This window comes from Micropterus salmoides, unplaced genomic scaffold (assembly GCF_014851395.1).
Source record: "Micropterus salmoides isolate LMB-PRFRI ecotype aquatic unplaced genomic scaffold, ASM1485139v1 Ms_hic_scaffold_17, whole genome shotgun sequence".
NCBI classification, from domain to species: Eukaryota; Metazoa; Chordata; class Actinopteri; order Centrarchiformes; family Centrarchidae; genus Micropterus; species Micropterus salmoides.
In genome coordinates this window covers 472,729-544,817 of record NW_024040817.1, presented here as the reverse complement: position 1 = coordinate 544,817, position 72,089 = coordinate 472,729, and the positions used below count along the sequence as shown (strand labels likewise).

At 40.5% G+C, this 72,089-nt stretch overlaps 1 pseudogene and 6 gene segments (V, D, J or C); 6 read left to right on the top strand and 1 right to left on the bottom strand.

Annotated features, from left to right (window-relative positions):
* The first annotated feature begins 2,198 nt into the window (after window positions 1–2,198).
* LOC119907634 lies at window positions 2,199–5,344 on the top strand (annotated as a pseudogene).
* Window positions 5,345–6,419: 1,075 nt separating this feature from the next.
* Window positions 6,420–6,909, top strand: LOC119907630. The segment is given in 2 exon segments: window positions 6,420–6,471; window positions 6,578–6,909. Coding segments are annotated over 2 exon segments (384 nt in total).
* Window positions 6,910–13,292: 6,383 nt separating this feature from the next.
* Window positions 13,293–13,761, top strand: LOC119907323 (the record flags this gene model as incomplete). The annotated part of the segment is given in 2 exon segments: window positions 13,293–13,344; window positions 13,451–13,761. Coding segments are annotated over 2 exon segments (363 nt in total), but the record flags the coding sequence as incomplete, so codon positions are not given.
* A 3,517-nt stretch (window positions 13,762–17,278) lies between these two features.
* LOC119907322 lies at window positions 17,279–17,914 on the top strand. The segment is given in 2 exon segments: window positions 17,279–17,333; window positions 17,549–17,914. Coding segments are annotated over 2 exon segments (360 nt in total).
* A 12,301-nt stretch (window positions 17,915–30,215) lies between these two features.
* On the bottom strand, window positions 30,216–50,955 carry LOC119907319. The segment is given in 4 exon segments: window positions 30,216–30,713; window positions 31,515–31,553; window positions 50,494–50,796; window positions 50,904–50,955. Coding segments are annotated over 4 exon segments (723 nt in total).
* An 11,406-nt stretch (window positions 50,956–62,361) lies between these two features.
* On the top strand, window positions 62,362–62,941 carry LOC119907320. The segment is given in 2 exon segments: window positions 62,362–62,413; window positions 62,521–62,941. Coding segments are annotated over 2 exon segments (384 nt in total).
* A 116-nt stretch (window positions 62,942–63,057) lies between these two features.
* On the top strand, window positions 63,058–64,932 carry LOC119907321. The segment is given in 2 exon segments: window positions 63,058–63,112; window positions 63,329–64,932. Coding segments are annotated over 2 exon segments (360 nt in total).
* Window positions 64,933–72,089: the final 7,157 nt, after the last annotated feature.

Sequence of the window (72,089 nt, the reverse complement as noted above, 5' to 3'; positions counted from 1 at the left end):
TCATCAAAAACTTGACTGTACAATAATTTATTCAGTGAAAGCCAAAATAGAAATTAACTGACAACAATCAGATGTTCTTCATCTGGATTTCAAAGTGTTTCTTCACTTACATTAACAGCTATAATGATGAGTTGAACCACTAGATACAGTTTAAACATCATTACTTTTCAAGTGCAAATTCAGTCAGGTATCACTGCTCAGCTGTATCACTTCACTTACTGACAGATACACTGACCACTGTGTTGAAAGTAGTGCCAGTTGTCCTTTCACGATTAATATGGAAATACTGTATTCTTTTTCCAAATCCATAACAATAGGCAACATTTTTAAAACACCCATATTTATCTTTACTTCAATTTTACATGAAGAAAGTGAATTGTATTTAATCACAACAGCCATTATTGTGGTGAACATTTTAAAATTAACTAATGTAAATATTTTTACATTAAGATTAAAGTTTTATATTTTCTCCACTTCCAAATTGATTACATTTCATTTTGACAGGACTGTGTGAAGAACAGTTTAGTTAAGCTGCTCTGAGTTAGCCTCCATGGTAAAGGAAGAGAAATAAAAACATGAACAATAAGAGTTTTATAATTAAATCAATATCTATTTATCTGTCTTAAACTTTCAAAAGTTGAATTTAAAGCAGGACTTTATAATATTGTATTTAGTATTTGAGCAGAAACTTACTTCCAACATCCAGTCTGGTTCCTCCACCGAACGTTTCCCACAGTGATACAAACTCCGCCGTACAAAAACCTCTCACTGTAGAGAGACACGGCTCTCTGACTTTGACACAAACAAACTCACCAAAAATAGTTTCTGTTTGTAACATTTTATCAGCTGACATGTGAAAATATGACTTTTTTAATTTAACATGTTAATTTTACGGCTGGGCACGTTAACGTATTATTATCGCATTAAAGTATTCATTAATTAACGGCGACAGTTTTTTAAAATTATTATTTTGAAAGTCCGTTGCTCACTGGCTCTGAATACACATAGGCCTACAATCAAACCATGGGTCACAGGAGAGGTGGGATGTTGATCAGCCTGCAAAATAACCCAAACAAGCAGCGGAGAGGCTTCAGCAGGTTCTCTCAGGTGAACAGACAGGGAGACAGCTCTCTGCGAGTGAACGGCCGGCGCTCTATGGATAGTAACCATGGCAACGGCCTCTGTGCGCTACACAGCCCCAGCCTTTAACTTAAATTAAAATTATACACAGGCTAACTTTACCTGATAGGCCTGCATTTAGTTTTGCGAGGATGCTCTGCCATGTGAATTCCATCCTGTTGATGTCCTGATAACTATTCAGATCCTGGAAACTCACAAACAGCGAGGATCAGTCTCTCTTCCAATGATTGTGCTGCGTGTCGCGTACAAAAATTCAAGACAATTCAACTTTAGCAGCAGGCGGGCGTGTGCGTGAGGCGACCACGACAGTTTCACGGGAACCCCAGTACACCTTGTGCTCAACCACTTCACCTCACTGTAACAGGGACACTTTCTACTGAACATAGACTGTTTCTATGTTCCCAATCCCAAGAAAACTGGACTCTGATGGTAACTTGTTTTAACAAGCTAGATAAAAGGTAATTCCCTGGCAGTGGTAAATAGCTGTGGTTTAATATTTATTTGATTACATTAATGTTTAAGTTGAGATTTACAAGAAATATTTTATTGCTGCTGTGTAAAGGGAATACTGCTGGTAAAAAGCTCTTTGCGAACCACATGTTAATGCATTTTTGTGTATGTAGCAGTACATTTAAGTCAAGCAATACACAACTTTAGAATTCATCATTTAATTTTCAAGAAAATCATGCGATTAATTGTAATTAAAAAATTTAATCGTTGCCCAGCACTAGTTCATTTTAAATTAAATTTACATTTTCAATTAACTGAAATAACTTATTATTATATTTTAAACAAAATAAAACCAAAATCATATAAAAGAGTTTTTTTTAAAATATTATCAATACTCTAAGAAAAGTGATTGACCCATTGATAAAAATCAGAATAATTCAAGTCCCTGCTGGAGTCAGTCAGAGCATTTCCATAGAGAGCCACTTTGCATCAGCAGCACCATGCTCCAGTGCTCTGGGAGAGTTTATAGTCCTGAGAGTTGAACACTGGATGACTGACAGCTGTCCTTCATGACAACAGAAGCCACAGAAATCCTCCTCATCAAAAACATGACTTTGATCTGCGTCCTCATCTGGACTCTCCTCTGCTGCTGCTTCACAGGTAAAGTCCAGAGAATCAAACTCCTCTCCTCTATGAACATCCGTCCCTCTGAAATGAAGCCCACAAAACCATGACGCTGCTTTATGTGTTTGTCTCTGTATCCTCAGAGTCCAGAGGCCAGGTCACAGTGACTCAGCCTGGAGCAGTGAGCTCTGCTCTGGGAGGCTCCGTCTCCATCAGATGTAGGACCAGTCAGAATGTTCATTATAATAGCTACCACTTTTAGCCTGGTACCAACAGAGAGATGGAGAAACTCCTAAACTCCTCATTTACTTTGCTAGCACTCGTGCATCAGGATTCCAGATCGTTTTACAGGCAGTGGATCAAACTCTGACTTCACTCTGACCATCAGTGGAGTCCAGACTGAAGATGCAGCAGTTTACTACTGTCAGAGTCTCCATATTATCAACAGTCAGTGGTTGTTCACACAGTGTAAAAGCGTCGTACAAAAACCTCCCTCAGTCAGACTGAACAGAAACTGAACTGACTGCTGCAGCTGGAAGCTACTGCAGAGACTGATACACTTCACTGAGGACACACACACACACACACACACACACACACGCACACACGCACACCAATGCATTAGCTGAATCAAAAGAAATTGGACATTATATTAAAACTTCATTCAGCATAGTTTTCAAAAATAAATAAAATTCTTAAATTGATAAGAATGTTTAAAATGTAATTAAAAGTTTTACTGCAACAAGATTTTTCATTGGAGTGGGTTTTATTCAGACACTGAAGACTTTAAGAATAGCTGTGAATACATCACATTTCAAATATCAGACACAATATGTGACTATTGATCCATTATAAATAGCATCATCAGAGTAATCCAAGTCGCTGCTGGAGTTAGTCAGAGCATTTCCATAGAGATCATACAGAGTAATTCAGCATAGTTTCAGCAGAGAACTGACCCAACATTACAACCATGTTTCGCCAAAGTGGTAGGTGACAACAAGAAAGCAAGTGGGGAAAAAGTCACTTATTTCTTAGATAAGGATGTCTTGCTGATGGTCACCACTCTTAGCAGCTGATTCTGGGTGGGATGGTGTGAACCAGATAGTTGTGCCCTTGCCAAAGGGGCAAAGGGGCACAGCATGTTTTATCTGTAGCGTGTGAGAGCAAGTAGCCCGGTCATCTAGGTGTTACAAAGACTTACCAGAACATTCTTAAACATTTCTTTTGGCCGGGTTTGAAATCAGATGTGGCTCAGTTTTTCCACAGTTGTCACGTAAGTTGTCAGGAAGGCCAAACCAGGTAATTCCCCCTGCGCCTCTGTGTCCAATCCCAGTGATTGATAAACTGTTCAATCGCATCCTAATTGACTGTGTAGGACAGAGGTCACTAATAGGCGGACCGCGGTCCGGATCCGGACCCAGCCGCTGTCCTCTCTGGACCGCCGACCTACAGCACATTTATTATTGAGACTTACTACCTCGTGACGGAGCTTTTCTATTTTAACCCGCGCAGCTTTTCTAGCATTTACTGTACTGGTTTAGAGGACCAGGAAACTCACAGACCAATCGCATGTGCTCCAATCGTCTCATGTGACGCTGCTCAGCCAATCAAATCTGTGCATACCGATGCTTGCGAATCGAGTCCGCGAGATTTACCAGAGACGTTTTGGAAACACACCCGAATTGAGGAGACGAAAGATAAAAGAGATTTCACATGACTTTTAATCAAGAATGTACAGATTTTTACATGTACAACCTCCCACGGGCAGTTCAAAATCAGAATATCTCATAGATCTCCAATATGCTAGCTGGAGCTCACGTTTCTCACTGAACAACAGAAAGCAGGAAAGTGGTAGCTCTGTAAGAGAAAATGAAAGAGAAGAGGAGGCATTACAGCTGTTCATTTGTTATGATGTGTTGAGTGTTTATTATAAAATTGGTTAAGACTACACTTCATCACTTCAAGCTACACTTTTTATAAAAAATTTTCTAAAAATTAGGCACTTTAGTTTACTTAAATTTAGAATTTATTATTTGAATAGTTATTATTTATTATCCCTCCAGTTTGATGTGAAAACTGACTGAAATATTATTTGATTTGACAGTCCGTTGTTGACTAAAAACATGTGTTGATACAACTATAGGTTATAGTACTGAATGATAACGCAAGTTCGTCGTTTTGATGTTCCGGACCTTTGCTTCAGGAAATTTTCTCTAACTAGACCTCTTTGAAATCTAATTGAATACCCCTGGTGTAGGACCTTTACCTTGCACTAAGAGCGGTAACAATTACATATTTACAATGATGTGCGTAGCTGCGTGGTTCACTGAAGCTTTTCTCCTGCGCACTATTACTACTCGTGATGTTGTTAATGCGCTGACTAAGTTCTTCACTACTTTCAGGTTGCCGCGTGTCGTACAGTCTGATAGAGGGACCAACTTCCAATCTAACCTTTTCAAACAGGTACTTAAAACATTGAATGTGCGCCATGTGGTCTCATCAGCTTAATATCCTGAGTCACAAGGAGCTCTTGAACATTGGCATCAGACATTATTAAAATATTAAAATATTGTGAGGAAAATGGGACTGATTGGGATGAGGGAATCCCCTTTGTGCTGTTTGCTGCTCGTGACGCAGTACAAGAATCATTAGGGCAGGCGTCTGCAAATAAGTCTGGCATTGGGCCAAATTTTTCACAAGCCGTTATATGGCGGGCCAGAACAAAGTCGAATTTTTTCAAATTACATGCACGTTTAGCTCAGTCAGTACAGTGCGGGACTCCACGTTCGTTAGATTGTAAAACCGATCACAACTTACTGTGTATATTTTTTTCTCCCTTGTTAAACAAATTGAATAAAGGGACACTTTTGCACATACTCACAATAAAGCATGTGCTGCAGTGTGTGCATGCGTCCCGGCGTTTGATCCGCATTCATAAACCTACCCATGGACACTTATTTCCCTGAGAAAATTCAGAGGAATACCATCAGATGTTTGCTAACGGCTTTTTCAGAGGTGTGTCAAGCAAGCCAGAGACTTTTTGAATGTCCTTCAGAACTCTTCAAAGTAAAAGCTCTTAATAAACTCGACATTGCTGCAAAAACATTCTTGCGCTTTTATTTTAGACTGATAGTGCAAACAAAAGAAGGCAGCGGTGTAAATTTGACACGCAGAAATAAAAGTATAAATCAGTCTTCCTCATTCAGCAGCATATCAATACAGCATTTCACCAGTCAATCCCACAATCAGTCTACATGCTTACTGTCTCTACTCCTCCACATGTACAGTACAATATAATACAGAACAGGACAGAAAGTGAGTGACGCCACGTCGCAGACTCACTGCTTCTCATGAAATGGCCACCTTTTATCTTTTATACCAGCTACTTCCTGCTTTAGGATACCAGAGCTACTGAGACGCTAATTGCAACAAAAGGTATTGTGGTGGAAAATTTTAACCTAATCTTGGCAAACATTTTTTACAGTAAACTGAATTATTTCTCTACTTCAAGCTGATGAAATTCCAGTATGACAGGAATATGTAAAGAAATGTTTTGTAAAGCAGCTCTGAGTTAGCCTCCATGGTAAAGGAGGATAAATCAAAACATGAATACTAAAAGTGTTATAATTAAAATAACATGCTTCAAACATTGAAAAACTGAATTTATAACATTACTTAACAAAAATGTATTTATTTGTGCAGAAACTTACTTCCAAATTCTAGTCTGGTTCCTCCACCAAAAGTCCACCACAGTGATACAAACTCATTGAGCCGCCGTACAAAAACCTCTCACTGTAGAGAGACACGCCTCTCTGACTTTGACACAAACAAACTCACCAAAATGTGTTTCCAATTGTAACATTTAGTCAGCACTATATGCAATGTGAAAACAAGACTAATTTCCAGTGTGCGTTTGATATATTAATTTTAAAATATTTGTACATGTTATTTCAGTGGCAATTAATTTAATTAAGACAAATTATATTTCGAAAAAAAGTGATTGATTCATTGATGAACTGCATCATCAGAGTAATCCAAGTCCCTGCTGGAGTCAGTCAGAGCATTTCCATAGAGAGCCACTTTGCATCAGCAGCACCATGCTCCAGTGCTCTGGGAGAGTTTATAGTCCTGAGAGTTGAACACTGGATGACTGACAGCTGTCCTTCATGACAACAGAAGCCACAGAAATCCTCCTCATCAAAAACATGACTTTGATCTGCGTCCTCATCTGGACTCTCCTCTGCTGCTGCTTCACAGGTAAAGTCCAGAGAATCAAACTCCTCTCCTCTATGAACATCCGTCCCTCTGAAATGAAGCCCACAAAACCATGACGCTGCTTTATGTTTTGTCTCTGTATCCTCAGAGTCCAGAGGCCAGGTCACAGTGACTCAGCCTGGAGCAGTGAGCTCTGCTCTGGGAGGCTCCGTCTCCATCAGATGTAGGACCAGTCAGAATGTTTATTTTGCAGGCAACTACCACCATTTAGCCTGGTACCAACAGAGAGATGGAGAAACTCCTAAACTCCTCATTTACGCTGCTAGCACTCGAGCATCAGGGATTCCAGGTCGTTTTACAGGCAGTGGATCAAACTCTGACTTCACTCTGACCATCAGTGGAGTCCAGACTGAAGATGCAGCAGTTTACTACTGTCTGAGTTTTCATGTTATCAACAGTCAGTATGTGTTCACACAGTAAAAAAGCATCGTACAAAAACCTCCCTCAGTCAGACTGAACAGAAACTGAACAGACTGCTGCAGCTGGAAGCTACTGCAGAGACTGATACACTTCACTGAGGACACACACACACACACACACACACACACACACAAACACACATGCCTTACACACACAATTTCATCAAATAGATTGGACATTTCACTTTTGCTCTAATCACCAATGAACATGTATCAAAACAACTTCAATAAAAAATATAGCCGCAAGGGGCAATGATCGGGATCCAAGCAAGTCATTAAACAACATTTGACATTTTCAGAGGAGGAGAACTACGGAGCCCCCCAAGGTCCACTTTACGTCGTGGCCTCACAATACTATCTCGTGGCCTCAAGATAGTACCTGCTGGAGCAGGCACTGTGCACTCTGTTTTGGGGAGAAAAGCTGCTCCATTGTGCAGGCTCATTGTGCAAAACCTTAAACAAATTCAGGTAGTTTAGACACTGTTTGCAAATCTCATCCACTCTTTTTGCAAAACTCTTAACACATTCTCACTCACTAAAACACATTTTGCACTGTGATGCACTTTTGTTGCAAAATGTTAAATACATGCGCCAAAAGTTAAACACAACTACAACACAACTGTCATCATTTACACACAACAACTCATTAATCTGCACACTTGTTTCTAATGATGTGATCAAACCAATATGTGGTCAAGTCCCTGGCCAGCGTAGTGGCAATGTCACCCTTTGACCAAGCTATAAGTAAGGGACAGTTTCTCTACCCTTATTCAACCTTGGGGCTATAACTGATCATCTTCTTACTTTTCTGGGTTGTCGTTGGAATTTTGTGTTTTTAGCGTGAGCTGCAGGTCCATCAGCTGGCAGTACATCCTGTCTATGTGACAATGTCAGCTTTCACTGTGGTGTCCCACAAAGCAAGTGGTTCAACATAAACCAGCAACCAGTGATTCATAAATGATTACCTTCAACCTACAGACCTTACTTCAGTCCAACAGAATAATGTTTCTCTGCCTGATGGTGGAAGGTCTATGACCGAAACTCATTTACAATGGAAAATCTCTTAAGGCCAATATAAATGGCCTGTGGTGAGATAGGTGTGGAGTGTTGTTACAGTCAGTCTGCTTCCAGCACTACAGAGGGTTTTCCTCCTTTGCTTGGCGAGGGACAAGATTGCATGTGATGTGGATGAAGTCTCTTACTGTACTGACTTTGATTTTGCAGTTACACAACATTTTTGAGTGTAATGTGCTTGTCATTTATAGTTTTCTTTGTTCTTTTGGCTTACTGTATTTAAATATACAGATATTCAATACTGTATTACTTGCAGTCCTTACAGTATACTACATATTTACTGTACTAAGTTGTGATTACTATACTTTTTAAATTGGAGAATTTGTTTCCTCTACGCAAAAAAACATTTTCTGTAACTACATGCCCTGGACGAGATGCTCTGTAGTGTTTAACCTATTGACTGGCTGTGTTTATGTTTTGAAAGCATTGTTTGATTTTGAGCACAGATCAAATGGTTTTGAGGCAAGTGTTTGATTTGATCTTAGCAATTGTGAAAAACTGTAATGAGAAAGGTTTTGCTCATGACCTTTGACCTCAGCCTCATACTGGATCACAGCTATTTTAATGATTTCCAGTTAAAAGAAAATATGAACACAGATCAGCACCAGAAACCTTCATAACCAAAGATGGCCCAAACAAAACTGTTTTTCAATATACAATCTAATGTAATTTTAAAAATATTTCAATATCAACTGAAGTCATAAAACTATACTTACAAGTGTATAATTTAAATATCCCTGAGGCCCGTAGACTACAGTTTTTCTCAATTGTATAACACACACATACACATTTCTTAAAATTATGCCTCTTTTTCATGAAACTCTAAACACAAATCCACAACTTCTCACCCAATTCTCAGAACATCCTATTTTCAGGTCAAAATAAAGCTCTCCACTCAAAACCATTCTATCTTGCTGAAAAACCAAACTTTGCCCTCAGACATAACACACAAGCCCTCAAAAACACACACACTACAACACAGTCTTACACACTGGTGAGATAAATTCAAAACAATACTAAAAAAAAAATGGTTATTAGTAATATTGCTTGTGATTCTCCCCCTCAAAAAACTTTTCACGTGATGAACAAACAACAAATGTAAACATTAGCATATTTTTTATTCTCAAGTGTGCTGTACAGCACACCAAACAAGAAATGATTCTGCCCCTGGTGCTGTCTTTGGTCTGAGACAGGCCAGTGATTCTCCTCCTCCTCCTCCCTCCTCCTCCGCCCTACTCCTGGTCCACCTCCTCCCAATTCCTTATCTTCCTCTCATCCCATAGCCTCCTCCAACTCCTTCTGTTCCTCTTCCTTCACCTCTTACTCCTCTCCATACTGCTGCTCCTCTTCCCCCTCTCTAGTGTCCTACACCTCTTCCTTCAGATTTCTCTGGATCCATTGCTCCAAAACTGAATGAACTGACTCTGGCCCTTTTATCTATCTATTGCAGCTTCCGATTGATGTGTTACCAATTTTGACTGTTTGTGTTTCCACCTGGGTAGCTGTGTGCTAAATGAGCTCAACCTGTCCTGATTGAGTGAACAATATTGAATGTCAGTGCTTTCTCAATGACCACATGGTGAAGGCAATGAAAAATTTAAGGATTTGTGTGTAGAGTTTAGAGAAATGGCTGTGCTTTTTGAAAAATGAAGTTATGGTTTTGAAATTTTAGTTCAAAAGCCTGTTTATAGTGTTTAAGCAATGGAGAAAAACTGTAAAATCTTACATCAAAGTCTGTTTGTTTCATTTTAAGCTGTTGATATCCTGCTCTTTATTTCCAATTCTAAAATATACAATTCACGACATTCTTATTTTTGATCAGAGAAATAAAATTTACCATCATTTCTGAGTACAAATTAAGTCTAAACAACATGTGGATCTTCTCAAGAGGAATCTCCTGTAATACAAGATAAATGGGTGGTTTTATATTAAAATGCTTTAATCATTATTGTTAGTGTTACCCCAGTCATTAAAGAATGAAGAAGTAATATTTTAAAAAGACAGTCTTGTTATTACTGTGTCTTCATACCTTATTGAAATGACTGGTAATATTAGATGAATGGCAAAAAAAAAATCATAACCTGTCAATTTTATGAACATAATCCACAAGGAAAGCTATTTGATGAAATTTTTTATTGTTTTGAACTATTAAAACCACCAATAACACAACAAGAAAATTAATGTTAACATGTGTAAAAGGAGAGAGAGACAGAGAGAGAGCAGATGTGACGTTTTCATGAATTTGGATAAAACTTTTTTGTCTGTGCCTTTTTGATCAACAATAAAAAGGCAGCATCCAACACACAGTAAACATTCAGTAAATTACAAATGAGAGTTAAAGATATTGAGTCATATGTAAAACAAGGGTTTCTTTTCTCATCTGCTGAGCTCAGAAACCATGACAGGTTTCAGTACTAAAGATAAAAAATTAAGTGACATTTTGTTCTTTTGATGCATTCATGTGTGAAGGTTCAGTGTGAAAGTTTTTGTAGCATCCAGTGGTGGGGGTTGGCTCATGGTGCTTTCACGTGCTCCTCGGATGGTCCCATTTCCAGAGCTGTAAAGTCATTCCTCTGACTTCGGTCAAGTCCGTGGTTCTGCAAAGCTCTGCCAGATCTTCCTCAGAGGGACCCCCCTATGAACCATCTCCTGTAGCAGGTCGGCTTGGTAGGCTTGAAGCACCACCATGGTGTGCAAGCTCGCACCTTCCTGGCCCGCTGCCATGTACGCCTTCCCCACGAGCATAGATGTGGTGCGACATGGCTTGGAGGGTAACGCCGGCTTCTCCAGGAGGACGCAAGTCGAGGGGAGAGATAGCTCGCAAGCGCATCCTCCACCCGAGGCATCCTCCCATAACCACGGTCCCTAACCCCCATCACATTACTGTAGTTCAGTGATCGGGGTGTGGAAAGCCGTGTAGAGAAGGGTCTGCCCCATGATTACTCAGTTCATCATGTAAATCAGGAAAGAATGGCAGAGACCGGCGTGGAGGCGGCTCATGGTGCTTAAGAAACCTTTCATCAAGCTTACCACTAGCCTGTGGTGTCTGCTCCTCCTGTGGCCAGTTGATGTTGAGCTTAGCCACGGCTCTAGTCACCACCTCCAGCAGCTCCTCATAGTCGGGCGCCGCCTGATGACGCCGCCCCGACACCCGGAAGTCATTGTCCACTACGCTGAGCACGTCCACCTCCTCGGAGTCGGATTGCTGCAGCGTCTCCGGATCCAAACCGCGATTTGGAGAAGCTGAGAAACGGGCTCCCGAATGAGGAAAGGAAGCGTCGGAGCCAGCGGATGAAGGTCGGGAGAAAGCCTCAGCCGTCCCGAAATCCTCCGACAGATCACGCTGTGAACCCCATGAGTGAAGCCGCCGGGCCGCCTGAGCGGCCGCAGGGCACACACCCCAGGGAGAACACATTCAGCCATCCTCGGAAAAGAGAGCCGTGTACAGGTGTGCTTTATACCGTCACACCTTACCGTTCTAGCAACAAACCAATAGGATTGGAGTGATTTCATTCAAGTTCAGACCTGCTACGCCTAGAGGCGTTCCCATAGTGACACAGTTCGAGTTCCCTCGAAGGGGAACTAAACCTCACTGATTGGACCAACATTTAAACCAGTAAAACAGCACCCCTAAACCTAGTGTGACTAACACAAAATAACTAGGGTTACCCTATCATAATCTTTCTATCTATCTATCTACTCAGCAACCAAAATAAGTTAGACTTATTCTCTGCACCACAAATATCTGCAAAATTTCACTGCAGTCCATTATGTAGTTGTTGAGATATTTCAACCTGGACAAAAGTAGTGGACTGACCAGCTGACTGAATACTGTAGAGCACAGTTCAGACTTGTGTAAATGTCCTGCCTGGGTGTCTGATGCCCTTTCTGCTCTGGATAAATCACTTTCAACACACAGACACGTTAGGAAAAATTCTGTATCAGTGACTCGAACATTTGTAGTACCATAACAATTCCACAAGAGAGAAGCACTGGGTTACAACTGCACAGACAAGGCTACGGAAAATGACAAAAAAACAATATTGTTGTAGTTGTGAGTCTGTGATAAGTGTGTTTTGATAGTGTGTGTTGTACAGTGTGAGAAATTTAAGTACTGAAATGATAAAATCCTACTTATCTGACACTGAGACTAAAACTCACTTTTTTGGGATTTAATTTATCCACTCTTTTCAATGAAGACCCCTACATATCTCAGCAGTTATTCTTGTAACTATAAATGTAAACGCAATGCGATTGATGTTTATTATTTTTTTGTTTGTTTGTTTTAAGACACAGAGAGCTTCTCCTCAGTGTTCTGGAACGACTCGACCCACTGCAAAGAGAGATAATAAAGTTTATATGAGGTAAACTAAACATCCTGTTAGTTGCAGCAGAGGAGGCTGCAAGTTCTGTTGGTCTTCGTCAGACTGGATGAAACTGGTTTCACTTCCTTCTCTGAGCTCAGTAACCATGGCAACATATAGGCATCACTGCTGAACCATGACAACAGACGGTTTTCACTACTAAAGATAAAAATTTAACACTAGCACACTTTTATTCAGGTGTATATATTTTTTATTTTGAAATTAAACTTTCTGAATTTCAGAGTTTAAAATATTTCACATATGGTGAAGACTGTAAGGCTTATATTGGTTTAACTATCTTAAATATTTCTTGTCTCAAGCAAAAACCTCCTCATGATGATGATGTGTTTGTTCTCCTCATGTAAGCAGGAATCATCACTGAAACATTCAAATGAACATTGTTACCTACTCAACTACTTTTTCAAACAAATTGGTTTTAGAATGGTTTTAAAATCATTAGTCTGGAAGAAAGATTGAATACTATACACATTATAAATTGAATCAAAAGAAAATAGCACTGACCTTGAGACTGAATGTTAAAACCTACATTTTGAAATGTATTTTCTTCGTACAGAGAAATCCAGCATAGTTTTCCACAATGAACTGATACGAATGTAGAAAATTTAGAAGTGCAACAAGATTTTTAAGTGGAGGGGAATTTAGTCTGGTTAACAACACTGAAGACTTCAAGAATTGCTGTGAATACATCAAATTTCAAATATCAGACACAATATGTGAGTATTGATCCATTGATAAACAGCATCATCAGAATAATCCAATTCACTGCTGGAGTCAGTCAGAGCATTTCCATAGAGAGCCACTTTGCATCAGCAGCACCATGCTCCAGTGCTCTGGGAGAGTTTATAGTCCTGAGAGTTGAACACTGGATGACTGACAGCTGACCTTCATGACAACAGAAGCCACAGAAATCCTCCTCATCAAAAACATGACTTTGATCTGCGTCCTCATCTGGACTCTCCTCTGCTGCTGCTTCACAGGTAAAGTCCAGAGAATCAAACTCCTCTTCTCTATGAACATCCGTCCCTCTGAAATGAACCCACAAAACCATGACGCTGCTTTATGTTTTTGTCTCTGTATCCTCAGAGTCCAGAGGCCAGGTCACAGTGACTCAGCCTGGAGCAGTGAGCTCTGCTCTGGGAGGCTCCGTCTCCATCAGATGTAGGACCAGTCAGAATGTTCATAATTCTAACTGGTTATCCTGGTACCAACAGAGAGATGGAGAAACTCCTAAACTCCTCATTTACTTTGCTAGCACTCGAGCATCAGGGATTCCAGGTCGTTTTACAGGCAGTGGATCAAACTCTGACTTCACTCTGACCATCAGTGGAGTCCAGACTGAAGATGCAGCAGTTTACTACTGTCAGAGTCTCCATAACATCAACAGTCAGTGGTTGTTCACACAGTGAAAAAGCGTCGTACAAAAACCTCCTTCAGTCAGACTGAACAGAAACTGAACTCACTGCTGCAGCTGGAAGCTACTGCAGAGACTGATACACTTCACTGAGGACACACACACACGCACACATACAGCAAATGCACAGTTTTATCAAGTGGATTACAAATATCACAGTATCAGTATCAGAACAAGTTCTGTGTCAAATAATTATCTTGCTGGAAATCAAATTACACAAGTGTTACGTAGCTACGTTACTGATTTTTTGTTTCCTAAACTTTGATCACATGTTAGAAAAGCTTTGTGGCAGTCCAGTGAGACTCACAGAAATGCTAAGGGGAGTGACAAAGTGTAGATCATTCACTGTATTTATCTTATGGTGAAATTTGATTGTAAAGCATAAACATTTAATCTGGACTTTAAATACAAATACAGTTCACTGAGGACACACACACACACACACACACACACACACACACTCTTTCATCAAATTGATGGAACATTGCAGCTTTAACCATCAATTAACCTAAAAAACAACTTCAATGACAAAAACGTATCTAGTGCAAATCAAATGAATCTTTCCATCACAGCTTTTCACCATCTATTCATATCCTAATAAAAATCCCATGTTCGTATCTATTTTCCAAATAATCATTAAGATCCAATCTGGGACAGTCAATTACAAAAATGTTTGGTCATGACCTTTGACCTCAGCTTCATACTGGATTACAGAAATCAAAACAAAAATATGAAGGCAAAGATCAGCATAAGCTTCACGATGAAAATATTATTTTAAGCTAAATTTATGTAAAGAAAAGCTCATTATCAAATGGAATCAAGACAAAAAGACACAAGTGACCTACTTCATATTATTAGATGTTTATAACTCTAACTGCAAACTGTATTTTTTTTAGGGCTTCATGTCCATGTTGGCTTCAAAGTTAAATATTCCATAATAGCTGTTTTCTGGCTCTGCCGTCATGTCCAAAATTCCGAGTAGTTTCTTTAGCGAGCTACCTGATATACCAGCTTCAGCCTCCCCTCATGACTCATCATTTCTTTATTTGAGAAAATCTCGATATTATAAACAACCACATCCGTCGTCAATATGCATTAAAATAAAGTCACTATTCAGTGTCAACAGACCATATTAAACTCATTTTCCACATTGGAATGACAAAACAAAATCACTGAAACAGTTTATTACCAGACTTTTAGTATCCACTTCATATAAATATGTAAATATTGAGGACAATGCTCTCAGCACTGAGGAGGAAACACCAGAGAGCCACTTTGCTTCAGCAGCACCATGCTCCAGTGCTCTGGGAGAGTTTATAGTCCTGAGAGTTGAACACTGGATGACTGACAGCTGACCTTCATGACAACAGAAGCCACAGAAATCCTCCTCATCAAAAACATGACTTTGATCTGCGTCCTCATCTGGACTCTCCTCTGCTGCTGCTTCACAGGTAAAGTCCAGAGAATCAGACTCCTCTCCTCTATGAACATCCGTCCCTCTGAAATGAAGCCCACAAAACCATGACGCTGCTTTATGTTTTTGTCTCTGTATCCTCAGAGTCCAGAGGCCAGGTCACAGTGACTCAGCCTGGAGCAGTGAGCTCTGCTCTGGGAGGCTCCGTCTCCATCAGATGTAGGACCAGTCAGAATGTTTATGTTTGGAGCAACTACCACTATTTACACTGGTACCAACAGAGAGATGGAGAAACTCCTAAACTCCTCATTTACGCTGCTAGCACTCGAGCATCAGGGATTCCAGATCGTTTTACAGGCAGTGGATCAAACTCTGACTTCACTCTGACAATCAGTGGAGTCCAGACTGAAGATGCAGCAGTTTACTACTGTCAGAGTGAACATTACATCAACAGTCAGTCTGTGTTCACACAGTGAAAAAGTGTCGTACAAAAACCTCCCTCAGTCAGACTGAACAGAAACTGAACTGACTGCTGCAGCTGGAAGCTACTGCAGAGACTGATACACTTCACTGAGGACACACACACACACACACACACACACAGACATAATTAAATCAATTGGATTTAACATTTAACCAGATTTGAATTGGGGAAATTTTTACAGCAAGTCTTCTCTTTATCCATTTGTATCCCATTGAAATCTCAGGTTCATCAGCGGTTTGTTAAATAATCAAGAGAAACTAACCTGAGACTGTTAATGAGAAAAGTCTTGGTCATGACCTTTGACCTCAGCTTCATACTGGATCACAGCCACTTCAACTATTTCCAGATAAAAGAAAATATGAAGACACAGATCAGCATCAGAAAACTTTCTAATAAAAAATGGACCAATCAAAACCAGTACATCCCCCCAATTACAAAAAAATATTGTTGTAAAGCAACATTACACAAGAATGGCTTCTTTTGCGATTTAGTGCCCCCTGTTTTATGAGTATTGTTCACTTACACACCACTGTTGCAAATATGAACAGCTGTACACATGTAGTTGTCATGATTACATAACTTACATGATTAAAAATGTCTTTGCTTATACAGCCAATAATCAAGGAAGTCGGAAAACACAAGAAATAGCAAGCAGGCTAATATTACTGACTAGTCCAACAGCAAGAAGGCCAGCTCGACAACTGTCTTGGATCCTTTCAGTTCAGTTAGTTCAGGCCAACAAGTAAAAGCCAGTCTGATATTTAATCTTGTCCGGTCACACTCTCTTTGTATCTTCCTCACTCCTTTCAACAATGACTTCTTCAGTCTCTTTTCAGTCTCTGCTATGATCTCCATACTGAGAACATCAAGGCAGCTTACAGTAAAGCACTATGCCGTTATGACAGGTTTCCTGCCCGGGATTCCAGTGCTACATAGTACAACAGCATCGTGCCCAGAGTGAAGCTGTTGTTTTAAGATAACATTACTACATCATGATTCAATAACATCACATGCTCTTCCTCAGCAGATGGAGTCGCCCAGTTTACTCAGCATTATTCTGGCTTCTTGTCCACTTTGACTTCAGAGTCAAAATATTCCATGACAGGTGAACTCCACCTGCTGATGAAGATCATGTCATAAAAACAGTAATGTAACTGATGATGATGATGAGTGTTTTATGGCTCCACCCACATGTCCAAAACTTCTTAAGGAAGCTCTCTGAGATCGTCGTCCTCAGCATCCCCTCAAACACCCAACATTACTTTACTTGATGAAATCTCCACATTACAGACACCTAAAAGATGTAAAACCTGCATTAATATTGATGTCATTAATCATTGTCTAAAACACCATAATACCATATTACATGTAGAGGAAACTGAAAATGACAAGTTTTCAGTATCCTCTACATGTAAATATGTAAATATGTAGATCGACGCTCTCAGCACTGAGGGGGAAACACCATGATATGTTGAGGACAGCTACAGCTCACTGACTCTGTGTGTTTGCATATGTGTCCTGCCTCTCTGCTCCCAGCCGTTAAGAGGCCAGTGTTGATCAGTGGCTGTCCAGGCCTTTCAGAGCCACTGACACGCCGGCAGCACAATGATGATGTCACTGATTCTACTGCTGGCCACCCTGGGGCTCCTTGTTCAGGGTGAGACTCTCTTCTGAAAACTTTGCTTCAGGATGCAACCAGGTTCACCACAATGATGTTCTGCTGTGATGGAGAAACACTGAAACAAGCAGCATTTACCTTTTTCCATCTGTTCTCATGTTAAAGAAATGAGACTCTTCTGTTTGGATGTTGATCATCTTTCTCCAACCTGGATTTGTCTCAATAACCCTTCTCCTCTTTTTCATGTTTTCCAGATTCATCAGGAGAAATCATCCTGACTCAGTCTCCTGGAGCTCAGTCTGTTGTTCCAGGACAGACTGTCTCTCTCAGATGTAAAGCCAGTACAAGTGTTAGTTATGAGGTAGACTGGTACCTTCAGAAACCTGGAGAAGCTCCTAAACTCTTGATTTATCATGCTACAAACCGTCTGTCTGGAGTTTCAGATCGTTTCAGTGGGAGTCAGTCTGGAACTGACTTCACTTTGACCATCAGAGGAGTCCAGACTGAAGATGCAGGAGTTTATTACTGTCAGCAGGATTACAGCTTCCCGTTCACACAGTGATACAACGTCGTACAAAAACCTCTCGCAGCTGGAGAGGAACTGATCTGAATCAACAGCTGTACAGAAACCATAACACTAGGTCAGGGGTGTCAAACTCATTTTCACCGAGGGCCGCATAAGCAATACGGTCACCCTCAAAGGGCCAGTTGCAACTGTAAGACTGCATAAACGTAACTAATCCTTAACATATTGTTAAACAATTGTCTCTTTATTTCATTATGTATTTAAGTTAAGGACATTCATCAGATGTAAAAATATAGCCTTAGTAAGAAAATTTCTCTGTGTTATTATAACATAAGTAAATGAATTTATCAGATTTAAAAACCCTCATTACTTCATCAATCAAAGATCAAACTTTTCAAGTAAATAACAAAGACAAATATCATCAAACATAATCTTTTCACTTTTTCACAGTCCAGAGGTGCAGAAAGCTGCTAATAACATGAGGGACAGATGTGGCATTTGATAAAACAAATAGTCCAGCTGCACACAGCCTTGCAGAGGGGATACATCCAACTAATGAGAGATAGTTTGATTACCTGGAAAATGCAGACGTATAGGCTACTGGAGCCTAAGCCTAGTTCACACTGCACAATTCTTAGCCCGATTTGCCGCTCGGCGACCGTCAGGCTGTGATCAGGAGTAAATCAGCGGTTGATCGGTGTGAACTACTCAAAGACGCATCAAAACGCCTCCTCAACACATTTCTGCCATATCGCCGACACCTGCCAGATATCTAGCACGCCAAATATCTGGAGGAGTCGGCCGACTCGACATCCACATCCAGCCAATGAGAGCAGGCAGCTGGCAGAGCAGGCAGCTACTTTTTCACCGCATGTCAAGGCATTCACAATTTCAAACGTCTTTACAAACGAAAGGTCTGGTTACATTACAATGACAATGAGGTTTGATTGTATTCATGTTGTGTAGATTGTTGGATTAGTTGTCATTTATTTACCCTTGTGGTATTCCGTCTACCATTGTTGGTAGTTGTTCGTCATTATGTACTCTTGTGGTATTCAGTCTACCATTGTTGGTATTTGATAAGCATTGTTACCTCTGGAAATATTTGTATATTATTAGTATGTATGGTATGAATGTGTGGTTTTGACTTGTGCATCCACTGTTTCTAAATGAGGTATTGTTATTATTATTATTATTATTTTTTTAATTAGTAATATTTTTTCTTTGAGATTATTGATGAAGGAAGCAGCTATTTTTTGTATGTATAAATTCTTTGATAGACTGGGGTGGGGTTTAATAAGTTTTACTTCTTCCCACTCCATTTCAAGCACAAGTGTATTAGTTATTATTATTGTGTATCTTTTCTGTTGTCACACTATTTTGCTTGAAATAAATAAATAAATACACTTTTTACTCACCTCCGGCTTTCTCTGTAGCTCAGACAATCCCTGCTACCTGCTACCTGCGTGTCCTAATGCATTCTTTCACCCAGATTCTTTGTCTTTGTAATTGCTGTCTTTATAATAACAAACAACAGCTGTTTTGTCTGTAGGTTTGTGTGATTTCCCATTTCGTGTATTTTCTTGACAAAACGTGGTTTGGAAACCAGCATCAAGTGACAGAGTCTCTGTCAGCTCGTGTAGTGTGTGACCCCCTGTGTAGCTGCAATCAAAGGCAACTCATACATTTCTGTTAAATATGGTTCACAATTAAAATATAAATATTTATGAGGTTAAAAATCATATGATTGAAATATTTCATGGTCAATAAATAATAATTTCATGTGATTTTTCTTTTGTTAAAAACTGTGAGAAAAAGGGTGGAACTTATTTTTTTCCGTGCGGAAATGATAATTTGTTGCTACAGGGACGCTGTATGGGTACACTTGCTAAGATCTAGATGAGAGAAACGTGCTGCAGTTTTCTCAAGAGCCATGGAAGATTGTTAAGATTATCCATAAGTTTTGTCGTCGTGGATTGAAGACTAATAACCTAAGTTTACCCTCTCGGGTTCATGTGGCCAATGAGGTATATATTTTCTCTTTCTTTGTCATTTATTTGTGTTACGTGACTGTGTTTGTAACAAGCCAATTATTTTACATGGCATAAATGTATACTTTATTTCTTAGTTTCTATGTGATTCTGTTTTAGTATTGTTTGCAAGTATGTCAAGAATTTAAGGTTAATTTACGATTTTCTGTGTTTTATTTATATACCAGTTCTGACGGCAATTTGGAGATGCAAGTGAACATGTAAAGACATGCCCGTCATCGAATAAATGTGCCCGTGAAAACCCAGGAATGACTTGAGCCTTTATTAAAACTCGAGGGGAGTAACAGTCAGAACTCAGCCTGCTTCGGGTTGGAGGAGAAGAGAGCGGTGCCTGTTGCGATGGAGCCATAAACGAGCTGCTCGTTACATCGTTAACTACGCTCACGAGCATCAAAGACTACGCTCACGAGCTTCAAAAACAACACGGACTGCATGAACGGAAACCCGAAAGTGGCAACTGGAGTCCAGAAGTGTCGTGGGATCAAGCTACAAATAAGTAACACATTTAAACAAGTTAAATGCTAAGAAGTAGTTTAATTCTGCTAACTTTCAAGGGACTCTAAAGTGCTAAAAGGGGCTGAAGTGTATGTGTCTGCAATTAAGATTAAGTTTAATTTGTGTTTATTTCTTTGTAAGGTGATTTATACGTATTGCACATTCTAATCACTATATTGCTAAGTTAAAGGTGCACTAAGGCATTTTAAGTCATAGTTAAGTCATATTGTTTTTCTTTGGCATTGAAGGTCATTTTCTTTATTTTCATACAAGGTGAAAACAGTTTATTATTTGCATTAAGGTGTTCACACACATTTTTTAAGTTAATTCTAACAGAGTTCATATTTACAGGTTAAGAGTATTATATCAATAGTGCCTTAAAATAATCTAGGTAATTTCACAAACTCACAAGTAATCTGAATTTAAGTCAATACACATACATTAGCTCAAGTAGTGAAATGGCTGAGCCTGAAGTCCAAGGAAGTGAAGCTGTAAAGTTGCAGGATCAAGCAAGCCCTGATGACGAAACAGTAGACTCAAACCCACTGCAAGGGGTAAATACAAATCAAGTAGTTGAAGAAGATGCTTTGAGAAAAAGCCAAAGAAACAGAAAGCTTACTGAAAAGGGCCAAGCTCTACACGAAGAAAGAGTGAATAAGCTTCAGTGTCGCTTTAAGACTAATTATGACAAATGGAAAGCTATTGCCAAACAAGCTAAGAGAGCACTCGATGCACCTAGCACTGCAAGCTTACAGGATCACATTGTAAGCGTCCAAAATGCTGCAGGAGAAGTAAAGCAAACCTATCACGAGTTGCGCACAACACTCCTGACAGTGACACTCGTCGTCGAATAGACACATGTCATGCTGTTTCTGTAAGGATAATAGAACATGCATCAGAGATTCTTAAAGAAGAGGAATGTGGTAAATACCCAGCTAAAAGGTCAACTCACTGTAGTGAGGCTAGCTCAGTGTTCCAATCTTCAGCATCTCACAGGTCCAAACGTACAGGTAGTGAAATCACACGTTCAAGCCATTCGAGTAATTCATCTGCAAAGAAACAAGAAGCAGCAGCAGAACTGGCTGCAACTGAAGCTACCTTGAAAGTGATGCAAGAAATGGAGCGTGAGCAAAGGGAACTTGAAAATCTTGAAGCTGAAAACAGAAAAAGACTTGCACAACAAGAAGCAGAAAATGCTGAAAAACAAAAGGCATTAGAAGAAAAGCGAAGGCAGATAGAACGCTTAGAAACTGTCAAGAAAATGAAAGCTGCCAAAGCACGTCTGAAGTCTACGAGCAAGAATCAACTTCGGATGAAGAAATATCAGACCTTCTACACCGTAAGTCCAGGCCGGAAGAAGCCGCACCTTACCTGGTTAGTTTACCTGAATTTCACCCGCAACAACGCACTGTGCCACAAGAGGCCACAAGCAAGCAACGTGCAACCAATGCTACACAAGAAGACAGCACTACTGCATTAGCCAGAGCGTTAGCAGAGTCAATTAACATAAGCCGTTTACCAGTGCCAGAACCTTCAGTCTTCATTGGAGACCCACTCAAGTATAAGGATTGGAAAATGTCCTTTGAAACCCTGATAGACAGGAAGAACATCCCAGTAAATGAAAAGCTTTACTACCTCCGGAAATATGTTGGTGGGCCAGCAAGAAAAGCAATTGAGAGCTATTTCCTGTTAGGAACGGACACAGCGTATCTTGCAGCATGGAACATTCTGGAGGAAAGGTATGGAAGCTCATTTGTAATCGCCAAAGCCTTCAGGGATAAGCTCACATCATGGCCAAGGATAGGACCAAAGGACAGTGCTGAACTACAAGAGTTCTCAGACTTTCTCAGAGGCTGTGAAGCAGCAATGTTCCAGATTAGGAATCTTGAAGTTCTCAATGACTGCAGCGAAAATCAGAAAATGCTCAGCAAGCTTCCTGATTGGTTAACGGCGAGCTGGAATAGAAAGTCATTGACATACAAGAACAAAGTGGGTCATTTCCAACATTCAGCAACTTTGTCGACTTTGTTACAAGAGAGGCGAAGATAGCGTGCAATCCAATCACATCGCTTCATGCACTAAAGGCAAGTGACTTTGACAAAACAAAGACCTCAAAGATCCGAAGTGTTGGCGCAAAGGTGTTAGCAAGCAGTTCTGAAGAGAAATCAGACACTAAGATGTGTGTCTTTTGTGAAAGACCAAACCATGGAATTCATGTCTGCCGAAAGTTCATGGACAAGTCAATTGCTGATCGAGTCAAGTTTGTACAAACAAAGGGCTTGTGCTTTGGATGTCTCAACCCTGGTCACCATTCAAAAAAATGTGAAAGGAGAAGTGTTTGTAATACATGCAAAGGGAAACATCCAACATGCTTACATCAGGAACGTGACAGGGAAGTCAAAAGGACAAAGGATGCTGACAAGGAACAAAAGGACACAAGGGAAACCAAACAACCAAGTTCAGAAACATCAAACAAGGCAATATCCAATCGTGTCGTCCAAAACACTAACAGTGATCTCACATCCACAATCGTTCCAGTTTGGTTGTCCACAACAAGCGATCCAGAACACGAGATTCTTGTCTATGCCCTTCTGGACAGTCAGAGCGACACCACTTTCGTTCTTCAAGAAAAGGCAGATGCTTTAGTCACAGAAAGGAAACAAGCACAGTTGAAACTTTCCACACTGTCATCCAGGGACACAGTCATTACAAGTCAAAAGCTATTTGGGCTACAAGTCAGAGGCTTCTACACATCTAAAAGAATCCCTCTCCCAACTACATACACCAGAGACTTTATCCCTGCCAACCTAAGTCATCTTCCCACACCTAAGACAGCAAGAGCATGGCCTCACCTAGAGAACCTTGCTGAAGAGATCCCTCCCATGATAGAGTGCGATGTCGGCCTGCTTATAGGGTACAACTGTTCGCAAGCTCTGTTACCCAGAGAAGTGGTGTCAGGAAAGGACAATGAACCATTCGCTCAAAGAACAGACCTTGGCTGGACTATAGTTGGCGGTACTGATCCCTGTGTGGACTATGGTGACGCTATAGGAAGCAGCCACAGAGTCATAGTCAAGGAAGTGACACCTTCTGTTCAGTCATCAAACCCCTTACCAAACGAAGTCATGTACGTCTGTCGTACACAAGTCAAAGAGCTAGTCACACCACTAGATGTGATAAAAGTAATGGAGTCCGATTTCAATGAACGCCGCGTGGAGGACTCTCACTTCTCCCAAGAGGATTTACGTTTCATTGCCATAATGGAGGAAGGAGTGAAAATGAAAGCGAATGGTCACTGTGAGTTGCCCTTACCCTTTAAGAAGGACAGACCAAATCTGCCAGCTAATAAAATCTGTGCCGAACACAGACTCAAATGTCTAAAGAAAAGATTTGAGAAAGACACGCAATACCACAAAGACTACACAACATTCATGAATGAAACAATAACACGTGGAGATGCGGAAAAAGTTCCACCTGACGAACTGGACAAAGGCCCCTCCTGGTACATCCCTCATCATGGGGTTTATCACCCTCAGAAACCTGGAAAAAAAGAGTCGTGTTCGATTGCTCTGCAAGGTACGAAGGTGTGTCTTTAAATGACTTTCTACTCACCGGGCCTGAGTTGACCAACACCCTGGTTGGTGTTCTATGCCGGTTTCGTAAGGGTCAAGTAGCGGTGATGTGTGACATAGAACGCATGTTTCACCAATTCCATGTCAAACCAGAAGATCAAGACTACTTCCGCTTTCTGTGGTGGGACAATGGAGACTTCTACTCCAACCCCTCTGTCTACCGTATGTGTGTCCATCTGTTTGGAGCCGCTTCCTCACCCGGCTGCGCAAACTACGGCCTCAAGTATATCGCAGCTCAAGGGCAAGGTTCTTTCAGTGAAGCCACAATTCGTTTCATTGAGAGAAACTTCTATGTGGATGATGGCCTAATAAGTGTCCACACAGAAGAAGAGGCTATCCAGTTGGTAAACGAAGCAAGACAACTCTGCAATACAGGCAAGTTGTGACTTCATAAGTTCATATCAAACAACCAACAAGTATTAGCATCCCTCCCAAAGGAAGACTGTGCAGAGACAGTAATGAAACAAGACCTAGCTCTTGGCGAACAACAGATTGAGAGAGCTCTAGGCGTCAAATGGTGTGTCGCTTCAGACCATTTCCAGTTTCGAGTAGTTGTGAATGAGCACCCTCTCTCTAGAAGAGGAGTTATGTCCACAGTAGCCTCGATCTTCGATCCACTTGGCTTTGTGGCGCCTTTCGTCCTACTTGGGAAACAAATACTTCAACAGATGTGTCGTGAGAAGATCGACTGGGATGAGCCACTGTCAGATGAGCTAAGGTCACGGTGGAGTCCTGGTTATTGGATCTACAGGACTTAGCCAATGTCAAGATTGAGCGATGCTACTTACCAGTAGATTTCAAGACCGTTCAAGTATGAAGTCCACCATTTTTCAGACGCAAGTGTCACAGGGTATGGAGTCTGTACTTATCTAAGAGCAATCAGCATAACAGGACAGATACACTGCGTTCTAGTCATGGCCAAGGCCAGAGTTTCCCCCACAAGGGTAACCACGGTGCCAAGACTTGAGCTGTCCGCAGCAGTTGTAGCAGTACGCACAAGTGACATGCTCAGAGGAGAATTGGAGTTTGAAGACGCCCAGGAATTCTTCTGGACAGATTCAAACGTCGTCTTGGGATACATTAACAATGACGCAAAACGGTTTCATGTCTTCGTAGCTAACCGCATACAGCGCATCAAGGAAAGCACAAAACCAACCCAGTGGAAATACGTGACATCAGAAGACAATCCCGCTGATCATGTGTCACGAGGGCTTAAGGCAAAAGAGTTCATTGCTTCCAATTGGTTTAGTGGTCCAGAGTTTCTCTGGCAGGAAGAGCTTCCAAGCGGTGAGGTTAAGGTGAGAGAACTTGATGCCAAAGATCCAGAAGTCCGCAGGGTCATTGTGCACCAGAACTCAACAACAGATTTGCTCTCTAATCGCTTTCTTAAGTTTTCAAGTTGGACAAGACTAGTGAAAGCAATCGCCAGACTTCAAAGATTTCTCAGGAGTTTAAGGGCACAATACAGAGAACAATGAAGCCACAAGTCTCGAGGAAAGACAGGATGCGGAGCTTACCATCATGCTCATTGTACAAAAGGAAGTCTTCTCCAAAGAGATCAATGATCTTAAGTCACAAAAGGAGATGACCAAAGATAAATCCAGCAGGTTGTACCGACTCAATCCCTTCTTAAGCCAAAGGGGCATCCTTAGAGTGGGAGGTAGATTAGAATGCTGCCATGCATCCACACATCAAACATCCAGTCATATTACCAAAACCAACCACATAACAAGGTTACTGACTGATCACTATCACAGGCAAGTGCAACATCAGGGGCGTGGCATGACCATAAACGAGTTGAGATCAAATGGCATATGGATCCTCGGATGTAGTCAAGCTGTGTCATCAGTCATCCACCACTGCGTCAAGTGCAGAAAGTTTAGGCGGCACACTGAAGAACAGAGAATGGCAGATCTGCCACGTGAGAGAATGGAGACAACTCCTCCCTTCACGTATTGCGGGATGGATTGTTTCGGTCCATTTTATATCAAAGAAGGTCGAAAAGAGCTGAAACGTTATGGACTATTGTTCACATGCATGTGCTCTCGTGCAGTGCACATAGAGTTACTTGATGATCTGTCAACCGATGCATTCATCAACTCACTTCGTGCCTTCATTGCCCTACGTGGAAACGTTCGCCAACTCCAATCAGATCAGGGTACCAATTTTGTTGGAGTGAGGCGTGAATTCCTGGAAGCAGTAAAGGAAATGGATCAAGAATGCCTTAAAAAATTAGGATGTGAGTTTGTCATGAATCCTCCCTCTGCTAGCCATATGGGCGGAGTTTGGGAAAGGCAGATCCGGACAATCAGAAGTGTGTTAACATCCATCCTGGATCAGTCATCCCGAACACTCAACAGTTCATCATTACGGACCTATCTGTATGAAGTGATGGCAATCATAAACAGCCGACCTATGACCGCACACTTACTCAGTGACCCTACAGGTCCTCAGCCTCTTTCGCCCAACTTACTTCTGACAATGAAGTCTTCAATAATCTTGCCTCCACCTGGAAACTTCGTAAAGGAAGACTCCTATCTCCGCAAGAGATGGCGTAGAGTCCAATACCTTGCCAATGAATTTTGGCACAGATGGAAAAAGGAGTACCTTTTGAGTTTACAACAAAGACAGAAATGGCACAAAACAAAGAGAAATGCGAAAGTCAATGATATAGTAATTGTACAAGACGATACAGCACCCAGAAATGAGTGGAAGCTGGCTAAAGTCACCACTGTGTATCCAGCTGAAGATAGATGTGTGCGAAAGGTCCAGTTACTGATCAGCAACTCATCATTAGATGACCAAGGAAAAAGACTCAGCAAACCAGTCTATCTGGAGAGACCTATCCACAAGACAGTAACATTACTTGAAGCTGACTAACATAACTTTAACTTACAATAATCACTCACACATAGTTCATTGGTTGAAATCACAAGTGATTTGGTGGGAGTGTAGCTGCAATCAAAGGCAACTCATACATTTCTGTTAAATATGGTTCACAATTAAAATATAAATATATATGAGGTTAAAAATCATATGATTGAAATATTTCATGGTCAATAAATAATAATTTCATGTGATTTTTTCTTTTGTTAAAAACTGTGAGAAAAAGGGTGGAACTTATTTTTGTTCTGTGCGGAAATGATAATTTGTTGCTACAGGGACGCTGTATGGGTACACTTGCTAAGATCTAGATGAGAGAAACGTGCTGCAGTTTTCTCAAGAGCCATGGAAGATTGTTAAGATTATCCATAAGTTTTGTCATCGTGGATTGAAGACTAATAACCTAAGTTTACCCTCTCGGGTTCATGTGGCCAATGAGGTATATATTTCTCTTTCTTTGTCATTTATTTGTGTTACGTGACTGTGTTTGTAACAAGCCAATTATTTTACATGGCATAAATGTATACTTTATTTCTTAGTTTCTATGTGATTCTGTTTTAGTATTGTTTGCAAGTATGTCAAGAATTTAAGGTTAATTTACGATTTTCTGTGTTTATTTATATACCAGTTCTGACGGCAATTTGGAGATGCAAGTGAACATGTAAAGACATGCCCGTCATCGAATAAATGTGCCCGTGAAAACCCAGGAATGACTTGAGCCTTTATTAAAACTCGAGGGGAGTAACACCCTGTCACAGATCAGTCACGTAGTGTGAACGCCACAACGACTTCAAGACCCCCATCACAAGACGGCAAGTTGTGCAGTGTGAACGGCACGGCCATCGGCCGACGCTGTCTGTTGTCTGCACGAGCCTTAAATAACGTTGATCCATCATCACTGATACTGTCTCATAACACAAAAGACATAGGCCTAGCCTACCGGGTTTTCTCCTTGAATCACAAACATGTATTCACTTTCCCACCATTGATGAGTTTGCCTTCCTTCTGCATAAAGTTTTCTGGTCTTGGACATTTAGGGATTGTTTGTATACATTTCTCATCTCCACTTGTCGGAAAACCACCGTAGTGGGTGTGGAAACATCGCAATCTAGTGGCGGTATGCCGTCACTTCTCGGGTCACAAATCGACATGCATTGTGGGAGATGTAGTTTATGGCAGCATAGACGTTTATTTTCAGACAATCATGAATCTTTAAACAAAACAAAAGTGTAACAAAATCATAGAAATTCATCATGTGAAAGAATTACTGTCTTGTTGTCATTGTTGAAAGTTTTCCCTCTCCTAAACAGGAGCAGCGGCCAGAGCCTAATATCTAACACTAACCAATTCTTCTTCTTCCTTTTTAGTTGTAGCCTTACTAGAAAACTACAGAGTTCTGGTGTTGCAAAACTGTAACTGTATCACTAATGAAATATTGTGGTGAAGCAAGACACTGGTTTATGAAAGGTTTCACAACACACCCTCACAACCTTTGTCAAACATGCTCAATCTGCCTAAGACACAACACAGGGAGGGGATTACAGGTTTCATTAGCAGCACATCCACCACCAGATGAACCGTTGAACCACCTTATGAGGGAGGTTTTTAGCTAAACCCAAGCAAAGGCAAAAAAGTACTGTTGATGATAGTTGATATGTTTCCAAAATGGATAGAAGTTTTTCCCTCTCCAGCAACAAAGCCGATGCAGTCTCCCGCCAGGAGGTTTTGTGGTGGTTGTGGAGGCTGAAAGAGCTACATGGATACATACCAGCCACTGCAGGAAGGTGCCTGCACCAGAACAGTAACAGATCAACAAGCGTGCACAATCAGCAACTGAACCACTGTTTTCCCTGACCTTGTGTTGTGAGTGAAGGAGGGATTGGGAACGCTTAGGCACCCTTTGTCTCGGACTCACAGGCTGTTAGACAGCAAACATCAACACAAGGGAGCTAGTGGGAAAACTCCTGGTCTCACCACTGCTGATTTAAGAGTGAGTAGCATGTTTGTCTCTGGAAGGAGACATCCATGGGACCCAGTCAGACACCCAGACATGTGTGGGCCTACGAGGAACAACACAGATGTTTGCTGCCATTGCAATAGCATTAACAGTTCCTCTGGTGCAGTTCTTAGATCACAAGCATGATGAACAAAAGCCACCACAACAGAACACCACAGTGAACTACACACAGGCATTGACATCACATAGCAGTGTTAGAGGCAAGAGAAGCACCCAAAGAGGCTGGGATGCTTGGACAATTTTAATAACTCCTCTTGTACGTTTGTGCCCAACAATATAGCTCCAGATGGTTCGGTGACCCCAGTGCTGGAAGGAATGCGTTCGCTACGAGAAGAACTTGCAGAGAACTGAAGTGGACACTAATATGTTTGACTGGTCTGATTCTGTATTTGCTAAATAAAAAGCCTTAGTGATGCCCATACTAGCAGGCCTAATGATTGCTGTAGCGCTGTTACCTCTCTGTGGATGTTGCATTATTCCATGTGCCAGAGGTTTGACTGTAAGAGCTATTGATAAATGTGTGATCAAATGATCACACTCCATGAACAAGTGAACATGCCATTGTTGCAGCAGCAGAACTGTGATGAAAGGAAGGACCCAGATTTGTTGTCTTGGTTAAACTGGTGTAGATTACATCATGATGCCTTTCTATGACCTGATGATCTTTTTGTAATGCTGTATATTCTTGAGTGATCAAAGAATACTCACAAGGGAGGAGTATGTGATGGGAATTTGATATTTGTGTTTACTGTTTCACCCTGCATGCTCCATCAGAATATACCAATGTGTCACTGTGTGGTATATGCAACACTGACATAAAATCTTTGTTTTGAAAATCTGAGATAAGAACCATCTCATGTTGAAAGTACTTTATATTTCATTTTTAATCCTTGAAACAGTATTGAGTAATGTAGATTTGTACAAACTTCATTCATGAAAACACCCGCTTTATTCTTTCATTCACACCTTGTTTATACCTGCATTTAGAAAGTTCTCTTAATGCAGCTATAAAGAGAAACTTTACAGTGTCTCTGCTAAACAGAGACTCTGTAAGGTGAGACTCAAGGAGAACAAGAAATTACCTCAAATATAATCCTGCACTGATACAATGAAGGAAAATGCATCTTTGTTGGTAAAAAATAAAACTATCATGAAATATTATTTAATTTGAAATAACTTTTTTATTTTCTTACAGTGTTAACAGCATGAGCATTATTGCATCAATGAAACTTCACTAGTTAAAGTTGAATATTGTTAATATGATCTGATGACAGAGTAACAGAGTACAGTCACTATAACAGAAATGAAAACAACAAATTTGATGAACTGGTCTTTATTGTGTAGAAATTAAATCCAGTAAACAAACTTTAACCATGAAACATGTGATTAGAGAATGACTTAAGGAAAGAAAGAGACACAGACACAGAGAGAGTTACAGAGTTCAGAGAGCAGAGTAAAACCAGTAGCAGAGTCCCAGTGAGTCAGGTCAGGACTGGGAACACTGGTCTCTCCTCAGCGTCTCTGAGACCAGAGTCTGGGAGCCCTGGGTGGCCTCACAGGTCACAGAGCCCACCTTCCTCCACTGGTCTGCAGGGAGCCTCAGGGTGCTGCTCCAGCTGTAGCGGCCGTCCTTCTCCAGCACCCCGGGGCTCCTGCTCTCCTCCCAGCTGCTGCTGCTGCTGCTGCTGTCCACCTTCCAGGCCAGACTCCAGTCTGAGGGGAAGCCCTTGTTGGCCAGGCACATGAGCGTAGCCTTCCCCTGCTGCAGCTCCTCACTGGAGGGGGGCAGCACCGTCAGGGTGGGACGGACATCACCTAGGAGACACCAATCAGCTTAGAGGACACCTTTACTGTGTGAGAGCTGAGTTTCTCCTTTAAGGAGTTTCTGTCAGGTGTTTTTTCTGCTCCACCAGTCACTCACTCACACATTGTTTCACTTCCCTTTAAGAAGCCTCTCATGCAAATCAGCACAGAGAGAATCATCATACAGAATGACCTGAAACATTTCAACTAATTGACAATAATCAAATGTTCTTCATCCAGATTTCCACTATCATCAACCGCTTATCCTGCGTACAGGGTCGCGGGGTTGTATTTAATCATAACTAAAGTTATTATTGTTATTATTTATCTGTTCTCCACTTCAAGCTGTTTGAATTTCAGTGTGAGTAATGTGTAAAGAAATGTTTAGTAAAGCTGCTGGTAAATGAGGAGAAATAAAACCCAATCACTGAAACAAACTAAATATATTTATCTCCATCAAACATTCAAAGGCTGAATTTAGAATATCAATAAAAGTCAACCACAGTGAGAAAAACACATTGAGCTGCATTACAAAAACCCCTCACTGTAGACTTTTTCAGGCAGAACTAAAGCTACAACCTCTCAAGATACAACTTAACCATTAAAGATGGAAATCATTTTCCCTTTAGCTAATATAATATATTCATTGCAATGAGTTGAGGTTTTTTTTGGTGAAGGGAACTTTGTTTCCTAGTGCAAAATATTCAATTAAACATTATACATTAATATGGACATTCAAAAGGTTTTTTGGCATGCTGAATATAAAAGAAAAAAACAACAACTCAGTAAAAGTTTGTTAAAGGTTTGACTTACTTCCAACATCCAGTCTGGTTCCTCCACCGAACGTTTCCCACAGTGATACAAACTCATTGAGCCGCCGTACAAAAACCTCTCACTGTAGAGAGACACGGCTCTCTGACTTTGACACAAACAAACTCACCAAAAATAGTCTCTGATTGTAATATTTTATCAGCTGAGATGTAAAATTAAGACAGCCACACAAATTTCCAGAATGGATGTTTTAGTTAGGTATATTAATGTTAAATTCAATTTCTATATTTGTTCTTTGGCAATTTAGGCAGAAGATATTTTGAAACAAAATATGTCTTGTAGCATGAAACCAAAATCATGTAAAAAAGATTTTAAACCATTTCAGATTAATAAAATGATTGATCCATTGATAAACTGCATCATCAGAGTAATCCAAGTCCCTGCTGGAGTCAGTCAGAGCATTTCCATAGAGAGCCACTTTGCATCAGCAGCACCATGCTCCAGTGCTCTGGGAGAGTTTATAGTCCTGAGAGTTGAACACTGGATGACTGACAGCTGTCCTTCATGACAACAGAAGCCACAGAAATCCTCCTCATCAAAAACATGACTTTGATCTGCGTCCTCATCTGGACTCTCCTCTGCTGCTGCTTCACAGGTAAAGTCCAGAGAATCAAACTCCTCTCCTCTATGAACATCCGTCCCTCTGAAATGAAGCCCTCAAAACCATGACGCTACTTTATGTTTTTGTCTCTGTATCCTCAGAGTCCAGAGGCCAGGTCACAGTGACTCAGCCTGGAGCAGTGAGCTCTGCTCTGGGAGGCTCCATCTCCATCAGATGTAGGACCAGTCAGGATGTTTATAATTCTGACCATTTACACTGGTACCAACAGAGAGATGGAGAAACACCTAAACTCCTCATTTATCGTGCTAGCACTCAAGCATCAGGGATTCCAGGTCGTTTTACAGGCAGTGGATCAAACTCTGACTTCACTCTGACCATCAGTGGAGTCCAGACTGAAGATGCAGCAGTTTACTACTGTCAGAGTTTTCATGTTATCAACGGTCAGTATGTGTTCACACAGTGAAAAAGCGTCGTACAAAAACCTCCCTCAGTCAGACTGAACAGAAACTGAACTGACTGCTGCAGCTGGAAGCTACTGCAGAGACTGATACACTTCACTGAGGACACACACACACACACACACACACACATACACACACTTTCATCAAATAGATTGAACATTTCAACATGTTTGAACTAACCACCTATGAACATGTATCACTACAAGTTCAATGAGTAAATATATCTTAGTGCAAATCAAATAAATTTCTCCATCACAGCTTCTCACCATTCATCCATATCTCATTATAATCCCATTGTCTTGTCTGGTTTGCCAATTAATAAAAAAGAGCCAAACTGGGACAGTTAATGAGAAAGGTACCTCAGCCTCTCACTGGATCTCAGCTTTTTCAGCTATTTCCAGTTAAAATAAAATATGAACACACATCAGCACCATTAACCTTCATAACCAAAGATGGCAGAGCAGGACAGAGAGGGCAGATGTGAAGAACAACATGTAGCACAGACTTACTGCTTCTGTTAAAATGGCTTCCTTTCACACCACCTCCTACCTGCTTTAGGATAACAGATAAACACTGTCTGGTTGTACTGACAAAACTATCAGATGTGTTCTGTACATGGCCCTTAATGCCTTTTTTTATTATCCGCTGATCTTATAAAATACTAGTTATCTGACCCTGTGGTAAACCCGGTCTCTAATGGAATGTGATTATTAAAAACAAAGACAGTAGTTATTCCCGTAATTGGACACCACTGATGAGATGAATAGGTCTTTATTTATTTTTTCTACATACACAGACTGAGTTGTCATCCCTTTCATTGGGCCTGTTATTTAAAACATTCCTAGGGTTAAAATCTAACTGTCATGTTGTATCACTTTATGCTGATTATATCCTGCTCTGTATTTCTGTTGCTAAAAATAAGATTCTTGACATTCTTATATTTATTCAGAGAAATAAAACTTACCATCATTTCTGGCTACAAATTAGGTCTAAACAACATATAAATCTTTATTAAGAGGAATCTCCTGTGATACGAGATAAATGGTGGTTTTATATTAACATGCTTTATAGTTAGTGGTACCCCAGTTATTAAAGTATGAACAAGTGACATTAAAAAAAGACAGTCTTGCTATTATTGTGTCTTCATACCTTATTCAAATGACTGGTCCTATTATTAGATGTATGGCAAAAAAAAGAAAATCATGACATGTCAAACTTGATAAAAAATATAAATATAATCCACAAGGAAAGCAGTATTTGATGAGATTTTTTATTGTGTTGAACTATTAAAACCACTAATAATACAACAGGCAAGAACACTTGATGTTAAAACGTGTAAAGGGAAAAAGACAGAACCAGAGAGAGAGAGAGAGCACATATGAAGTTTTCATGAATTTGGATAAAACTTTTTGGTCTCTGCCTTATTGATCAACAATAAAGAGCATAACAACACGCAGTAAATATTCAATAACTTACAAATGAGAGTTAAAGATTGCCAGATATTGAGACATATGTAAAAGAAGGGTTTCTTTTCTCATCTGCTGAGCTCAGTAACCTTGGCATAAGGCAGGCATCACTGCTGAACCATGGCAACAAACAGGTTTCACTACAAATTTAAAGAAGTTAAAATGACATTTTGTTTCTGTGATGCATTCATGTTTAAAGGTTCAGTGTGTAAGTTTTAGTAGCATTTCGTGGTGAGGGTGGCGGTTTGCAACCAACGGCTCACTGTGCATTCACGTGCTCCTCGGATGGTCCCATTTCCCGAGTTGTGAAGTGGTTCTTCCGACTTCTGGTGTGTTCATGCGCTTTTATGTCGGAATGTAGCCACAGAAATTCTCCTCATCAAAAACATGACTTTGATCTGCGTCCTTATCTGGACTCTCCTCTGCTGCTGCTTCACAGGTAAAGTCCAGAAAATCAAACTCCTCTCTTCTATGAACATCCGTCCCTCTGAAATGAAGCCCACAAAACCATGATGCTACTTTATGTTTTTGTCTCTGTATCCTCAGAGTCCAGAGGCCAGGTCACAGTGACTCAGCCTGGAGCAGTGAGCTCTGCTCTGGGAGGCTCCGTCTCCATCAGATGTACGACCAGTCAGAATGTTGAAGTTTGGAGCAACTACCACCTTTTAGCCTGGTACCAACAGAGAGATGGAGAAACTCCTTAACTCCTCATTTACTTTGCTAGCACTCGAGCATCAGGGATTCCAGATCGTTTTACAGGCAGTGGATCAAACTCTGACTTCACTCTGACCATCAGTGGAGTCCAGACTGAAGATGCAGCAGTTTACTACTGTCAGAGTCGACACTATATCAACAGTCAGCATGTGTTCACACAGTGAAAAAGTGTCTTACAAAAACCTCCCTCAGTCAGACTGAACAGAAACTGAACTGACTGCTGCAGCTGGAAGCTACTGCAGAGACTGATACACTTCACTGAGGACACACACACACACACACACACACACATACTCAACACATACAAAATTTCATTAAGTGGACTGAATATGTCACCATTGTTCCTTTAACAGCTATTGTGCATGGCAATGACCTTTGACCTCTATCTCATTCTGGCTCCAATTTAAAGGAAATATGAAGACAGATCAGCATCAGACACCTTCATGGTAAAAAATGGTCCAAACAAAACTCCCTCAACTCACAAAATATTATTTCAAATATAAAAATGTTGTTACGACCCGTGAGGTCTGTGGGTTGTGCTTGTGTTGCTGTGGGTGTCTCTGTCTCTTTTCTGCAGGTCTGTACCTGGGCCTTGAGCCTGGCGCTGCGTAAATCCCGCAGCTGGAGCTGGTCAGCGGCCATCAGTGGGTTACAAGCTGAGCCAGTGAAGTGCTCTGACTCTAACTCTTCCTTGGCTGCTCGTGTTAGACTGTATGACTTACTGTGTGGTTTATTGTGTGGTCCGTAGCGGGACGTGATCTTAACTCCTTCTCGCGCTGTGTGTCTGGTGACTCTGTTGAGGCAGCCGTCGGCCCGGTGTTCACGACCAACTGGAAGCCGGTGTAGTGAGAGGAGCGGCGATCTCCACATGTGCCTCACCAGCACTTTGGGAGCCGTAGAGACCGTGTATTGTGTTGCATATTTTTCGCTGAATAACTTGTTAATTAATTTACTTTACATAACAAACCCCATATCATCTCTGTTAGGATGAAAGATCGCTTTAAGTTGTTAAACACCTTTTTTTGTTACTAATTTGAAATAAATACATTAACTTGACGTGTTTTGGGTTACCCATGGTTTTTTCCACCCGGTTTATTTCTCTTTGTTAGTCCCCCGCCCCTAGACAAGCCGGGGACGTGACAGTTGTGTAAAGAACAGCTAAATATCAATTGGAATTATGAAAAAATCATGAATCATGTATGTCATCTGACTACATCTACACATAACTATAACTGAATACAAAGCATTTTTTTATATGCAACAAAAAATTCAACAAATACATTGACATTTAAAGTTCTTTCTTGACCTTGGAATCAGAAATACAATCTCTGCACAAACTCTCTCCACTTAATGTTGTCAGTCACAGAACTATGTTGGGGAATACAACATTGGCTCTATTGTCTCTGGAGACAGGAGCTAACACAAGATGAATGTACAAATCCTTATTAATGTGGGAAACAACAGCTACAACTTTATAATGGAGGAAACTGTAGTAAATTTTACATTCAGCAACCGTGTTATTGGACTTTGTGGTCCAGCAACGTCATACTGTACAAAATGAACTTGTGTATCATAGAATGACACAGATATAAACAAGAAACAGCGATCTCTAAATTTCCTTTGGAATCTTCCATACAATATTCGTTCAACTTTTCAAATTCGTTTCAATGCCACATGTGTTACCATAAAAACATTTAAGAATAACTCAATTGGTGACAGCAAATCAAGCGTTGAATGAAACATTTAGGAACAAACAGAAGAGTAAACAATGAATATCAACCTGTGAAAGGAAAACAAATGTGATATGAAGAAGATAAAAAATTTTAAAGCTGCGGTTGCACATCTGTATAAATGTGTCTCCACAGCACAGCAGGCGATTGATAGTTCTGTGTAACCCCTACCTGTTATCTGTTCTGGTAGTGACACAACATTAGATGGCAGAGATGTGCATTAACTCTGTTAGAATAAAAGAAAAGCAGTTACTGTTTCTTAAATTGCTATACAGAGCAAAAATAATGGTGCTGAAAAGATGATTTGTACTGGCAGAAGTTGGTTTGTTATGATCATAGTATTTTTACTATACCATATTAAAATATAGTATAACTAACTGGAGTTAGTTAGAGCATTTCCATAGAGAGCCACTTTGCATCAGCAGCACCATGCTCCAGTGCTCTGGGAGAGTTTATAGTCCTGAGAGTTGAACACTGGATGACTGACAGCTGTTCTTCATGACAACAGAAGCCACAGAAATCCTCCTCATCAAAAACATGACTTTGATCTGCGTCCTCATCTGGACTCTCCTCTGCTGCTGCTTCACAGGTAAAGTCCAGAGAATCAAACTCCTCTCCTCTATGAACATCCGTCCCTCTGAAATGAAGCCCACAAAACCATGACGCTGCTTTATGTTTTTGTCTCTGTATCCTCAGAGTCCAGAGGCCAGGTCACAGTGACTCAGCCTGGAGCAGTGAGCTCTGCTCTGGGAGGCTCCGTCTCCATCAGATGTAGGACCAGTCAGAATGTTTTTGTTTATAGCAACAACCACTGTTTAGCCTGGTACCAACAGAGAGATGGAGAAATTCCTAAACGACTCATTTACTATGCTAGCACTCGAGAATCAGGGATCCCAGATCGTTTTACAGGCAGTGGATCAAACTCTGACTTTACTCTGACCATCAGTGGAGTCCAGACTGAAGATGCAGCAGTTTACTACTGTCAGAGTGCTCATTGGATCAACAGTCAGGATGTGTTCACACAGTGAAAAAGCGTCGTACAAAAACCTCCCTCAGTCAGACTAAACAGAAACTGAACTGACTGCTGCAGCTGGAAGCTACTGCAGAGACTGATACACTTCACTGAGGACACAGACACATACACACACACACACACACACACACACACACACACACACACTTTCATCAAATAGATTGAACATTTCAACATGTTTGAACTAACCACCTATGAACATGTATCACTACAAGTTCAATGATTAAAAATATCTCAGTGCAAATCAAATAAATTTCTCCATCACAGCTTCTCACCATTCATCCATATCTCATTATAATCCCATTGTCTTGTCTGGTTTGCCAATTAATAAAAAAGAGCCAAACTGGGACAGTTAATGAGAAATGTATCGGTCATCACCTTTGACCTAAGCCTCTCACTGGATCACAGCTTTTTCAGCTATTTCCAGTTAAAATAAAATATGAACAGAGATCAGCACCAGAAACCTTCATAACCAAAGATGGCAGAGCAGGACAGAGAGGGCAGATGTGAAGAACAACATGCAGCACAGACTTACTGCTTCTGTTAAAATGGCTTCCTTTCACACCACCTCCTACCTGCTTTAGGATAACAGATAAACACTGTCTGGTTGTACTGACAAAACTATCAGATGTGTTCTGTACATGGCCCTTAATGCCTTTTTTTATTATCCGCTGATCTTATAAAATACTAGTTATCTGACCCTGTGGTAAACCCGGTCTCTAATGGAATGTGATTATTAAAAACAAAGACAGTAGTTATTCCCGTAATTGGACACCACTGATGAGATGATAAGGTCTTTATTTATTTTTTATACATACACAGACTGAGTTGTCATCCCTTTCATTGGGCCTGTTATTTAAAACATTCCTGGGGTTAAAATCTAACTGTCATGTTGTATCACTTTATGCTGATTATATATCCTGCTCTGTATTTCTGTTGCTAAAAATAAGATTCCTGATATTCTTAAATTTATTCAGAGACATAAAACTTACCATCATTTCTGGCTACAAATTAGGTCTAAACAACATATAAATCTTCATTAAGAGGAATCTCCTGTGATACGAGATAAACGGTGTTTTTTTATTAACATGCTTTATAGTTAGTGGTACCCCAGTTATTAAAGTATGAACAAGTGACATTAAAAAAAGACAGTCTTGCTATTATTGTGTCTTCATACCTTATTCAAATGACTGGTCCTATTATTAGATGTATGGCAAAAAAAGAAAATCATGACATGTCAATCTTAATAAAAAATATAAATATAATCCACAAAGAAAGCAGTATTTGATGAGATTTTTTATTGTGTTGAACTATTAAAACCACCAATAATATAACAGGCAAGAACACTTAATGTTAAAACGTGTAAAGGGAAAAAGACAGAACCAGAGAGAGAGAGAGAGCAGATGTGAAGTTTTCATGAATTTGGATAAAACGTCTGGTTCCCCGAGAAGGGGAACGAGACACTGCGTCAGTTACGACACTATGGGAACGCCTCTAGGCGTAGCAGGTCTGAACGTGAATGAAATCACTCCAATCCTATTGGCTTGTTGCTAGAACGGTAAGGTGTGACGGAATAACCGGAGGAGTATAAAGCACGCCTGTACACACTTATCATTAGCTCAAACTATGAAGCAGGCGCTTCAGGCGGGGAGAGAGGTGCGGCAGGCCGACGCAGTGTCTCGTTCCCCTTCTCGGGGAACCAGGGTTACATACGTGACCAGAGACGTTCCCCTTCGAGGGAACTCGAACTGCGTGGGTTACGACACTATGGGAACGAGATACCCACTAAACCGTGCTCGAAAACCACGCCTGCCCCAGTGTGCAATAAAGTGGCACGACTAAGAGGAGAGCGCACGAGTGCCAGGTGCTGAAGGAAGGTCAAGACTGTAAAACCGAATGAATGTGTGCGGAGTGGCCCAGCCAGCCGCTAAACAAACATCCTGCAAAGAGGCCCCGGAAAGGAGGGCTCGAGAGGCCTCCATGCCTCTGGTAGAATGAGCCCTCACAGCCACAGGTGAAGGCAAACCGAGCACCTGATAGGCCAGGGAAATAGTCTGAACAATCCAGTTGCTAATAGTATGTTTGGATGCAGGGAGCCCAGCCCTGGGGGACCCAAAACACACTAGCAGCTGGTCAGCCTTCCTCCAACGGGAGGACCTCAGAGTGTAACAATCAGTGCTCTGACAGGGCAGAGCAGATGAAGTCTCCCGTCCTCCGCCGTCACATGAGGTGGAGGATGAAATGCCTGCAGCACTGTGGACCCTGCCGCACAAGAAGGCACTTTAGGGATGTATCCTGGACGAGGGTGCAAGATAGCCCTAATATTCCCCGGGGCAAACTCTAGGCTTGCGGGGAAACCGAAAGCGCTTGGAGATCCCCCACCCTCCTCAGAGAGGTGATAGCAAGGAGAAAGGCCATCTTGAGGGTCAAGTGCTTAGCCTCAGCTGACTCCAGGGGTTTGAAGGGGGCCTCAGCCAACGCCCCAAGAACCACCGCCAGATCCCAAGTGGGAACCTTGGACCGAGTCCCAGGTCTCATCCTCCGGGCATCACGGAGGATCCGTGTGGACGGGGCCCTGGAGCTGAGGAGGGTCTCGACTGCTCCGGTTGTTAGACCCGCCTCTAGGTACTGTGCCCCCTCAGGGGCCAGACCCACAGTCGCCATATGGCGGGGCAACGGTGAAGAACCCGGCCCTGCGCCTGGGACAGCAGGTCTCTCCCCAGAGGGACCCGCCACGGCGGGCCGTCCAGGAGCGATCATGATGTCCGAGAACCATACCCGGGTTGGCCAGAACGGGGCTACGAGCAGTAGGCCGACATTGTCCTGGCGGACCCGCTCCAGAACCCCCGGGAGCAGAGTGACTGGGGGAAAAGCGTACAGACGTAGCCTCGGCCACGAATGTACCATGGCGTCCAGACCCAACGGGGCTGAAAGATATTGAGACATATGTAAAAGAAGTGTTTCTTTTCTCATCTGCTGAGTTCAGTAACCTTGGAATAAGGCAGGCATCACTGCTGAACCATGGCAACAAACAGGTTTCACTACAAAGATAAAAAGTTAAAATTACATTTTGTTTCTGTGATGCATTCATGTTTAAAGGTTCAGTGTGTAAGTTTTAGTAGCATCTCGTGGTGAGGGTGGCGGTTTGCAACCAATGGCTCACTGTGCATTCACGTGCTCCTCGGATGGTCCCATTTCCCAAGTTGTGAAGTCGTTCTTCCGACTTCTGGTGAGTTCATGCGCTCTTATGTCGGAATGTGGAATCAACATGGACGCTACTACAAAGATGTGTTAGATTAGCATTATCAGAGCAATTTAATTACTAAATCCAACAATAAAAAGGCTGTGAAAACTTTCAACACATGGTCCTCTTTTAATATGTATATATGATACAGACTACCCCTGGCAAAATTATTATTTGTGTCTTCTTATATTTGTACACTGTTTTCTATACTTTTTTATGTCCCATTTACACTTTATTCTTCTTTTTGCAATAAAGGAAAAGGAAAATAAATCCAATTATTTCAACACCACATGAATGCACCATCAGTCACCGCTCAGCCCTTCTTTTCCAAGCACGCAGGAGAAGCTACGGTGGCCGACACGTTAGGTCGGCTCCTGGGTTAAATAATATGTGTGGTCCTCCATTAGTCCAAATTTCACTTCTCTTCTAATAAACCATACTACTACTACTACTACTACTACTACTGCTAAAGCTAAAATTACTACTACTACTACTAACGTTACTTGTTCTTCTTCTTCTTCTGCTGCTTGTTTTTCAGACGTATTCAATGTAGTGATGAAACATAGTCTGTAGAGCAGTTTCTCCGTTTGGGCTACTGTAAAAACATGGCGGCGCAACATGGCGACTTCCATGTAAGAGGACCCTCGGTGTAGATAGATAGAAATGGCTCATTCTAAGGTGATGAAAACATAACGGTTCATTATGTAAGGTCTTTATACACTACTGAAAACATAGTTATGGATATTATATTGCATTTCTGTCAAAAGATCCTCCTAAATATTGTACACTGAAACTTTAATAAGGAAATGACACATGTAAGGTTTAAAGTGAAAAAATACATTTTACAATAATCTTCACATAGATCAATTAAAACATATGAAAAATACTTGGCCCATTACTTGTGCTAAATTTTAAAAATTTTATGAATTTTTTTTTGTCAGACTTTAAACGTGATATCTTGAAACTGCTGGAATTGAATTCCTGTGAAACAAAACTGGTTTAACTGAAGAAGATTTTAATCTGTTTGAGGACATAATATACTGCATTCAAGAATTATTGCTACAGTTATGAAATAAAACTAAAAAAATAATAATAATTTGGGTTATTAAAAGAGTCAAATGTACTTACAGTTAACATCCAGTCTGGGTTCACTGACAGCAAGTGTTGGAAATGAGGAATAATGAAACAAACAAAAGGGTAAATACTGAATATTAACCTCTGTAAGAAAAATAAACTTACTCATCAGTATCAAGGCGTCTCCACAGCACAGCAGGTGATTGACAATTCTGTGTAACCTCTTCCTGTTACCTGTTCTGGTACTGAGAGATGTGCATTAACTACATTAGACACAACAGAAGCAGTCGTTCTTAAATTGTTATACAGAGCAGTAACAATGGTGCTAAAGAGATTATTTGTACTTGCTGAAATTGTTTTGTTATATAGATGATTACGTTACGATAGCAAATAATTAATTTACTTTAGATAACAAACCCCATATCATCACTGATAGGATGAAAGATCGCTTTAAGTTGTTAAACACCTTTTTTTTGTTACTAATTTGAAATAAATACATTAACTTGACGTGTTTTGGGTCACCCATGGTTTTTTCCACCCGGTTTATTTCTCTTTGTTAGTCCCACGCCCCTAGACAAGCCGGGGACGTGACAGTTGTGTAAAGAACAGCTAAATATCAATTGGAATTATGAAAAAATCATGAATCATGTATGTCATCTGACTACATCTACACATAACTATAACTGAATACAAAGCATTTTTTTATATGCAACAAAAAATTCAACAAATACATTGACATTTAAAGTTCTTTCTTGACCTTGGAATCAGAAATACAATCTCAGCACAAACTCTCTCCACTTAATGTTGTCAGTCTCAGAACTATGTTGGGGAATACAACATTGGTTCTATTGTCTCTGGAGACAGGAGCTAACACAAGATGAATGTACAAATCCTTATAACTGTAGCAAACCACAGCTGCAACTTTATAATGGAGGAAACTGTAGTAAATTTACATTCAGCAACCGTGTTATTGGACTTTGTGGTCCAGCAACGTCATACTGTACAAAATGAACGTGTTTATCATAGAATGACACAGATATAAACAAGAAACAGCGGTCTCTAAATTTCCTTTGGAATCTTCTATACAATATTCGTTCAACTTTTCAAATTCGTTTTATTGCCACATGTGTTACCATAAAAACATTTAAGAATAACTCAATTGGTGACAGCAAATCAAGTGTTGAATGAAACATTTAGGAACAAACAGAAGAGTAAACAATGAATATCAACCTGTGAAAGGAAAATAAATGTGATATGAAGAAGATAAAAAATTTTAAAGCTGCGGTTGCACATTTGTATAAATCTGTCTCCACAGCACAGCAGGCGATTGATAGATGGCAGACATGTGCATTAACTCTGTTAGAAAAGAAAAGCAGTTACTGTCTCTTAAATTGCTATACAGAGCAATAATAATGGTGCTGAAAAGATGATTAGTACTGGCAGAAGTTGGTTTGTGTAGCAGACCTCGGCTACGTAAAATTTTAATACAGTTATGAAAATTAATATTTCCGGGAATATTAATTTTATACCTCGAAATTAGGAGCACCACCTAAAGATTTGCTTGTCCGCCCAAGGCTTTAGGTCCTTGAGTATAGCCTGAGAATTATACCGAGTTCGGTTAATTCATTAGTTGTTATTCTGAAATCGTAAGGTCAATCAGTCAGTCTCAGATCTGAGCGTAAGTTCTGTGTATAGGGACTCTAGATTCTGAATAACACACACACATACATCGCTGTGCTCAAAGTGAATTTATTAACTAACAGAAGAGGGTACAATTGTGGGTAAATGTGGTAATAGGGATAACAGTTAATATGACAACAAGGAGGTACTAAAACAGGGTAGCCTATGTAAGGTTCGATTGAGTTTGAGTTTATTGTAGAGGGAGAGAATTCTACGTGTATGAGGGAACAAATGACCGAAATTGGATTGCAGATTTAATTTGTCTAATCTAAGGGTTATTAACTGTGGATGGAGCCCATAGAACACCAACGAGTCACAGAGTGTTGTTTGTTTTGGCCTGCCGTTGCCGCAGGTCCCGTGGCGAGGCTCGACTGCCGGTTGGCTCGGGAAGTCTGTTCTGGCCCGACCCCAGTGGCGTTTTCAAGTTGGGTTGAAACCGGTGGATTGGTTCCGGAGTCCTCTTGTGGGAAGCGCTTGCAGCAACGGGCTGTCAGCCAAGGCTTTTGCTCTGATCTCAGTTCGTTTGGTGTCGCTATAGGGCCCACTCAGGGTTTTGTCGTCCGAGCCGTAGTTTCATTTATTCAAGGCCATAAATGAAGGCTTCTGAGTTTCTGGTCCAAAGTTGCTCACAACGGTCGGATGAGGTTGCAACAACAAAATCAAATAAACTCACACATTCACCGTAGGTTCGCGAGGCCTCGGGAATATCGGCTATTTAATGTTGCTGAGGTTAAACAGGCAGCTCCAAACAAAATAAAGAAAATCAAATCTCCCGCTGAGAAATTTGGAATTCAGGGTCGTAGCTTTCTCAGCTCGTCTGAAGGAGATTTAAGTACGAAACAAAAATCGAATTTCAAAAGTAAAGGAAGTTAAGAGAACGTATACGTTTAGTTTCAAGAAAGTTTAAACGAAGAGTTTTGAAGAGGTAAAAAGAAGCTAGAACAAAAGACAGCAAGGCCTTTTTATTGATTCCGCTAGGTAGTGACGTCAATTTTGGGGATGGTCTCACAAACGTCGCTAAGATGTTAACTTTTGGGATAAAGAAATATACGTTGCGCGTATTTCTCTTTGATCTCTCTCTCCACAATATCGACATTTGGAAAAATACTTAGTTCTAAACATTCGGATAAAGACAGTTAAAACAAGGCTAAACACTATGGAAAAAAGGTTATAATGGTTATATAAAACGTAACAAAGCTTGATTACATGTCCTCAGTATACTTGCTGGTTACTGGTTTTAACTCATGAGACAATTTAGATGTAAGCATGACAGTAAAATTTCGTTTATGCAATTACATGGTGATAGTTAGGCCTACTTAACAATTCTGTCAGTGTAAGCCGAGTTTTAAACACTTGCGTGTTATACCTTTCTTGTCCCCTTGGTGGCGCTCGGGTCACACAAGAAAAGAGTAGACATTCCACTTTAACTGAGAGGCTGGTGATGCCTACGAGCGTTTCCATGGATAATTTAGTAAGAAATTGTATATGAAACATTTAACTAAAGCATTAGTTAGCATTGAATAGACAGTGATTACTAGGGAGTAACAGGAATGACTTAAGACAACACAGAAAGAGGTTAGAAACTAGTTCAAGATTACTTTCTTATGGGTCTGCTAATCTTCAAACATCCCTAAAGGATAACAACAGGGTTATTACTTACTAAACTCAGAGCCTAACACTGCTGCTCACTTAGCAAGGTTATTATTTAAACAGAATAATCACAGTTATACTGGAACCTTGCTTGGTTCGAGTAACAGGGGTTTTTATGGTCTTTCTTCTCTGCATTCCTGGCTTATCGCACAGGATATCAGAGAATGAAATGGTGGTTTATGGCTCAGCCGTTCTGTGGAGAGAAAAGAGTCAGGTTGAGGCTGGAGGTGACCTGCTGGAGGGAGAAGGGGTCAGATCAGCCCCTTTTCCTGTCCTGTGGACTGTCTTTAGTGACACCTTTACGGCTAGAAAGGTTCATAAGGCTCTCTGAATACACAATCCTTAAGCGATTCATTGTCTGATTGAGTCTCTTTCGGTCCTTACCAACACTAGGCGATGTCTCTGGGTTTTACATGTGAAAAGGTCAACTCTCGGGGAGGGAAACTTCCCTCCCTCTTTTGACACCATCTGACCTTCTTTGAAGTGCGTCTGGTTGAGTTCACAACATTTGTTATGATCATAGTATTTTTACTATACCATATTAAAATATAGTATAACTAACCGGAGTTAGTCAAAGCATTTCCATAGAGAGCCACTTTGCATCAGCAGCACCATGCTCCAGTGCTCTGGGAGAGTTTATAGTCCTGAGAGTTGAACACTGGATGACTGACAGCTGTCCTTCATGACAACAGAAGCCACAGAAATCCTCCTCATCAAAAACATGACTTTGATCTGCGTCCTCATCTGGACTCTCCTCTGCTGCTGCTTCACAGGTAAAGTCCAGAGAATCAAACTCCTCTCCTCTATGAACATCCGTCCCTCTGAAATGAAGCCCACAAAACCATGACGCTGCTTTATGTGTTTGTCTCTGTATCCTCAGAGTCCAGAGGCCAGGTCACAGTGACTCAGCCTGGAGCAGTGAGCTCTGCACTGGGAGGCTCCGTCTCTATCAGATGTAGGACCAGTCAGGATGTTTACTATAGCAGCCCAAACCACTATTTATCCTGGTACCAACAGAGAGATGGAGAAACTCCTAAACTGCTCATTTACTATGCTAGCACTCGAGCATCAGGGATTCCAGATCGTTTTACAGGCAGTGGATCAAACTCTGACTTCACTCTGACCATCAGTGGAGTCCAGACTGAAGATGCAGCAGTTTACTACTGTCAGAGTTTTCACTATATCAACAGTCAGCGGTTGTTCACACAGTGAAAAAGCGTCGTACAAAAACCTCCCTCAGTCAGACTGAACAGAAACTGAACTGAGTGCTGCAGCTGGAAGCTACTGCAGAGACTGATACACTTCACTGAGGACACACACACACACACACACACACACACACAACACACACACATGTCATCTATGAGGTTCAAGATTTCACAACTTTTGCTTTAACCACCAATGAATATATAGCAAAATAATATTACAAAAAATATGAAATCAAATTACTTTGTCCATCACAGCTTCTCACCATCTATTCAGATGTTTTTATGATCCCACTCTCTTTTCTGATTTGCCTGAGTAGCCAGCCTGGGAAAGCAGATAAGAAAGTCTTTGACCTCAAACTCGTACTGGATTAAAGCAATTTCAACTATGTACATTTAATTGAAAATATGAAGACACAGATCGTCATCAAAAACATTCAGGATCAGAGACTGCCCAAACAAAATCAATACATCCCTGAAAGCACAAAAAGTATTTTAAATATATAAACGCATGTTATCTATAGAAAAGTTAAATATCAACTTAAATCATAAAAATTCAAAAGAAAGAAGTAACCTCCTTGATATAACTATATCCGCATATACTATATATAGAATATGGAATAACACATTTTCTCCAACATGCAATCTAAACTCCACAAATACACTGAGACTAAATGTTTATTCTTAAACTTGGAAACGGCAAAAAAAAAAAAAAACTCACCACAACATCCATCCACTAACTGTTGTGGAGCTTTCAATCACATCACATGATCTTTCTTAGCAGATGGAGTCATTTTGATGGAAATGTAGATTTTCAAATTCCTGCATCTTTAGGACTTCATGTCCACTTTGGCCCTGCAATGGACTGGTGACCTGTCCAGGTTGTACCCCGCCTTTCGCCCGATGTCAGCTGGGATTGGCTCCAGCCCCCGCGACCCTGTACGCAGGATAAGGTTGATGATGGATGGATGTCCACTTATGGCGTTATGTAAACTGAGGTCCAGGAACAGGACCACGCCTCCCTCTTCCCCCTCACTGATTAAACCACATCAGTGTCCCATCACACACACCTGCTAATCCAATCACCACCACATACATAAGATCGCCCAAACTCTCTCTCCCATTAGCTGCTCCACAAGCGAGCCTCTACAGAGACGAGTCCCCACCCTGAGTCTCGACCCCGGTCTCGGTTCTCAGTAGCACTATACGACCCTCTCCCATCCACCTTCCCTCGACCCCTTTCATCCCTTCCCTCTTGACCCCTCCTCGTAAACATGATCACATAAACCACCTCTAACTTGGTGCGGTCCTGTTAGTGAACGGCTTCAAAGTTAAAATATTCCATGACAGCTGGGTGAACTCCATCTGCTGAGGAAGATCATGTCATAAAAACAGTAATGTAACTGATGATGACTTCCATGTTTTCTGGTTGGAGTTTCTCGAGGAAGCTCTCTGAGATCGTCGGCATCAGCATCCCCTCAAACACCCAACACTACTTTACTTAAAGAACTTTCTATATTACAGACACCTAAAGATGTCAAACCAACATTGATATTAATGTCACTAATCATGGTCTAAAAATGGTCACAGCTTCCCATTCATACAGTGATACAACGTCGTACAAAAACTTCTCTCAGCTGGAGAGGAACTGATCTGAATCACCAGCTGCACAGAAACCATAACACTAGATATTTCAAAAACATAACCACACTGTAATGTAATGTATGTAAATGTACTTTAATTAGAATGAAACTCATGGAGTTAAAAGTTGTAAAGTTACATTTTACTGAAACACACTGAGAGGTTACAATAATAAGAAATGTCATTTTGTATGTTTTCCTTGTTTTAGGTGAGTATTTTATTTAAATTCAATGCACCTCCATGTTGATTTGTAAAATGTGAAATCACTTTCATATTTTGTTAATTTGATATATTCTGTGTTGTTGTTTTTTTTTACTGATGAGTCTTCTCATCATAAAGCCTAAAATATTTTTTGTTTAAACTTTGGTAGATGTATTGACAGGACTGAGTATATTGTCTTCATGCAAATAAAACACTGATGAAATAGGTGTGATGGAAATTTGATTTTTTTTTAATATTTATTTTGAAATTTGATAGGGCATGCAAGCTGAAGATTTATACAAAGAGGACAAAGTGAGAAAATAGCCATCAAATGGGGCACTAGTGACAGGAAATAACTGGGACACACACACACTGGGTGAGTCACAATTTCTCACAGAAAAATAAAATCTTAAGCAAATTGAAGGTAAAAAAAACAAAGTAATACTATATTAATTTATTAGTAAATGCTGATGAGCTTGAACAGCCTACATTGGTGATGAATGATAACCACAAAGAGTTTAGGAAACTGCCAAAGTAGCTGTTAAATTTAACCCCAGCAGGGGATAATATTGTTACATGATATGTTGAAAACAGCCCAACAGAGCGGCAGGTATTGCATATAATAATGGATTTTGATGACATAGTTGTTAAACACTTATTTCAGTTATCAGAGCACTGAATGAGTGACCCCCATGTCACACACACACACACACACACACACACACACACTAAGAGACCTTTGGATACATGCACATAGACTCATTACACTGCACAGTACTCAGTTCTGATGGACAGGATGCAACAATTTTTAATTATTTATGGAATAGAGACAGTGAAAATAAAGAGAGAATTATTTCAACATCTGGACAAGGAGCCTGGCGCTGTTGTTTTGTTTCTTTTTCTCCTTCTCTGATCTTAGCAGTACCAAGGGGGACATATACACATGGCGAAGCAAAGTGATTTGGAAACGGATGGATTTGGGGATGCAAGTCCGCCCGGAGTTGGCTGACTGACAACAGGCCCATAAGTTGGAATCTGAGTACACTGGTTAAAACATTAAACTGTGACCTCATGTCTGAGGTGCAAATTGAATGAGAGTCTATAGCTATAGTGAACACAAAGTTTGATTTGATTTGTTGTGTGAAATAATATTTACTAAAAAAAAAGAAGCGCTTGGAAATATTAAACATGTTTTGTTTTTGTTCACTGCTACAGGCTGGAGTGACCTGTACGCACCAACATTTTCAAAAAGATTGTGATGAAGGCCAACCAACAGAACAACAAAGTGGTGGTAAATGCATTAGTGCCCCCGTGAGTCCGAGTCTCTAACTTGAGTCCCATCTCTGGTTAATGGTATGGTGTGAATATGCCAATATTGGCCTATTTGTGTTTAGAGTATTGAAAATGTGACTATAGATTGAACAAAATAATGTTAGCGGTTGTAAATGACTGTAAGTAGGTCACCTATGTTTTGTTGTCCTGGGTCCAATTCATATTGATCTTTTGTTAACGTAGGTTTATACAATTAAAGCCATGTTTTGATCATGACATTTTTCTGATGCTGATCTGTGTCTTCACATTTTTGTTGTGATTTCTGTTATTCAGTATAAAGCTGAGGTCGAAGGTCATAAAAAATTTTTTTTTAATTAAATGTCCCAGATTGGATCTTTTTAATTTATTGGAAATACGAACAGAGATATGAACATGGGATTATAATAGGATATGAATGGATGTGGAGAAGCTGTGATGGAGAAAGTAATTTGATTTCCACATCATCATTTTTTGTCATTGAACTTGTTTTGCTAAATGTTTATTGGTGGTTAAACAATTAAGGTGAAATGGTAAATCTGGTAGATGAAATTGTGTCTGTACAGTATGTGTGTGTGTGTGTGTTTCCTCAGTGAAGTGTATCAGTCTCTTTTTGTACAAGTAAGATGCATCACTCTGTAGCTCAAGAGCAGAGCGTACAACACACAGGGTGAAAAGAGGAGCTGCAGCAACGTGCAGTATGAGAAAAATATGGTGTTTTTTGAAAATTAAACCACGTAAACCTGTTCTGGTACAACCCCTAATTAAGATTTTGAACCTGAAAATGAGCATAATACCACCTCTTTAAAGGAACAATGGTGACATTTTCAGTCCACTTAATGAAATTTTGTATGTGTTGTGTGTGTGTGTGTCCTCAGTGAAGTGTATCAGTCTCTGCAGTAGCTTCCAGCTGCAGCAGTCAGTTCAGTTTCTGTTCAGTCTGACTGAGGGAGGTTTTTGTACGACACTTTTTCACTGTGTGAACAACCACCGACTGTTGATGTTATGTTGACTCTGACAGTAGTAAACTGCTGCATCTTCAGTCTGGACTCCACTGATGGTCAGAGTGAAGTCAGAGTTTGATCCACTGCCTGTAAAACGATCTGGAATCCCTGATGCTCGAGTGCTAGCATAGGAAATGAGGAGTTTAGGAGTTTCTCCATCTCTCTGTTGGTACCAGTGTAACCAGTTAGAATTTTGAACATTCTGACTGGTCCTACATCTGATGGAGACGGAGCCTCCCAGAGCAGAGCTCACTGCTCCAGGCTGAGTCACTGTGACCTGGCCTCTGGACTCTGAGGATACAGAGACAAAAACATAAAGCAGCGTCATGGTTTTGTGGGCTTCATTTCAGAGGGACGGATGTTCATAGAGGAGAGGAGTTTGATTCTCTGGACTTTACCTGTGAAGCAGCAGCAGAGGAGAGTCCAGATGAGGACGCAGATCAAAGTCATGTTTTTGATGAGGAGGATTTCTGTGGCTTCTGTTGTCATGAAGGACAGCTGTCAGTCATCCAGTGTTCAACTCTCAGGACTATAAACTCTCCCAGAGCACTGGAGCATGGTGCTACTGATGCAAAGTGGCTCTCTATGGAAATGCTCTGACTGACTCCAGCAGGGACTTGGATTACTCTGATAATGCTGTTTACCGGAGTATTGATAAGACATTTAAAAAAATAAACTATTTTACTTCATTTTGGTTTCATGCTTCTAGACATATTTTGTTTCTAGAAGCATGGAGGTGGAAGATATTTGCCAATATCTTGGATAGGATTAAAAAAAAAAAAATTTAAATTAACACATCAAATCAAAACATGTATTCAAGTCGTATTTTTACATGTCAGCTTTTATTAGCAGATTTGTTTGTGTTAAAGTCAGAGAGCCGTGTCTCTCTACAGTGAGAGGTTTTTGTACGGAGTTTGTATCACTGTGGTACACGTTCGGTGGAGGAACCAGACTGGATGTTGGAAGTAAGTCAAATGTTTAAAAAACAATTTTAAGAGCTAATGTTGATTTTATATTAATTTATATTCTATACTGTAGTGAAAATTTGCAGTTGCTTTTCAACTTTTTCATGCATATTTGGCACTAAGACAAAGTTAACTTCAACAATAAATATTCAAAATTGTATTTTAATTAACATTCTAAGACACAGGATAAATCCTTCTTTCCAACTGTTAAGTTAAATTTGCATCTTGAGGGTTCATAGCTTTAGATTAGTCTGACAAAGTCAGAGAGCCGTGTCTCTCTACAGTGAGAGGTTTTTGTACGGCGGCTCAATGAGTTTGTATCACTGTTGTGGACTTTTGGTGGAGGAATCAGACTGGATTTAGAAGTAAGTTTCAAATACAAAATAAAATATTGTAAAGTTTTAAAATTGATATTTGGTTGGAGAGAAGATAAATTTTAATCTTAATGTAAAAATGATCGCTAAGGTTAGTATAACATTTTATACCACAAAAATAACTGTTTAAGTAAAAGTTAATTCATTTTATTTAATTGAACAGAGCAACGATCAACATGGTTTACTTTAAAATGTTGAAATGTGATTGAAATACAGATGAAGAACATTTGAATGCAGTCGGTTCATTTTGTTTATTTATTTAGTTTTAACGTGAAGGTTTGTCTTTTTATTTCCAGTGTAGTTTGATATATTTCAGGTCGTTCTGTATGATGATTCTCTCTGTGCTGATTTGCATGAGTGACTTCTTCAGATGTAGGACCAGTCAGAATGTTTATGTTTGGAGCAACTACCACTATTTACACTGGTACCAACAGAGAGATGGAGAAACTCCTAAACTCCTCATTTACGCTGCTAGCACTCGAGCATCGGGGATTCCAGGCCGTTTTACAGGCAGTGGATCAAACTCTGACTTCACTCTGACCATCAGTGGAGTTCAGACTGAAGATGCAGCAGTTTACTACTGTCAGAGTTTTCATTGGATCAGCAGTCAAGCTGTGTCCACACAGTGAAAAAGCGTTGTACAAAACCTCCCTCAGTCAGACTGAACAGAAACTGAACTGACTGCTGCAGCTGGAAGCTACTGCAGAGACTGATACACTTCACTGAGGACACACACACACAACACACACACATACACACAATGTTTTCTACAAGGTTGAAGATTTCTCTACTTTTGCTTTAACCACCAATGAGCATGTAGCAAAATAAGCTCAATTAAAAAAAGAAAGAAATCTTACTTTGTCCATCACAGCTTCTCACGATCCATTCATGTCTTTTTATGATCCCACTGTCTTTTCTGATTTGCCAAATAATCCAGAGTAGCCTGCATGGGAAAGCAGATAAGAAAAGTCTTGTTCATGACCTTTGACCTCAGCATCATACTGGATTAAAGCAATTTCAATTATATTTAATGGGAAATATGAAGACACAGATCGTCATCAGAAACATTCAGGATCAGAGACTGCCCAACACAACCAGTACATCCTTGAAAGCACAAAATAGTATTTTAAAATATAAACGCATGTCATCTATAGAAAAGCTAAATATCAACTTAAATCATAAAAATGCAAAAGAAATAAGTAACCTTCTTGATATAACTATATCTGTAAATACTATATATAAAGAATATGGAATAACACATTTTCTCTAACATGCAAATCAAAACTCCACCAACATACTGAGAGTAAATGATTATTCTTAACCTTGGAAACAACAAAAAAGACACACAACAGACCACAACCAGCAGATGGAGTCACCCAGTCTTCATTGAAACGTAGATTTTCAAATTCCTCTTCCTCTGAGCATTTTTAGGACTTCATGTCCATGTTGGCTTCAAAGTGAAAATATTCTATGACAGCTGGGTGAACTGCGTCTGCTGAGGAAGATCATGTCATAAAAACAGTAATGTAACTCATGATGACTTCCATATTTTCTGGCTCCACCCACATTTCTGAAATTTCTGGTTGGAGTTTCTCGAGGAAGCTTTCTGAGATTGTTGGCCTCAGCATCCCCTCAAACACCCAACACTATTTTACTTGATGATATTTCCATATTACAGACACCTAAACATGTAAAACCTGCATTTATATAAATTTTTTTTTACAAACAAGGAAGACAAAACAAACTGTTACAAATCACTGGATCAGTTCACTACTAGACTTTTCAGAATCCTCTACATGTAAATATGTGAATATGTAGGAAACTGCTCTCACAGCAGGACCCCTTTACTGTGTGAGAGCTGATTTTCTCCTTTAAGAAGTTTCTGTCAGGTGTTTTTTCTGCTCCACCAGTCACTCACTCACACATTGTTTGACTTCACATTAAAAGTGGGTCAATCCAAGGTCACTAAACATGTACAGAGATCACCACCATCTGACTAAACTACAGTATAATTCCAGAAGCCAGTACTATTGCATGTTGCCCTAGCCCAAAATGGTAAAATAATAGAAAGAAGTAAAAGCAAATAAACAAATAAACCACAAACTATTGTGGATCTTTCAGTTACATCACATGATGTTTCTCAGCAGATGGAGTCGGCATGTTTACACTAAAATGTAGATTTTCAAATTTCCATCCCTCTGATAATTTTTAGGGATTTTTGTTTTGGCTTCAAAGTTCAAATATTCCCTGACCTCTGCGTTATCACCATCTGCTGAAGAAGATCATGTAACTGATCCAAAGCTCCAGAAGAGCTACTGAATGGAACTTGAGGTGAAATGATTTATCAAGCATCAACTTTCAGTCTCAACTTTTGAGTCAACAAGGGCAAGAAGTCCTCAAAGTGCAGCATAAACCTCACAATACTGCTCACTGATATTACAACATGGACTTGAGGCAATCTGTCCAACTGTAACTGATGATGATATCTAAAAAAAACTTCTGGCTGGAGTTTAGCAAACTATCTGAGATCCTTGGCCTGAGCACCAACTCATGACTCATTACTGCTTCACTTGATGAAATATCTATACCAGTGGTCACTAATAGGCGGACCGTGGTCCGGATCCGGACCCAGCCGCTGTCCTCTCCGGACCGCCAACCTACAGCCGATTTATTATTGAGACTTACTACCTCGGGACGGAGCGTTTCAATTTTAACCCGCACAGCTTTTCTAGCATTTACTGTACTGGTTTAGCGGCCCAGGAAACTCACAGACCAATCGCATGTGCTTCAATCGTCTCATGTGACATGAGAAAGTAGAAAAGTGGTAGCTCTATAAGAGGGGATGAAAGAAGAGGAGGCATTACAGCTGTTCATTTGTTATGATGTGTTGAGTGTTTATTATAAAATTGGTTAAGACTACACTTCATCACTTCAAACTACACTTTCAGTTTCATTTTTTCTAAAAATTAGGCACTTTTATTTAGTGTAATTAAATTTAGAATTTATTATTAGAGTAGTTATTATTTATTATCCCTCCAGTTTGATGTGAAAACTGACTGAAATATTGTTTGATTTGACAGTCCGTTGTTGACTGAAAACATATGTGATACAACTATACATTATGGTACTGAATGATAACACAAGTTAGTCATTTTGATGTTCTGGACCTTTGCTTCGGGAAATTTTCAACAACCAATAAAGTCACTATATATAATATGCATTGATTTTAGACGTCACCATCCAACTCCTGAAAAGACGATTATAGATGGTAAAGAGGTTGAAATTGTTGAGTCGTATAAGTATCTGGGAATCATCATTGATAACAAGTTGACCTTTGAACTAAACACAGATATGCTGAGTAAGAAAAGTCAGCAACGTCTTTTCTGTCTGAGAAAGCTAACAAAGTTTCAAATGGACAGATCCCTGATGACATTGTTTTATAAATCTTTTATTGAGTCCGTCTTTACTTTTTCATGTATTTGCTGGTATGCTTCTCTAAGTTTAAAACCGAAAAACACATTAGCAAAGGTAAATAAAGTTAGCAGCAAAATCATTGGGATTCAGCAGATAAAACTAACTGAACTGTACAATAGACATGTGCTTAAAAAGGCAGAATCCATCATGTCTGATAGTTCTCACCCCCTGCATGCAGAATTTAAGATGCTGCCTTCTGGTTCCCGCTTCAGTCAACCACCAGCCAAAACATATCGATATAAATTCACCTTTGTACCCTCTGCTATCTCTCTGCTTAACTCTGTAAAGAATAGGTAACATCTGCACATAAGGCTGACTTGAACTTAAACTTTTAATGTTGTGGTATTCATTTACCCGTTGGTCTGACCCTGTATTTTTAATGATTTTGATGTTGTCATCTTTGTTGTTATGTACTGTGTGTTAACTTCTTTGCTACTGCAGCAAAACTAATTTCCCCTCGGGGACAAAAAAAGGTCTTGAACTTCAATATTCATGTCACTCATCAAAAACACAACTTTCCCAAAATAGAAAGACAAAACATAACAGTTACAAATCACTTGATTAGTTTACTAGTAACTTTTCAGTATCCTTTACATGTAAATTTCCATCCATCCATCGTCAACCGCTTATCCTGCGTACAGGGTTGCGGGGGCTGGAGCCAATCCCAGCTTACACTGGGCAAAAGCAGTGTACACCCTGGACAGTGGGAGGAAGCCAGGGCAACCAGGGTTTAAACCCACAATCTTCTTTCTGTGAGGCAACAGTGCTAACCACTGCACCACTATATTTCCTCTCTGCAGAAATGTCAATTGCAGGCAGACAGTTTGCAGGTATTTGTGCAATAATCAAGATGGCGCCCACTTAGAATCGAAGCTACAACATCGGCGAGTTTAAAAAGGCTAAAAAAAAATTTTTCAATCAGTAATTTCGCCCACAGCACCGTTTTCCCCGGTATCGATGGCATCTGTTTTCAACAGGCTAATGTTATTTTTGTTATCGATTCATTTAGTGATTATTGTCTCAGATTAATGGTTTAGTCAATGAAACTTTTTTGAAAATTTTACCAGAGTTGACTTTGCTGAATATCTTTTTCAGTCCCAAACCAAAAGATAAAAAACTGAGAAAAGAGATAAATATTCACAACTGTGACTCTATAGGACTTGTCTTTGGCATTTTTTGCTTGTGAAATGACGTAAACAATTAATTGATTGTCAGGTTGTAAATAGGTGTCTAATTGTTTCAGCTGTGTAGAAAGGGCTATGTTTCTGGACGGCACAGGCAGGTGATCAGGGTGGATGGTTGGTGAACAAAGCACAGCACTTTGACACTAGAAATATGGATTCACATCCTGAATGAAACATCCAAAAGGTTAGGGAAAGATTGTACGTGGGTACGTGACACTAAAGTAAACAAGTCTTCTCTCACTATTACAGTTTTTTCTCGATTGCTTAAACACATTTCTTAAAATTATGCCTCTTTTTCTCGAAACTATAAACACAAATCCACAACTTCTCAACCAATTTCCCAAACATCCTATTTTCAGGTCAAAATGAAGCTTTCCACTTAAAACCATTCAATCTTGCAGAAAAACCAAACTTTGACCTCAGACATGACACACAAGCCCTCAGAAACTCCTCCTCCTCCTCCTCCTCCTCCTCATCTTCTTCGTATCCCTTCTCCTCCTCTAACTCCTACTGTTCCTCCTCTTCCTTCACCTCTTCATCTTCTCCATACTGATCTTCTTCCTCCTCCTTGTGTTTCCACCTGGGTAACTGTTTGCTAATTGACCCTTCGCTAAGCCACGCCCAAATACGCAGCTGGCCAATCACAGCACAGTATAGGACTCTCTCTAACTGAGGTCCGACACTTTCATGGCTGCGCTCCATTGACTCTAATGCAAAAGGAGTTGTTTTCTAGCTTTTTTTGGCTGTATTTTTCTAAGATATGGTCAAACGCTGGGGCCCTTGTAATAATTACAGTCGCAACCCAGAGAGGTTGAAAGGAGAAGTACGATTTACTCTCTTTCCGAAACCTGAAATAAATCCAGAAAAATGTTGGTTGTGGATTGTTCCTAATGTTAGTTAGCTAACGCTAGCTAACTTCCTACTGAATGTAACGTTATAAAGCCCTACTGTTCTGCTTTTAATGTAATAATGAATAGAGGCCAACCCAGCTTGACAGGAACAGTGTTGTTGTCGTTCATATGTTGGCTTTTGTCTCAGTCGTCGGGGGATGTGGTAGAAGGGTCAACTGAGCTCAATCTGGCTGATTGAGTGAACAATATTGAATGTTAGTGCTTTCTCAATGACCACATGGTGTAAGCAATGAGAATTTAACAGAATAAGAAAACATTGACCTGCCGGTGGCGGAGGAGGAAAGGTCATCAACCAAAGTTTCTGTACAAATTTCACTACAATCCATATTTCATATGGACCAAAGTAGTGGACAGACCAACATTTCCATCCACAGAGCCATGGGAGGCCTAAAAATGAAAATATTATAGAGCACAGTTCTTATCAGACTTAGATCTGTCCTGCCACTGATGCCCCTTCTGCTCTGGATAAATCATTTTGGATAACACGTTAGGAAAAGGCTTGTATAAGTAATAAGGTTTTTGTCTTTTTAATGCAAGCAAACAAAACATTTTTTGAGAGCATATTTATCGCACTGCAATAAAAAGTTTGTAATTAAAAATAAACAGGCCTTTTTTTGTGTCACAGAAAAGTTCTGATTGCTAATATGTCCTCTTTGAAGACAAATATTTTCCTTGTGAGTCAGAAAGTTTTGCAAGTTAAATAGTTTTGCAAAAGGTTTTCCTTGCGAGTCAGAAGTAGAGATCCAGTAGATCTCTGGAAACATTCCAGAGATCCAGAGATCCTGTGATCATAAGAAACATATATCCCTGTCCCTGTGTCCGAAATCACCCACTACTCACTATGGTGGACTATATAGTGGAGTTATTATACCCTATATAGTCCACTCAATGTATCCCAGAATGCATTTTGAAAAGTAGTGTACAACCGATGGTCACTAACCAAGCCATATATACCATCATGCATTCCGCTAATAGAAAAAACTGATTGGCCGACGGCAATGACGTAATTAACGGCGCTGAAATAACGATCGGGGTACGAAAGAGTTTTAACAATGCGAGTGAGCTCACTATTTAATGCTCTACATACAACTCTCTACATAGGGGGTAGGGAGTAGTGAATGAGTGGGGATTTCGGACACAGCCATAGTCACACCTCAGGGTCAGAGGTTACCCTCTTAAAGTGACAGAGCCTAACATGAGAACACTTGTAGGAAAGCTGCTATTCACATTTTAACTCAAACCCAGGGGTTATATACATAAACAGTATATAGCATTTTATGCATATGCTCCTTGCCAGGGGGCGCCACTGGGGTGGCCACCCATTTTCTTAGGGTGGCCGTGGCCCCCCCTGGCCCCCCTTGGTGGCGCCATTGCTGATAGAAGGCAGCTATTGATCAGCTGGTTGTTTTTAAACCTCACTGTATAATTTACAATACCTTGTATTTGCCTGAGAAGACCTCAGAGTTTGAAACATTGCAATAAATGATACTGCCTAGGGGGATTCATAATTACGCAGTGTGCAGGTCATTCTTAAATTTTCACTCTAAGCCTTTCATTCAGCACTATGCCCACAGGTTTGTTGGATGTGCACATGTTCTTGTGTGTTTGAACTAGAATTACAGTATATCAGAATGTGAAATTTAACATTTCCAGTCAGTATAAAAGACAAAAGGAGTGGAAATTTATAAATACAATTTATTGCAATGTAAACCATGTGTTATTTTTAAAATATTCACAAATGTGGACATGTAGTAAACACATTTATTCAAATAAATAGACTGGGCCCGTGCAAGTGGTAACAGCTACTGTATGTCCGGCATAGGTCCAGAGCACTTAGGAGTCCATAGAGTGGTAGGGAGAAAGGGGGATAAAGGTGGGCGTGTTACTTTTTTAATAACCATTTTGAACATAAATAAAAATATTAGCCATGACGGTCAGCTATGTTTAGGAGCAAAAAAAGGGTCCTAAAAGCCAAATTCAAAAGCTGTGAAACTGCCAACTGAAAGCAGTTCACTGCATTTGGAGGTGGCCTTTAAGGCAATTACCTACTTTACTTAAAAACATAATTATGCTAGTTGTGAAATGAATTAGATTTTTCAATATAGCCCAGGGCTGCCATGTCAGATGCAACGGTTCTCAATCATGGCATCATTTAAGCTACAAACAAATACAGCCATAACACTGTTCACTGATGGGCACCAGCCTTCCACCAACACTTTGGGTCACAAATGAAAACAGGATCTTCATGCCAGGGTGCTGGAGGTAAAGCCGGTGCAGGTCCTCCATCATGTTGACCAGCTTCACAATGCTGACCTCCCCGTGCAGCTGCCGCCACAGTGGATGATGAGGACATCCAGTGCTGCACTTCTTCGCAGGGAGGGGAAAAGAAAGGGAGAAGCCAGTCAGACCAAGAGACATCCGGCAGGGTGAAGATGCTTCCTAAGCTCTCTGCAGCTCTCTGGCTCTCATGCTGCACATAGCTGTCACCAATGATCTAGAGTGCAACTATGGGAGGAAAATAAATGAGTATAATAAATGCTTCTATGTCACATCTAAAGGAGAAAACATAACAAGGCAGCAACACCTCAAAAATCTAGATAACAGTCTATATTTCCAATGTAATATCAGTGGTCTAAAGTCTAGTTTATGCTGTGTGACCATAAACTCCATTTACCACAGTCACAGAAAAATATTTCTGCTAGATATCATGTACAATGCGTTAAACATGAGCAGCTAACCTTACCTAGCTAGTCATGTCTGATGCACTACCAGTCAAGCTTCATGCTAAGACGCCTAACGTTAGCTAACTATTATACATGTCATTTTAAAAAAAGACAGCGATAGACTCAGTGGCCTGGCCAATGGTAAATATAAAAAATCATTAAATTATGCCATACTACATTTAAAAGAATTTCTATTAAAATGAGCAACATAACGTCAACTTACCTCCATCTTGCCTGTACACGTGACAACTGAGTGCTGCTCGGAGTTGAAGCAGTCAATGCAAACCCATGATTGGTCAAACCCACCAATAGAATCTCTTATTTTCACCATTTTTGGAGTAGTATGTAGCTGCAGAACCGAAGGCTGCAGTTTCAGGATCGCAATTTTAGGACCGGAATTGCATTTCTAGGACTACTTTGATACTGCCAGCTAGCTGGCTGGCTAGCTAGCTAGCTATGTTACTCTTGACAGCTCCCCGAAGCCACTTACCCTTACCACAACCATCACAGAGTGTGTGCCTAAACTTAGGTTATTGATTATGTGCATGTCGACCGGTTAACCCTACAGCTATGCTAGCAGCCAGGGTTAACCTCCTTCGTGTTGCTGCACATTACAAACTTGATTTGTCATTGCAGTGCGATAAATATGCTCTTTTTGTTGCTTGCATTAAAAAGACACAAAAATACCTCAAGTGACTTGAAAATCATGTGTAGTACAATGACAATTCCACAAGAGAGCAGCACTGGATTACAACTGAACACTACACATGGGAATATGACAAAAAATACCCTTTGTTGTAGTTCTGAGTCTATGATAATTGTGTTTTGATAGATAGCTTGTGTCATATAACGTAAGAAATTTAAGTAGTCTACTCAAATAATGAAATTTCACCAGAACGTATCTCAGCAGTTATTGAACACAATGGAATCGATGTTATAATTTTTTGTTATTGTTTTAAGACACAGAGAGCTTCTCCTCAGTGTTCTGGGACGACTCGACTCAGGAGAGGAGGCTGCTAGTGTGTCGATCTTCCTCAGATTGGATGAAACTGGTTTCATTTCCCTCTCTGAACTCAGTAACCATGGCAACCGATAGGCATCACTGCTGAACCATGACAACAGATGGTTTTCAGGACTAAAGATAAAAAGTAGTAACAGGCACAGTTTTCCTCTTATGTATTTTCTTTATTCTTTAATTAAATATTTCACATATAGTGAAGACTGTAAGGCTTTTATTGTTTTAACTGTCTTAAATATTTCCTGTCTCAAGCAAAAACCTCCTACATGAAGATGGTATGTTTGTCCATTTCATGTACCTAAGAATCAACAATGAAATATTCAAATGACAATGTTAACTACTGAACTACTTTTTCTGTCACGATCGTGGTGTGGAGGCAGGTTGGAGGACCCAAACGCAGGACACAGAGCGGAGCAGGTATAGTTCAACGAAGGGTTTTAATATAACCAAAAGCGAGCTCACTTACAGGTGAGTGGCTGAATAACAGAAATCCAAAATTCAAAAGTACAGGGAGACAAGACAAGCAAGGCTGGTTACAGGCAGGCAGAGAGTACACACACAACAGACTGGGGGATAACATGAACAATGACGAGGCAAAGACAAGACAGATATACACCAGGTATATATACACAGGGACTAACGAGCAGGGCGGGAGCAACACAGGTGAAAGACATGAGGCTAACGAGGCACAGGTAGGGAGAGAGAGAGAGAGAGAGAGAGAGAGAGAGAGAGAGAGAGCGCAGGGGAAAACAGAGACAGACATGCAGAGGGATCACTGGGGTAACAGACATGACAAGGGTTACCGAACACTAGACGAAAGACAAGACAGACCCCCAAAACCCAACAGACCAAAATAACACTAACTAAACACAAAAGTGCAACACCAAGGATGGCCAACCGGCAGAGCGTGACATTTTCAAACAAACTGATAAACAAAAAACAAAAAACAACATGTCCCTGTGAACACATCACATTTTAAATATCAGACACAAAATGTGAGTATTGATCCATTGCTAGACAGAATCATCAGAGTAATCCAAGTCCCTGCTGGAGTCAGTCAGAGCATTTCCATAGAGAGCCACTTTGCATCAGCAGCACCATGCTCCAGTGCTCTGGGAGAGTTTATAGTCCTGAGAGTTGAACACTGGATGACTGACAGCTGTCCTTCATGACAACAGAAGCCACAGAAATCCTCCTCATCAAAAACATGACTTTGATCTGCGTCCTCATCTGGACTCTCCTCTGCTGCTGCTTCACAGGTAAAGTCCAGAGAATCAAACTCCTCTCCTCTATGAACATCCGTCCCTCTGAAATGAAGCCCACAAAACCATGACGCTGCTTTATGTTTTTGTCTCTGTATCCTCAGAGTCCAGAGGCCAGGTCACAGTGACTCAGCCTGGAGCAGTGAGCTCTGCTCTGGGAGGCTCCGTCTCCATCAGATGTAGGACCAGTCAGAATGTTTATGCTTGGGGCAGCGACCACGCTTTAGCCTGGTACCAACAGAGAGATGGAGAAACTCCTAAACTGCTCATTTATCGTGCTAGCACTCGAGCATCAGGGATTCCAGATCGTTTTACAGGCAGTGGATCAAACTCTGACTTCACTCTGACCATCAGTGGAGTCCAGACTGAAGATGCAGCAGTTTACTACTGTCAGAGTTATCATCTTATCAACAGTCAGGATGTGTTCACACAGTGAAAAAGCGTCGTACAAAAACCTCCCTCAGTCAGACTGAACAGAAACTGAACTGACTGCTGCAGCTGGAAGCTACTGCAGAGACTGATACACTTCACTGAGGACACATACACACACACACACACACACACTGTGCTCCCAGCCGTTAAGAGGCCAGTGTTGATCAGTGGCTGTCCAGGCCTTTCAGAGCCACTGACACGCCGGCAGCACAATGATGATGTCACTGATTCTACTGCTGGCCACCCTGGGGCTCCTTGTTCAGGGTGAGACTCTCTTCTGAAAACTTTGCTTCAGGATGCAACCAGGTTCACCACAATGATGTTCTGCTGTGATGGAGAAACACTGAAACAAGCAGCATTTACCTTCTTCCATCTGTTCTCCATGTTAAAGAAATGAGACTCTTCTGTTTGGATGTTGATCATCTTTCTCCAAACTGGATTTGTCTCAATAACCCTTCTCCTCTTTTTCATGTTTTCCAGATTCATCAGGAGAAATCATCCTGACTCAGTCTCCTGGATCTCAGTCTGTTGTTCCAGGACAGACTGTCTCTCTCAGATGTAAAGCCAGTTCAAGTGTTAGCAATGAGGTAGACTGGTACCTTCAGAAACCTGGAGAAGCTCCTAAACTCTTGATTTATGATGCTACAAACCGTCAGTCTGGAGTTTCAGATCGTTTCAGTGGGAGTCAGTCTGGAACTGACTTCACTTTGACCATCAGAGGAGTCCAGACTGAAGATGTAGGAGTTTATTACTGTCAGCAGGATTACAGCTTCCCGTTCACACAGTGATACAACATCGTACAAAAACCTCTCGCAGCTGGTGAGGAACTGATCTGAATCAACAGCTGCACAGAAACCATAACACTAGGTCAGGGGTGTCAAACTCATTTTCACAGAGGGCCGCATAAGCAATACGGTCACCCTCAAAGGGCCAGTTGCAACTGTAAGACTGCATAAACGTAACTACTCCTTAACATATTGTTAAATAATTGTCTCTTTATTTCATTATGTATTTAAGTTAAGGACACTTATCAGATGTAAAAATATAGCCTTAGTAAGAAAATTTCTGTGTTATTATAACATAAGTAATTAAATTCATCAGATTTAAAAACCCTCATTACTTCATCAATCAAAGATCAAACATTTCAAGTAAATAACAAAGACAAATATCATCAAACATAATCTTTTCACTTTTTCACAGTCCAGAGGTACAGAAAGCTGCTAATAACATGAGGGACAGATGTGGCATTTGATAAAACAAATAGTCCAGCTGCACACAGCCTTGCAGAGGGGATACATCCAACTAATGAGAGATAGTTTGATTACCTGGAAAATGCAGATGTATAGGCTACTGGAGCCTAAGCCTAGTTCACACTACACAATTCTTAGCCCAATTTGCCGCTCGGCGACCGTCAGGCTGTGATCGGGAGTAAATCAGCGGTTGATCGGTGTGAACTACTCAAAGACGCATCAAAACGCCTCCTCAACACATTTCTGCCATATCGCCGACATCTGCCAGATATCTAGCACGCCAAATATCTGGAGGAGTCGGCCGACTCGACATCCACATCCAGCCAATGAGAGAAGGCAGCTACTTTTCACCACATGGCAAGGCATTCACAATTTCAAACGTCTTTACAAACGAAAGGTCTGGTTACATTACAATGACAATGAGGTTTGATTGTATTCATGTTGTGTAGATTGTTGGATTAGTTGTCATTTATGTACTCTTGTGGTATTCAGTCTACCATTGTTGGTATTTGATAAGCATTGTTACCTGTGGAAATATTTGTATATTATTAGTATGTATGGTATGAATGTGTGGTTTTGACTTGTGCATCCACTGTTTCTAAATGAGGTATTGTTATTATTATTATTTTTTTTTAATTATTAATATTTTTTCTTTGAGATTATTGATGAAGGAAGCAGCTATTTTTTGTATGTATAAATTCTTTGATAGACTGGGGTGGGGTTTAATAAGTTTTACTTCTTCCCACTCCATTTCAAGCATAAGTGTATAAGTTATTATTATTGTGTATCTTTTCTGTTGTCACACTATTTTGCTTGAAATAAATAAATAAATAAATAAATACACTTTTTACTCACCTCCGGCTTTCTCTGTAGCTCAGACAATCCCTGCTACCTGCGTGTCCTAATGCATTCTTTCACCCAGATTCTTTGTCTTTGTAATTGCTGTCTTTATAATAACAAACAACAGCTGTTTTGTCTGTAGGTTCGCGTCATTTCCCGTTTCGTGTGTTTTTTTGACAAAACGTGGTTTGGAAACCAGCATCAGGTGACAGAGTCGTTGTCAGCTCGTGTAGTGTGTGACCCCCTGTCACAGATCAGTCACGTAGTGTGAACGCCACAAAGACTTCAAGACCCCCGTCACAAGACGGCAAGTTGTGCAGTGTGAACGGCACGGCCATCGGCCGACGCTGTCTGTTGTCTGCACGAGCCTTAAATAACGTTGATCCATCATCACTGATACTGTCTCATAACACAAAAGACATAGGCCTAGCCTACCGGGTTTTCTCCTTGAATCACAAACATGTATTCACTTTCCCACCATTCATGAGTTTGCCTTCCTTCTGCATAAAGTTTTCTGGTCTTGGATATTTAGGGATTGTTTGTATACATTTCTCATCTCCACTTGTCGGAAAACCATGTAGTGGGTGTGGAAACATCGCAATCTAGTGGCGGGATGCCGTCACTTCTCGGGTCACAAATCGACATGCGTTGTGGGAGATGTAGTTTATGGCAGCATAGACGTTTATTTTCAGACAATCATGAATCTTTAAAGCTTTCACGGGCTTTTCCCTCTCCAGCAACTAAGCCGATGCAGTCTCCCGCCAGGAGGTTTTGTGGTGGTTGTGGAGGCTGAAAGAGCTACATGGATACATACCAGCCACTGCAGGAAGGTGCCTGCACCAGAACAGTAACAGATCAACAAGCGTGCACAATCAGCAACTGAACCACTGTTTTCCCTGACCTTGTGTTGTGAGTGAAGGAGGGATTGGGAACGCTTAGGCACCCTTTGTCTCGGACTCACAGGCTGTTAGACAGCAAACATCAACACAAGGGAGCTAGTGGGAAAACTCCTGGTCTCACCACTGCTGATTAAGAGTGAGTAGCATGTTTGTCTCTGGAAGGAGACATCCATGGGACCCAGTCAGACACCCAGACATGTGTGGGCCTACGAGGAACAACACAGATGTTTGCTGCCATTGCAATAGCATTAACAGTGCCTCTGTTGCAGTTCTTAGATCACAAGCATGATGCACAAAAGCCACCACAACAGAACACCACAGTGAACTACACACAGGCATTGACATCACATAGCAGTGTTAGAGGCAAGAGAAGCACCCAAAGAGGCTGGGATGCTTGGATAATTTTAATAACTCCTCTTGTACGTTTGTGCCCAACAATACAGCTCCAGATGGTTCGGTGACCCCAGTGCTGGAAGGAATGCGTTCGCTACGAGAAGAACTTGCAGAGAACTCTGAAGTGGACACTAATATGTTTGACTGGTCTGATTCTGTATTTGCTAAATAAAAAGCCTTAGTGATGCCCATACTAGCAGGCCTAATGATTGCTGTAGCACTGTTACCTCTCTGTGGATGTTGCATTATTCCATGTGCCAGAGGTTTGACTGTAAGAGCTATTGATAAATGTGTGTCTATTCAAATGATCACACTCCATGAACAAGTGAACATGCCATTGTTGCAGCAGCAGAACTGTGATGACAGGAAGGACTCAGATTCGTTGTCTTGGTTAAACTGGTGTAGATTACATCTGCGGTGTAGCCTGGCCAGAGTGGCTAGGAAGGTGGTAGGTAGGTAGACTCCAACATCATATGTTTACTGAAGTGATTATTTTATTGACCGTGGTCGGCAGTACATAGATAATTCAATCCAAAATAACAAAAGAAAAATAACACATCAAACTTCTAGCAACACTAACACAAGGCACATGTTCACAGCAGCACACCCTCACCACCTTTTTTCCCCCTGTTTATATATGGTGGTCAATTCACACCCAACTGCTTCAGCCCATCCCATTCTGATGCAGGTTGATCTACTCCACAACATCTATATCTAGAAATCTCTTAATATTTGGAACTTCGTTATCAGTTCTCTCTGCTCCCTCTGCCTAAAAAACAGGTCAGGGTTATTCACATTTATTCATAATACTCAAAAATAACCAAAAGAAAAACATTCCTATAAAGAAAGAAAACCCTCTACTTGGTTTGGCCGGTGATGTCATCCATGACCACCCTATTCCTATAAAACAGGAAATACTTAGGCCGGCCCCTCCCCAAACAATTATCCTGCGTGGTGGAACTGAACAAAGGAACAAACAATTGTAAGTATTAACACAGGAAAACAATTAAACCAAGTTTAAACTTGCAACCTAATAAAATTGAACTGAAACTAACTTATGACTATGTGTTTACTCTAACTTATTATATGCTTTGCACTCGCCTGTAACATAATACAAACACAAACAACCCGGAATAGTAAGTGGTGCACTTTTACACAAGCTATGGCAAGTTACCAAAAAACATAAACATGTATGTATAAACTAGAAAGTCATGGCCTGTATGGGACAAGTGGTGAGCAAACCCACTTTGTCACAACATCATGATACCTTTCTATGACCTGATGATCTTTTTGTAATACTGTATATTCTTGAGTGATCAAAGAATGCTCACAAGGGAGGAGTATGTGATGGGAATTTGATATTTGTGTTTACTGTTTCACCCTGCATGCTTCATCAGAATAGACCAATGTGTCACTGTGTGGTATATGCAACACTGACATAAAATCTTTGGTTTGAAAATCTCAGATAAGAACCATCTCACGTTGAAAGTACTTTATATTTAATTTTTAATCCTTGAAACTGTATTGAGTAATGTAGATTTGTACACACTACATTTTAAATGAATTCATGAAAACACCCGCTTTCATTCTTTCATTCACACCTTGTTTATACCTGCATTTAGAAAGTTCTCTTAATGCAGCTATAAAGAGAAACTTTACAGTGTCTCTGCTGAACAGAGACTCTGTAAGGTGAGACTCAAGGAGAACAAGAAATTACCTCAGATATAATCCTGCACTGATAAAATGAAGGAAAATGCTTCTTTGTTGGTAAAAAATAAAACTATACTAAGTATTATTTAATTTGAAATAACTTTTTTATTTCTTACAGTGTTAACAGCATGAGCATTATTACATCAATGAAGCTTCACTACTTAAAGTTGAATATTGTTAATATGATCTGATGACAGAGTAACAGAGTACAGTCACTATAACAGAAATGAAAACAACAAATTTGAATGAACTGGTCTTTATTGTGTTGAAATAATCCAAATTAAATCCAGTAAACAAACTTTAACCATGAAACATGTGATTAGAGAGTGACTTAAGGAAAGAAAGAGACACAGACACAGAGAGAGTTACAGAGTTCAGAGAGCAGAGTAAAACCAGTAGCAGAGTCCCAGTGAGTCAGGTCAGGACTGGGAACACTGGTCTCTCCTCAGTGTCTCTGAGACCAGAGCCTGGGAGCCCTGGGTGGCCTCACAGGTCACAGAGCCCACCTTCCTCCACTGGTCTGCAGGGAGCCTCAGGGTGCTGCTCCAGCTGTAGCGGCCGTCCTTCTCCAGCACCCGGGGCTCCTGCTCTCCTCCCAGCTGCTGCTGCTGCAGTCCACCTTCCAGGCCAGACTCCAGTCTGAGGGGAAGCCCTTGTTGGCCAGGCACATGAGCGTGGCCTTCCCTGCTGCAGCTCCTCACTGGAGGGGGGCAGCACCGTCAGGGTGGGACGGACATCACCTAGGAGACACCAATCAGCTTAGAGGACACCTTTACTGTGTGAGAGCTGATTTTCTCCTTTAAGGAGTTTCTGTCAGATGTTTTTTCTGCTCCACCAGTCACTCACTCACACATTGTTTCACTTCCCTTTAAGAAGCCTCTCATGCAAATCAGCTAAGAGAGAATCATCATACAGAATGACCTGAAACATATCAAACTACAGATTTAAAATATCAAATTTCTCTTCAATAATTTCAACTATACATTAATTTAAAACATTTAGAGGAAACAAATACAGAAAATGAACTGACCAGAAGGAAATGTTCTTCATATGTATTTCACTCATCGTTACCAACGTTTTTAAATTATTTCAAACTAAATTTCTAACAATATATGCAACATTTGGAAGTATCCATCTTTATCTTCTATCTGTTCAATTTTACCTGAAGAAAGTTAATTTTATTAAATCCTAACAACAGTTATTATGGCAGTGGAAATTTCAAAACTAATCTTGGCATACATTTTTACCTTTAGATTAAAGTTTGATCTTTTCGCCAATTCAGGGTGTTTGAATTTCAGTATGACAGGTATGTGTAAAGAAAAGTTTAGTCAAGCTTCTCTGAGTTAGCCTCCATGGTAAAGGAGGAGATATAAAAACATGAACAATAAAAGTTTTGTGCCTCAAACGTTCAAATCGTGAATTTAAAGCATGATTTGACAATGCTGCATTTAGTATTTCAGCAGAAACTCCAACATCCAGTCTGGTTCCTCCACCAAAAGTCCACCATAGTGATACAAACTCTTTGAGCCGCCGTACAAAAACCTCTCACTGTAGAGAGACACGGCTCTCTGACTTTGACACAAACAAACTCACCAAAATGTGTTTCCAATTGTAACATTTAGTCAGCACTATATGCAATGTGAAAACAAGACTAATTTCCAGTGTGCGTTTGATATATTAATTTTAAAATATTTGTACATGTTATTTCAGTGGCAATTAATTTAATTAAGACAAATTATATTTCAAAAAAAAAGTCCATGGAAGCGTGAAACCAAAATCATGTTTTTAAAATATCTTATGAAAACTCTGATAAACTGATTGATTCATTGATAAACTGCATCATCAGAGTAATCCAAGTCCCTGCTGGAGTCAGTCAAAGTATTTCCATAGAGAGCCACTTTGCATCAGCAGCACCATGCTCCAGTGCTCTGGGAGAGTTTATAGTACTGAGAGTTGAACACTGGATGACTGACAGCTGTCCTCTGACAACAGAAGCCACAGAAATCCTCCTCATCAAAAACATGACTTTGATCTGCGTCCTCATCTGGACTCTCCTCTGCTGCTGCTTCACAGGTAAAGTCCAGAGAATCAAACTCCTCTCCTCTATGAACATCCGTCCCTCTGAAATGAAGCCCACAAAACCATGACGCTGCTTTATGTTTTTGTCTCTGTATCCTCAGAGTCCAGAGGCCAGGTCACAGTGACTCAGCCTGGCGCAGTGAGCTCTGCTCTGGGAGGCTCCGTCTCCATCAAATGTAGGACCAGTCAGGATGTATATGTTTCAAGCAACAACCACCGTTTAGCCTGGTACCAACAGAGAGATGGAGAAACTCCTAAACTCCTCATTTACTATGCTAGCAATCGAGCATCAGGGATTCCAGATCGTTTTACAGGCAGTGGATCAAACTCTGACTTCACTCTGACCATCAGTGGAGTCCAGACTGAAGATGCAGCAGTTTACTACTGTCAGAGTGCACATTACATCAACAGTCAGTATGTGTTCACACAGTGAAAAAGCGTTGAACAAAAACCTCCCTCAGTCAGACTGAACAGAAACTGAACTGACTGCTGCAGCTGGAAGCTACTGCAGGGACTGATACACTTCACTGAGGACACACACACACACACACACACACACACACACACACACACACACACACACACACACACAATTCCATCAAATAGATTGAACATTTCACTGTTGCTCTAATCACCAATGAACATGTATCAAAACAACTTCATAAAAAATATAGCCGCAAGGGGCAATGATCGGGATCCAAGCAAGTCATTAAACAACATTTGACATTTTCAGAAGAGGAGAACTACGGAGCGCCCCAAGGTCCACTTTACGTCGTGGCCTCACAATACTATCTCGTGGCCTCAAGATAGTACCTGCTGGAGCAGGCACTGTGCACTCTGTTTTGGGGAGAAAAGCTGCTCCATTGTGCAGGCTCATTGAGCAAAACCTTAAACAAATTCAGGTAGTTTAGACACTGTTTGCAAATCTCATCCACTCTTTTTGCAAAACTCTTAACACATTCTCACTCACTAAAACACATTTTCACTGTGATGCACTTGTGTTGCAAAATGTAAATACATGCGCCAAAAGTTAAACACAACTACATGACTGTCATCATTTACACACAACAACTCATAATTCTGCACACTTGTTTCGAATGATGTGATCAAACCAATATGTGGTCAAGTCCCTGGCCAGCGTAGTGGCAATGTCACCCTTTGACCAAGCTATAAGTAAGGGACAGTTTCTCTACCCTTATTCAACCTTGGGGCGATAACTGATCATCTTCTTACTTTTCTGGGTTGTCGTTGGAATTTTGTGTTTGAGCGTGAGCTGCAGGTCCATCAGCTGGCAGTACATCCTGTCTATGTGACAATGTCAGCTTTCACTGTGGTGTCCCACAAAGCAAGTGGTTCAACATAAACCAGCAACCAGTGATTCATAAATGATTACCTTCAACCTACAGACCTTACTTCAGTCCAACAGAATAATGTTTCTCTGCCTGATGGTGGAAGGTCTATGACCGAAACTCATTTACAATGGAAAATCTCTTACGGCCAATATAAATGGCCTGTGGTGAGATAGGTATGGAGTGTTGTTACAGTCAGTCTGCTTCCAGCACTACAGAGGGTTTTCCTCCTTTGCTTGGCGATGGACAAGATTGCATGTGATGTGGATGAAGTCTCTTACTGTACTGATTTTGAAGTTGCACAACATTTTTGAGTGTAATGTGCTTGTCGTTTATAGTTTTCTTTGTTCTTTGGCTTACTGTATTTAAATATACAGATATTCAATACTGTATTACTTGCAGTACTTACAGTATACTACATATTTACTGTACTAAGTTGTGATTACTATACTTTTTAAATTGGAGAATTTGTTTCCTCTACGCAAAAAAACATTTTCTGTAACTACATGCCCTGGACGAGATGCTCTGTAGTGTTTAACCTATTGACTGGCTGTGTTTATGTTTTGAAAGCATTGTTTGATTTTGAGCACAGATCAAATGGTTTTGAGGCAAGTGTTTGATTTGATCTTAGCAATTGTGAAAAACTGTAATGAGAAAGGTTTTCTCATGACCTTTGACCTCAGCCTCTTACTGGATCACAGCTATTTTAATGATTTCCAGT